General features: G+C 44.0%; 2 pseudogenes; one reads left to right on the top strand and one right to left on the bottom strand.

Moving 5' to 3' along the window:
• The first annotated feature begins 14,499 nt into the window (after positions 1 to 14,499).
• LOC104666761 lies at positions 14,500 to 15,080 on the top strand (annotated as a pseudogene).
• LOC115894298 lies at positions 14,987 to 52,279 on the bottom strand (annotated as a pseudogene).
• Positions 52,280 to 60,991: the final 8,712 nt, after the last annotated feature.

Raw genomic sequence — 60,991 nt, 5'->3', positions numbered from 1 at the left:
AGTCAACAATGATGTATTGCACATTTTAAAATAACTAAAAAAGTATAATTGGGTTGTTTGTAATGCAAAGAAAGTATAAATGCTTGAGGGGATGGATTCCCCGTTTACCTTGATGTGATTATTATGCATTGCATGCCTGAATCAAAACATCTCACATACTCCATGAATATGTACCTACTACATACGCACAAAAATAAAAATGAAAAATTTCTGAAAAGAATCCTTTAGCTCGCAATTCATTTAAGAACTCAGAATTTTTCCATGTAACTCAATTTTTAAAAGTAAGATAAAAATAGGATTGTGATATGATTTGGGTTGTTGAATGCAAAATTTTGTGACAAGTAATAAGTGATGAGGGTAAAGGTTAAATACTTTTTAATAGATGAATACTTTTCAATACACATGCAGCCAACATTGCTGAAAAATACCATATGTTGGTCAGTTTCTAGCTTTTTAAGCAGCTCTAAACATAATTTTATTAGTAGAAATGTGGATCCATCAGAAAATAACTGAATATGAACTGAGAAACATAGGACACAAAATTATGCATCTTAACCATTATATTAGTATTATGTGTTCATACACATGGCAAATATTTATATGAACGTGGATAAATAACACATAATTTATCTGAAGTCTGATGTTAATATAATTGTTCCTTTAAAATGTCAAACCTGTCCATATTTTCCCACCTACACTCCCATGATTATTCCTCACCTTGACAGGCAGGAGGAGAGGGCAGAGAGAGGAGGTTAGGAGGGAGGAAATAGGCAAGAGACGCCACGGGAGCATGCAGTATGCGGGTGAGTGTCCCCAGCCGTGGCTGGGGCAGGGATGGACTAGTGGCAGGGAAGGAAGGGCAGTAGGAGCAGAAAGGAGGAAGAGGGTTGGACAGGCAAGGCACTGATGAGGCAAATGAGGCATGTCAGGTTTAGTATCTAGACCATCACAGCCAAAAAGGAGAGGAAATGCAGTGAAGATGTGGGTGTGCAGTCCTGGAAAACTCGCACCTCCTCATGAGGGTGCTACCAGTTCTTGTGAAAATCAGATCAGCTGAAGCACACAGATCACTCTCGCTGGTGAACAGCGGGTACTCAATTCCTGTTGTTTCACTCTCTCATCTCTCCCAGTTCTTTCTGATAAACCTTGAGCTGCTTCTTCTTGTGAATTAGAATCTCTGATTTTCCAAGCTGGAAGGGGACCGAAAGGCTATTTTGGTAGACACAATTCTAACACACCTCCTGAGTTTCTGTCTCCTGCAGTCCACCCCTGTATAATCTCCTCCCATTGAGGGGGCCTGGACTTCTGAATATATTGGGATGTCATTTCCCTAATTAGATAACCTTACATGGCAATGCTGGGGGGGCGGGGATTGCAAATGTATTTAAGGTGCATAGTATTCTGACTGTGATATAATCAAGAGATATTTGTTGTCTAATTAAAAGAGTCCTTTGGAAGAGAACCTACGGGTCAGAAATGAAGGAAGTCTGAGAGACATTCAACATAAATCAATTGGTAATTTGAGGTTTCCGGTAATTTGTTTCACATAAATAGAACTAACAGAGGTATCTAGACTCCTTTCCCTTGCTCCCTGAGTCCTAGTCCTAGTTCTAACCAGTTACTAAATCCTTATCAACAAAGGATCATCCAGCCTGTTCCTAAACAGCCCTAGTGTAGGGACCTGACTGATGCCTAAGGTAGATTACTTTGGTTTTATAAATAGGTTTTATAATTACAGTAGTGGGGCCGGGCGCAGTGGCTCACACCTGTAATCCCAGCACTTTGGGAGGCTGAGGCGGGCAGATCATGAGGTCAGGAGTTTGAGGCAAGCCTGGCTAACATGGTGAAACCCCATCTCTACTAAAAATACCAAAATTAGCTGGGCGTGGTGGTGCACGCCTATAATCCCGGCTACTCAGTAAGCTGAGTCAGGAGAATTGCTTGAATCTGGGAGGCAGAGGTTGCGGTGAGACGAGATCACGCCAGTGTACTACAGCCTGGGTGACAGAACAAGACTCCGAATCAAAAAGATAATAATTATTATTATTATTATTATTGTAGTGATTCCTGTTACCTGTTCAGCACTAAGTAGATGCCAGCTACCATGCAAAGTCCTTGACCTTATCAAATTTTTACAATAGCCTCATGAGGACAAGTGAGAAGGGCAGTGTAGGGCAATGAGAATCACCAGTCATTTAGTTCAACCTCATTCAGTTGTGAGGAATCTCAGGCCCAGCTATGTTAAGCTCAGGTGTTACAAAGCCCCCTGCTGCTGCTTTCAACCATTGGCATAACCCAGAACACCGAGATGGTTCCTATATTTTCTATGAACTCAGCAAAAATATCATTTACCCACACAATCTCCTATGGGTTGTGCTTGTATGCACTACTCTTGTGCTATGACCAGAATTAGTTCACAGCAGCCTTTCATGTTGTCACAACGTTAACTTAGCATGTCTTCAACACTGCCAGCCTGTGATGTACTTTAGAGAACTGCATATTTCTGGTTATACATGATTTAAACATACTCAAACTTCTAGCATACTGAAAATTCAAATTCATGAACAAATCTATAAAATGCTTTAGAGGCTCAGAAAAGAAGTGAGCTGGCATTGAGAAATCTCTTCATATATTTGAGTTTGTTGTTAATTTTAATTAAGTTTGAATGACTGTAATACTCATTATTATCCAAATAGATTTTAAAGGGACTCTTGTATGACATCACAGTTTTTTCTGGAGATAAGCTAACAAATGGTATAACTTGCTATGGAACAGGTTTTATTGTTGAGGGAAGAAATATATATTCAACAAAGCATATGGATTGTCCATAAAACATACCACATTATGTGACCTTGTCAGTAGTTAAAAATCAAGTCAAGTTCCAGACAACTCTGACATTCATTAGGCTAAATTTCTTAAAAACAACTGTATCATATTAAATAATAATTGTAATTATTTCTCAAAGTTTCTAATCTTGCACCTATTAGAAGTGGGGTTTTTTTTGTTTTTTTTTTTTTGTTTTGTTTTGTTGTTTTTGAGATGGCATCTCACTCTGTCACCCAGGCTGGAGTGCAGTGGCATGATCTCAGCTAACTGTAACCTCTGCCTTCCAGCTTCAAGCAATTCTCCTGCCTCAGCCTTTCAAGTAGCTGGGATTACAGGTGCCTGCCACCACATCCAACTAATTTTTTGTATTTTTAGTAGAGACAGTGTTTTGCCATGTTTCACCACACCTGACAAGGCCAGACTGGTCTCAAACTCCTGACCTCAGGTGATTCACCCGCCTCAGCCTCCCAAGTGCTGGAATTACAGGTGTGAGCCACTGTGCCCGCCCCAGAACTGTTCTTAAAGGGTGCCTCCACTCATCTATTTGTCCATAGGTTTATTACCTTATATATAAAGCATCTTAGAGATTTTCAGGACAATATAGATGGCTTTTACCATCACTGGAAAGTATTTCTTGCAAATTCTTGATAACTTTAACAAAGTGATCTTCCCTGTTTCAGCTGATACTAAAGACACTCATCCTCTGACGAAGCCTCCTCACACATCAGCTGGCAAGTGTCAGTGTTACTGCCTGCTGTGGAGGTTCCATTCAGTTGCTCTGAACGCTGGTCATACCAAACATACCTCTCTCTGCTCTCCATTGAAAGACACTCAGCTGGGTGTTCACTCCAAAGTCAGGTTTCTATACTTTGGAACAAATCATCTGAGTTGTATAATAAAGGGAAGTCCTAATGCAATTCATAGACATGTGAATAAAATGCTAAAACTTTCACAAATGCTAAATTGTAGGGATATTTCAGGCAGTATATGGTTTCCTCTCTAATTTATTACTAAGGGTAAATTCATTTTCCATACATGTTTATTTTAAGCTAGTCTTACTTATTTATTTATTTATTGAGATGGAGTCTCACTCTGTCACCCAGGCCAGAGTACAGTGGCACAATCGTGGCTCACTGCAACCTCCGCCTCCTGGCTTCAAGCGATTCTCCTGCCTCAGGCTCCCAAGTAGCTGGGATTACAGTCGTACGCCACCATGCCCAGCTAATTTTTTGTGTTTTTAGTAGAGAAGGGGTTTCACCATGTTGGCCAGGTTGGTTCTGAACTCCTGACCTCAGGTGATCCACCTGCCTCAGCCTCCCAAGGCGCGTGAGCCACCGTGCCTAGCCTAAGCCAGCTTTTAAAATGGGGAATACAGAATTCGAATTGTGTCTGATTCTCTGTTGTACAGAAAATTGAAGAGTTAGGCAATAGTACTGGGGGCTACAATATAAATACTCCTTTAGGGATAATGCAGCCTAAGCAATTTTTACACCTAGAAAATGAAAAACCAAAATGTTTTATTTTCCACAGAATGGTAACTTGTAATTAGTCCATTGAAAGTATGTTGGTTAGTGTTGTTTATTTGGCTTAGACTTAGAGGATAAGAATCTGGCCGGGTGTGGTGGCTCACGCCTGTAATCCCAGCACTTTGGGAGGCCGAGGCAGGTGGATCACGAGGTCAGGAGATTGAGACCATCCTGGCTAACATGGTGAAACTAAAAATACAAAAATAATTTGTCAGGCATGGTGGTGGGCGCCTGTGGTCCCAGCTACTCTGGAGGCTGAGACAGGAGAATGGTGTGAACCCGGGAGGCAGAGGTTGCAGTGAGCCGAGATCGTGCCGTTGCACTCCAGCCTGAGTGACAGAGTGAAAAAAAAGAATTTGTGAGACAGATCCTCTTAAAGAAGTATAAATGTTAGGCCAGGTGCGGTGGCTCACACCTGTAATCCCAGCATTTTGGGAAGCTGACGTGGGCAGATCACGAGGTCAGGAGATCGAGACCATCCTGGCCAACATGGTGAAACCCCATCTCTATTAAAAATAGAAAAATTAGCTGGGTGTGATGGTGCATGCCTGTAGTCCCAGCTACTCAGGAGGCTGAGGCAGGAGAATTGCTTGAACCTAGGAGGTGGAGGTTGCGGTGAGCCGAGATCGCGTCACTGCACTCCAGTCTGGCGACAGAATGAGACTCCATCTCAAAAAAAAAAAAAGGTTTGGGAGGCCGAGACGGGCGGATCACGAGGTCAGGAGATCGAGACCATCCTGACTAACACGGTGAAACCCCGTCTCTACTAAAAAAAAAAATACAAAAAACTAGCCGGGCGAGGTGGCGGGTGCCTGTAGTCCCAGCTACTCGGGAGGCTGAGGCAGGAGAATGGCGTAAACCCGGGAGGCGGAGCTTGCAGTGAGCTGAGATCCGGCCACTGCACTCCAGCCTGGGCGACAGAGCGAGACTCCGTCTCAAAAAAAAAAAAAAAAAAAGGTATAAATGTTAAAAAATTTAAATTTCCTTTAGACTAATATTTTTTCCTACCATCTCCTTCAACTTAAGTTTAATGGAAATTTAGGACCCTGTAAGAAGTAGTCTGATGGAAATGCAAGACCATGGCATTCTAACCTTGATCTTAAACAACTGGGTTGAGAATGACAGGAACAAAAGTTAATTTACCTTAGACAGTAAATTCAAACTACTACTGAACCAAAAGTTTAGTGTGTAGATATTATTAATGATTTTTTTTTTTTTTTTTTTTTTGAGTCAGAGTTTGCTCTTTTTGCCCAGGCCGGAGTGCAATGGCGCAATCTTGGCTCACTGCAACCTCTGCCTCCTGGGTTCTCCTGCCTCAGCCTCCGGAGTAACTGGAATTACAGGCATCCGCCATCCCGCCCAGCTAAATTTGTATTTTTAGTAGAGACGGGGTTTCACCAGGTGGGCCAGGCTCAAACTCCTGACCTCAGGTGATCCGCCCGCCTTAGCCTCCCAAAGTGCTGGGATTACAGGCATGAGCCTATTAATGATCTTATAGGGCAGAGTAGTCCTTGAACATCAGGCATATTTAAAAAAATATTTTTTTGAGTCGTTGATTTGAATGATTTTGAAAGGAAAACTAATTTTATACCTCAAAACTAATTTAGATTATGTCTAGTCATAATTATGTTATAGTCATAAATGTCTATTTTCCATATTTGGGGCTCTTGCTCAGTGTAATAAAATATTCATTTTTGTACCTATTAGATTCACTTAACTACTAAAGCTGGTATTTTTTATTACCTCATATGCTGATAAGATAATGAGTATTTTCTTAATAAATTTTCAGTAATATTGGGAAGATCATGGTGCTGTATGAATCATGTTTCTATATATATAAAGAAATCAAGGATTAGAAAGGCATATAACTATATTATTTGTGCTATGTTACTAAGAATGGATATCATCTGTCTTAGCCCATCTGTGTTGCTATAAAGGAATACCTGAGACTGGATAGTTTATAAAGAAAAATGATTTATTTGGCTCACAATTCTGTTGGCTGAAAGATTGGGCATGTGGCGAGGGCCCCCGGCTGCCTCCACTCATGAAGAAAGACAAAGGGGAGTCGGTTTGCAGAGACTGCATGGCGAGAGAGGAAGCAAGAGAAAGAGGAGGAGGTGCCAGGCTCCTTTAACAACCAGTTCTCACGGGAACTAACAGAGCAAGAACTCACTCACCACCCACCCCCCAGGGAGGGCATTAATCTACTCATGAGGGAGCCACCCCCATGATCCAAACACCTCCCATTAGGCCCCACCTCCAACACCGGGTATTAAATTTTAACACGAAGTTCGGGAGCCAACATCTAAACCATAGCATCATCTGTTGTGTATAATTTTTAAAAAATGAAGAATATTTATGGAAACATCACTTAAGTCTATGCAAGATTTCATAAATACCTTGTCATTCCTAGAAATCGAAATGACATTTTTATAATTTTGGATTGGCACATTTATAAACATTTTCCAAATACAGTATCACCACCTAGAACAGTGGTTTGATTTAGTATCTCTTTAGATCCTTCTACATGTTTTGGAAAATTAGTTCATTTGTTCTATTCTTTGTACATTTATTGAAATGTACAGAAACTAATTAGCTGTTTAATGTAGATTTCAGAATTGACGATCAAATGTGCTGTGCTCATTACTCAACTATTGAAGCCATGACTTTTTCTCAATAGCTTTACCTTTTTTTCAAGCATTTCATTACCTTTTTAGAAACTAATAGACTATGTTTAGAGCTTGGTTTTACAGAAAAACCAAGCAGAAAATACAATGTCTCCTATACTTCCTCCCCCACTTTCAAATCCTCATTTCCCCTCTTCCAGTTTCCTCTGTCATTAACTTTATTGTGATACATTTGCTACAACTGATTAACCAGTAATGATGCATTATTATTCACTGAATTCTTAATTTTAATTAGGTTAAATTAGGGCAACTTTTTTTGTTTGTTTGTTTATTTGTTTTCTTTGTTTTTTTTTTTTTGTTTTTGTTTTTGTTTTTTTTTTTTTTAGACGGAATCTCTCTCTGTTGCCCATGTTTGAGTGCAATGGTGCGATCTCGGCTGACTGCAACCTCTGCCTCCCGGATTCAAGCGATTCTCCTGCCTCAGCCTCCCGAGTAGCTGGGATTACAGGCACACCCCACCATGCCTGGCTAATTTTTGTATTTTTGTAGAGACAGGGTTTTGCCATGTTGCCCAGGCTGGTCTTGAGGACTCCTGACCTCAGGTGATCCGCCCTTCTCAGCCTCCCAAAGTGCTGGGATTAAAGGCGTGAGCCACCGCCCCTGGCCAGGCTATGCCTTTATGTTTTGTACTTCTAGGGCTTTTGACAAATGCACAGCGGCATATGTTCATCATCACAGAATCATACAAAATAGTTTTACTGCCCAAAAAATCCTCTGTGCTCCACCTATTTATTCCTCCCTCCCATCCCCCACCAACTACAGATCATTTTCCTGTCTCTATAGTTTTGCCTTTTCCAGAATGCCAAATGGTTGGAATCTTAACAGTGTGTAGCCTTTTCTGACAGGCTTCCTTCACCTTGCAACATACATTTAAAGTTTCTCCATGATTTTGCATGACTTAATAGTTCATGTCCTGGACAGTGTGGTGGCTCATGCTTGTAACCTCAGCACTTTGGGAGGCTGAGGTGAGCGGATCGCTTGAGCTCACAAGTTTAAGACCAGCCTAGGCAACATGGCAAAATCCTATCTCTACCAAAATTTTTAAAAAAATTAACTGGGCATAATAGTGCCTGCCTGTAGTCCCAGGTACTCGGGAGGCTGAGGTGGGAGGAGGACTTCAACCTGGGAGGCAGAGATTGCAATGAGCCAAGATTGCACCACTGCACTCCAGCTTGGGCAACAGAACCAGAACTTGTCTCAAAAAAAAAAAATATATATATATATGTATATATACACACACACACACACACACATATATATATATTTCATATCCTTTTATTGCTGAATAATATTCCATGATATAGAGATATCACAGTTTGTTTATCCAATCACCTATTGCTTCCAGTTTGGGACAATTGTGAATAAAGTTCCCATAAGCACTCATGTGCATTTTTGGTGGGGACATAAATTTACAACTTCTTTGGATAAATATCAAGGAACTTGATTACTGGATTGTATAGTAAGAGTATGTTTAGTTTTGTAAGAAACTGCCAAACTCTTCCAAAGTAGTGGTGCCATTTTGCTTTCCCACCAGCATTGAGGGAGAATTCCTGTTGCTCCACATTCTCACCAGCATTCGATGTTGTCAGTGTTCTGGATTTTAGCCATTCTGATCGGTGTTTAGTGATATGTAATTGTTGTTTTAATTTCCAGTTCCCTGGTGACATATGATGTTGAGCATCTTTTCAGACAGTTATGTGCCATTTGTATATCTTCTTTGGTGAGATATCTATTCAGATCTCTTACTTGTTAATTAGATCATTAATTTTATCATTATTGGCTGTTAAGAATTCTTTGTATAATTTGGAGTAAACAGATAGCCTACAGAATGGGAGAAACTATTCACAAACTACATGTCTGACAAAGGTCTACCATCCAGAATCTATAAGGAATGGAAACAAATCAACAAGCAAAAGAAAAATTTTTCAAAAGAAGATATATAAGTGCTTAAGAAACATGAAAAGATGCTCAACATCACTAATTCATCAGAGAAACGCAAATCAAAACCACAGTGAAAAACCATCTCACACCAGTAAGAATGGCTATTATTACAAAGTCAAAAAACAACAGATGCTGGCCGGACTGTGGAGAAAAGAGAATGCTTATACACTATTGGTGGGAATGTAAATTAGCTCAGCCACTGTGGAAAGCAGTTTGGAGATTTCTCAAAGAACTTAAAACAGAACTATGATTCAACCCAGAAATCCCTTTGTTGGGCATATATCTAAAAGAAAAATCGTTCTACCAAAAAGACACGTGCACTCACGTGTGCATCACAGCACTATTCACAATAGCAAAGACATAGAATTAACTTAGGTGCCCATCAATGGTGGATTTGATAAAGAAAATATGATACATACATACCATGAAATACTATGCAACCATAAAAAGGAAAAAAATTCCTATGCTCTGCAACAGCATGGATGCAGCTGCAGTCCATCATCCTAAGTGAATAAACCCAGGACAGAAAACCAAATGCTACATGTTCTCACTTATAAGTGGGAGCTAACCATTGGGTACTCATGGACGTAAAGACGGCAATAGACACTGGGGACTAGTAAAGGGGGGAGGATGGGAGGTGGTAAGGGTTGAAAAACTAACTATTGGGTACTGATCCTGAATGACAGGATCATTCATACCCCAAACATCACCATCACACAATATACCCAGCTAGCAAATCTGCACGAATATCCACTGAATCAAAACTAAAAGTTCAAAAAAAAAAAAAAAGAAAAGGAAAACAAGAGTTCTTTGTATATGTTGGATAACAGTCCTTTATCAGATATATCTTTGCAAATATTTTCTTTCAGCCTGTGCCTTGTCTTCTCATCTCTTAATAGTGTCTTTCACAGAACAGAAATTGTTATTTTTATACCAGCATTACCCTGACACCAAAACCAGAAAAAGACACAGCAAAAAAAGAAAAGTACAGGCCAAGGCCGGGCGCGGCAGCTCATGCCTGTAATCCCAGCACTTTGGGAGGCCAAGGTGGGTGGATCACGAGGTCAGGAGATCGAGACCATCCTGGCTAACACAGTGAGACCCCGCCTCTACTAAAAATACAAAAAAAAAAAAAAAAAAAAAAAAATTAGCCAGGCGTGTTGGCGGGCACCAGCTACTCCAGAGGCCGAGACAGGAGAATGGCATGAACCTGGGAGGCAGAGCTTGCAGTGAACCGAGATCTCACCACTGCACTCCAGCCTGGACAACAGAGCGAGACTCCGTCTCACACACACACACAAAAAAAAGACAAAAGAAAAGTACAGGCCAATATCCCTGATAAACATAGACAGAAAAACCTTCAACAAAATACTAGCACATCAAATCCAACAGCACATCAAAAAGATTATATGCTACGGCCTAGAGGGATTTATTCCAAGGATGCAAAAATAGTTCAAGACACATCACTCAATAAACGTGACACATCACATCAATAGAAACTATAACATAACAAAAACGATAACTCTGCCGGGCACAGTGGCTCATGCCTATAATGCCAGCACTTTGGGAGGCCAAGGCAGGTGGATTGCTTGAGCTCAAGAGTTGGAGACCAGCCTGAGCAATATGGTAAAAACCCGTTTCTACAAAAAATACAAGAATTGGCCAGGTGTGGTGGCGAGTGCCTGTAGTCCCAGCTATTCGGGAGGCTGAGGTGGGAGGATTGCTTAAGCCTGGAGGCAGAGGTTGTGGTGAGCCGAGATGGCACCACTGCACTCCAGCCTGGATGATGGAGCCAGTATTAAGTTGAATATAATTTAATATTCAATATATGCAGAAAAAGCATGTGATAAAATTCAATATCTCTTCATGATAAAAACTCTCAACAAATTAGGTATAAAAGGAACATCCCTCAACATAATAAAAGCCATAGATGACAAACCCACAACCAATGTCATACAGGACAGGAAAATGCTAGGAACCTTTCCTCCAAGAACTGGAGCAAGACAAGGATGCCCACTTTCACCACTCTTACTCAGATAATACTGTAAGTCTTAGCCAGAGCAATTAGACAAGAGAAGGAAATCAATGCATCCAAGTTGGAAAAGAGGAAGTCAAATGGTCCCTGTTTGGTTTTCATCCACAGTTTCTGGATCATAATTCCCATAGCCCTTGATGCAGTTTTTTGTTATAATGTTGGGGGCGTTAGGCCTCAGGGACAGGCCTCTGACGTTGTCCTGCCCTCCTTTCACTCTAATGTTCCCCTGCCTTTCTGATTGTGAGTCTTGAGAGGGTCTCACCCTATACCTCTGGGGGAAGAATGCTGCTGCCATGAAGCTTCCATAAAAATCCAAGAGGACAGCCGGGCGCGGTGGCTCAAGCCTGTAATCCCAGCACTTTGGGAGGCCGAGACGGGCAGATCATGAGGTCAGGAGATCGAGACCATCCTGGCTAACACGGTGAACCCCCATCTCTACTAAAACTACAAAAAATTAGCTGGGTGTGGTGGCAGGTGCCTGTAGTCCCAGCTACTCAGGAGACTGAGGCAGGAGAATGGCATGGACCCCGGAGGCAGAGCTTGCAGTGAGCCGAGATCCCGCCACTGCACTCCAGCCTGGGTGACAGAGCCAGACTCTGTCTAAAAAAAAAAAAAAAAAAAAAAAAATCCAAGAGGACAGGGTTCAGTGAGCTTCCTGATAGCCGAACACATGGAGGCCGACAGGAAGGTGAAGAAAAACTCGCCCACATGCTGGGAGGGTGGTGCACTCCCACTCCACAGGATCAGAAGCTCCTGCGTTTGGGACCCTTGCAGACCTCATCCTATATATCTCTTCATCTGGTTATCTGCATCCTTTAAAATACACTTCTTAGTACACCAGTAAATGTGTTTCTCTGAGTTCTGGAAGCCACTCTAACAAACTAATTGAACCCAAAGAGGGCGATGTGGGAACCCCAACTTGAAGGCAATCAGTCAGAAGTTCCAGAAGCCTGGCCTTGGGATCGGTGGGTGAGGGGAAAGAGAGAATAGGCTTGGGAACTGAGTCCTTAACCTGTGGGATCTGGCACTATCTCCACGTAAATAGTGTTAGAACGGAATTGGAGGACATTCAGCTGGTGTCTGCTGCTTGGTTGTCAGGGAAGATCCCCACACATCTGGTCACAGAAGTTCTCTTCTGTGTAGGTGATTGTTGAGATAGGAAAGTAGAGGAAAACATGGTTTGAGGAGAGAATTTTACCCATGTATAAAGAAAAACTTTCACTGCTAAATTCTACCAAACTTTTAAAGAACTCACTCCAACTCTTCTCAAACTCTTCCGAAAAATTGAAAGGGAGGGAATTCCAACTTCATTTCAAAAAGCAAGTGTAAAGGCCAGGTGCGGTGGCTCACGCCTGTAATCCCAGCACTTTGGGAGCCCAAGGAGGGTGGATCACGAGGTCAGGAGTTCGAGACCAGCCTGGCCAACGTAGTGAAACCCCGTCTCTACTAAAAATACAAAAATTAGCCAGGCATGGTGGCAGGTGCCTGTAATCCCAGCTACTCGGGAGGCTGAGGCAGGAGAATCACTTGAATCTGGGAGGCAGAGGTTGCAGTGAGCTGAGATTGCACCATTGACTCCATCTCAAAAAAAAAAAAAAAAAAAAAAAAAAAAAGCAAATATAAACCAAAACAGTGTCTGAGACAGGTCTCAATCAATTTAGAAGTTTATTTTGCCAAGGTTGAAGATGTACCTAGGAAAAAGAGACACAGTCATGGTAGGATTTGGAGTCTACAGTTCTAAGACTACCAAAAAGTCTTAGAACTGATAAACAAATTCAGTAAAGTTGAGAATATAAAATCAACATACAAAAATCAGTAACATTTCTATACATCAATAACAAACTTTCTGAAAAAGAAATCAAGAAAGCAATTTTATTTTAAAAGGCTACCAAAAAAAAAAAAAAAAAAAAAAGCCTAGGAGTAAATTTAACCAAGGAGGTAAAAGACCTCTACGATGAAAACAATAAAAGACTGATGAAAAAAATTGAAGAGGACCTAAAAATGGAAAGACATTCAATGTTCATGGGTTGGGAGAATTAATATTGTTAACATGACCACACTATTCCAAATGATCTACAGACTAAGTGCAATCCCTATCAAAATATCAATGACATTATTTGCAAAAATTAAAAAAAAAAAAAATCCTAAAATTCAGATGGAACCACAAAAGACTCTGACTAGCCAAAGCAAACCTGAGAAAAAGAACAAAGCTGGAGGCATCACACTACCTGACCTCAAAATATACTCTAAAATAGTAACCAGAAAAGCACAGTACTGACATAAAAGCAGATACACAGACTACTGAAACAGAATAGAGAAACCAGAAATAAATACACGTACCTACAGCCAACTGATTTTCAACCAAGACATCAAGAATATACATTGGCAAAAGGACAGCCTCTTCAATAAATGGTACTGAGAAGCCCAGGCATGGTGGCTCACGCCTGTAATCCCAGCACTTTGGGAGGCCAAGGCAGGTGGATCACCTGAGGTCAGGAGTTCGAGACCAGCCTGACAAACATGGAGAGACCCTGTCTCTACTAAAAATACAAAATTAGCCGGGCGTGGTGGTGCACGCCTGTAGTCCCAGCCACTCGGGAGGCTGAGGCAGGAGAATCGCTTGAACCCGGGAAGCAGAGGTTGCGGTGAGCTGAGATCGCACTGTTGCACTACAGCCCGGGCAACAAGAGCAAAACTCCATCTCAAAATAAATAAACAATAAATAAATGGTACTGAGAAAATTGGATATCCATAGGCAGAAGAATAAAACTAGACCCCTATCTCTCACCATATACAAAAATAAACTCAAAATGAATTACGGATTTAAATGCAAGACCCAAAACTACAAAACTACTAGAAGAAAACATAAGGAAAATGCTTAGGTCGAGCTGGACAAAGATTTCATGGATGAGACCACAAAAGCACAGGCAACAAAACAACAAATAGACAAATGGGATTATATCAAACCAAAAAGCCTCTGCACAGCAAAGGAAACAATCAACGGAGTAAAGAGTCAGCTTGCAGAATGGGAGGAACTATTTACAAGCTACTCATTTGACAAGGGATTAATATCCAGAATAAACAAAGAACTCAAATAACAGCAAATAAAACACAACAACAAATAACCCATTATTTTTTAATGGGCAAATGATCTAAGTAAACATTTCTCAAAAGATCTACAAATGGCCAACACGTGTAAGAAAAAATGCTTAATATCACTAACCATCAGGGAAATGCAAATCTAAACTGCAATGAGATTTCATTTCATCCCAATCAGAACAGCTATTATCAAAAAGACAAAAAATAACAAATACTGGAGAGGATGCAGATTAAAGGGAATTTTTTTACACTGTTGGTGGATATGTAAATTAGTACAGCCACTGTGGAAAGCAGTATGGAGGTCCCTCAAAAAACTAAAAATTAAGCTACCATATGATCCAGCAATCCCACCACTGGATATACATCCAAAGGAAAGAAAATCAGTATGTTAAAGAGATATCTGGCTTTCTGCCTCCACTACTGCCATGGTGCCTGTGAGAAAGCTGTGGTGAAGGGGGGCAAAAAAAAGCAGGTTCTGAAGTTCACTCTTGGTCGCACCTACCCCGTAGAAGATGGAATTGTGGATGTTGCCAATTTTGAGCAGTTTTTGCAAGGAAGGATCAAAGTGAACTGAAAAGCTGGGAACCTTGGTGGAGGGGTGGTGACCGTCGAAAGCAGCAAGAGCAAGATCACCGTGACATCCGAGGTGCCTTTTTCCAAAAGGTATTTGAAATATCTCACCAAAAAATATTTGAAGAAGAATCATCTTCATGATTGGTTGTGCACAGTTGCTAACAGCAAAAAGAGTTACAAATTACGTTGCTTCCAAATTAACCAGGACGAAGAAGAGGAGAAAGACGAGGATTAAATTTCATTTATCTGGAATATTTTATGTGAGCTCTTGAATAAGACTTGGGAACCAAAATGGTGGTTTATCCTTGTATCTCTGCAGTGTTGACTGAACAGAAAATTGGAGATCATAGTCAAAGGGCTTCCTCTGGGCCGCCACTCACTTATTTGTAACATGACATCTTTTTTTTCTGCTTGAAAATTTCAATTCTTGTGGTAATACTAGAGTAGAAGGAGAGGGTGACTTGATGGAACTGATAGCCATTGGGTGTGGAGGTGTGGGCTGAAGGGAGTGACCATTTTATTTTTAAAAATATAACTGTCAATCGTTTCTGTTGCTTTTCCCAAAGAATGATTCAGGGATACAAGCGGGCTCCTCTCATTCATTAAAAGAAAACGTGACATCTTTCTAAGATTCTCTGTCTGGGAAAATGACAGTGTCAATAAAACACGGGTTTCTGGGCCATTCGTCTTTGATTTTTTAGTACAAATTTCTCTTGACGCACACAATTATGTCTACTAATCTTCTTCTTCCTAGAGAGAGAAACAGTGCTCCTTCGGCGTTGCTGCGTAGTCTGTCACTCTCCATAAAGGAGTTTGGGGAATCGATTGTAAAATCCCAGGTTCTAAATTAACTAAATATGTACACAAATGAATATGTAAGTAAGCTGTTTCTGCAAGTCTTTGCAACAATCTGTCACTTTGGTCTCCAGCAGAGGGCGCTAGAGGAATAGTGCTTCCAGATGTGGCCTCTTGTGTGGGGCCTGAAGAAGTGGCTGGGAAGCCTCCCATGCCAAGGAGTTGGGAGGTGCCTGGGAAATAGCTGACTCATGCAACTTAGGCCATGACTGGATTCAATGTCAGAAGTTACTCTACAAACAGTGGTGTGCTGCAGTGCGTGCAGAGGCTAGAGAACCGCAGAAGAGGGCTACCAAGGCTGGGAAAAAAAGATGAAATTGTTGCCGTGAGTGACTCTGAACGACCCTGATGCCTTGTGGTGCCCTTCTGAAATTCGACCAATAATGCAGAAGTGTGTGTTTTAGAATTTACGGTGTATGAAATTCATGTTTTTAAAATAACTTGCCTACAGATGGTTTCCACACCTGAAATTGTGCTCTGCGAGTGGCATAGCTGGAAATTCAATGTTTAATCCTACCTTGGCTCCAATTTAACATTTGATGCTCTCTGGACTGAGTTGAACATGTTAAGGCTTTGCAATTTCACTTGTGTTAAAGGTTCTAGCATTTTCCATTTCTATGCAAGTTTCTTTGAAGCAGAATTGCTTGCATATTTTTTCTCTGCCTTCACCGAAAGCAGAGTTTCTTTCAGACTTCACTGAGGCATCAGTTGCTCCTGAGCAATGTCCCTTACCGTGATTATTAACTATAAGTTTGTAGCTTGAGTTCACAAATTTTACTTGTTTGTTGCATTGACTTTTCCATGTAGTAAGTAATTTTTAGTTTGATTGTGAAAAAACCCTGGGCTGAAGTTAGCATTTAAGTTTAAAAAAAAAATTTTTTTTAAACTAGTACCAGATTTTAAAACGAGTAATAAAATTGAAATTCACTGGTTTTTCTCTGTCTTTTTGAACTCTTGTAATCAAGTTTTGATCACATTTTCTATTAAAGTGGCTAACACATGGCTACTAAAAAAGAAAAAGAGGGAGAGAGAGATCTGCATTACTGTGCTTATTGCCGCACTATGCGTAATGGCCAAGATGTGATATCAACCTAAGTGCTCACCAACACATTAATGGATAAATAAAATGTGGTCTATAACCAAAATAGAATACTATTCAGCCATAAAAAATAAAATTATGTCATTTACAGCAACATGAATGAACCTAGAGGATTTTGTGTTAACTGAAATAAGCCAGGCACAGAAAGATAAATACCACATGTTCTCACTTATACGTGGAAGATTAAAAAGTTGAGCTCATAGAAGAGTACAATAGTGGTTATTAAAGGCTAGGAAAGGCAGGGAGGTAGGAAGAGTAGGGGAGGTTAGTTAATGGACAAAAATATCATAGCTGGTAGGAGGAAAACGTTCTAATGCTCTATAACATTGTAGGGTGACTATAGATAACAATAATTTATTGTATATTTTTAATAGCTAGAACAGAAGATTTTGCATGTTCTTACCACAAAGAAATTATAAATGTTTGAGGTGATGGATATGATAATTACCCTGATTTGAGCATCACACTTTGTATACATGTATCGAAATATCACACAATACCCCATAAACATGTGCAATTATTATGTGTCAATTAAAAATAAAAAAGAAAGAAAGAATCCATTGACCATATATATGAGACCTTTTTCTGACTCTCTATTCTATTTCATTGGATATGCCTGTCCTTATGCCAGTGCTGTTCTGTTTTAATTAATGTAGCTTTGTAGTAAGTTTTGAAATCAGAAAATGTGAGTCTTCCAACTCTATTCTTCCTTATAAAGATTGTTTTGGCAATTCAGGGTCACTTTCAATTCTACATAAATTTGAGGATCAGCTTCCTCATTTGTGGGGAAAAAAAAGTCTGTGGAATTTTAGAAGATATTTTATTGAATTTGCTGATCACTTTCAGTAGTATTGACATCTTAACAGTGGTAAATCTTCCTATCCACGAACACAGAATGTATTTTCAATTACTTTGATCTTTTAAAAATTTTTGTAGTTTTTATCTTTTATAGTTTTCAGAGTATCAATCTTTGACCTCTTCAGTTAGATTTATCTCTAAGTATTTAACTATTTTAGATGCTATTGTAAATGGAATTTCTTAATTTCCTTCTGGTGTATAGAAAACGATTTGTTTTTGTATGTTCATTTTGTACACTGCCACTTTGCTGAACTCATTTATTAGCTCTGAGCTTTCTTGTGGATTCTCTGGGGTTTTGTATGCAAAGGATTATGTCATCTATAAATAGAAATAGTTTCACCTATTACTTTACATTTGGATGACTTTTTTTTTTTTTTTTTTTTTTTTTTTTGAGATGGAGTCTCACTCTGTCACCCTGGCTGGAGTACAATGGCACGATCTCAGCTTCCTGGAAACTCCACCTCCCAGATTCAAGCAATTCTCCCACCTCAGCCTCCTGAGTCGCTGGGATTACAGGCACCTGACATCATGTCAGGCTAATTTTTGCATTTTTTGTAGAGACAGAGTTTCGCCATATTGGTCAGGCTAGTCTTGAACTCCCAACCTCAGGTGATCCACCCACCTCGGCCTCCCAAAGTGCTGGGATTACAGGCATGAGACACTGCGCCCAGCTGACATTTTCTTTTTTTTTTTTTTTTTAAGTCAGGATCTGGCTCTATTGTCCAGGCTGGAGTGCAGTGGTGCTGTCTTCGCTCACTGCAACCTCGGTCTCTCGGGTTCAAGCGATCCTCCCACCTCAGCCTCCTGGGTAGCTGGGACTACAGGTTCATGCCACCATGCTCAGTTTTGTTTTTTATTTTGTGTGTGTGTGTGTGTGTGTGTGTGTGTGTGTATTTTTTGTAGAGACAAGGCGTCACTATGTTGCTCAGGCTGGTCTCAAACTCCTGAGTTCAAAGGATTCACCCACCTTGGCCTCCCAAAGTGCTGGGATTACAGGTGGGAGCCACCACACCTTTTCTTGTCTGGCTAGAACTTTCAATTCAGTGTCAAATAGCAGTGGGAATCTTTTTGTTGTCCCTTGTCGTAAGGGGAACTCATTCAGGTTTTTACCATTGAATATAATGTTAGCTGTAAGTTTTCCAGAAACACACTCTATCATGTTGAGAAATTTTCCCTCTGTTCCTAATTTGCTGAGAGCATTTATTATGAAAGGGTATTATTTCCTCAAATGCTTTTTTCATGTCAATTGAGATGATAATGTGATTTTTTTCTTTTGTTCAAATAATGTGATGTACTATGTTGATTGATTTTCTTCTGTTGAAACATCTTTGCGTTCCATGGTAAAATTCCATTCCATTGTGAATAATCCTTATAGTTGCTGATGGAGTCAGCTTTCTTTTCTTTCTTTTTGTTTTTCTCATTTGACCTAGATGGCCTACGAAACCTAGAGAAGGATCATGGCTTGTGATTTCTCTGCTAAGACAGCAATCTCTCTTCTCCTAACTCTAGAAAGGGACCTGCTCCTGCAGCGAGAGAGGCTTCTCCTTGGAGATCTGCGACGAGGTGGAGGACGCCTCCTGAAATAATCATCTCAAGGGCGACGACCCCGAGAGGGAGGTGGGCCATGATTTCTACTTCTTTTTTCACCATTCGACAGTTCCACTGTTACACAGCGGCCACATAGTGTTCTTCCATCTGGCTCTCGGACCACATCAGCTGCACCTCCGGGATCTTCAAATTCAATAAAAGCAAAGCCGGGAGGGTTTCTAGCAACCCACACACTTCAGAGTGGTCCATAGTAGCCAAAAGCCCTTTCCAATTCAGTCTTGTTGCCATTGTTTCCAAGATTGCCTGCATAAACCTACATAAACCAAGGCAGGCAGATCATGAGGCCAGGAGTTCGAGACCAGCCTGGCCAACATGACGAAACCCCATTCTCTAATAAAAACATAAAAATTAGCCGGGTGCAGTGGCACGTGCCTATAGTCCCAGCTACTTGGGAGGCTGAGGCAGGAGTCGCTTGAACCCAGGAGGCAGAGTTTGCAGTGAGCCAAGACCACACCATTGCACTCTAGCCTGGGTGACAGAGCAAGACTCTGTCTCAAAAAAAAACAAAAAGAGAGATGATGGTGTATGTGGTTCATGTTGACAGACGGAAGTCCCTGCCTTGGTTTCCCATGAATCTTTTATATTCTCCTTGTGATGAAGCCTCCAGGCTTGTGCACATTCCCAGGGTAGGAACAGTCCCACAGACCAAGGGCTTTACAGTAAACGAAGCAGGTGACCAGTTCCCAACATACATTATTCCACATTGAACTTGATACGTTTTCAAGGAAACAGTGTTGTGAGAAGGCGGCCTAGGTCTGTCCAGGATCGAGGCCTGCAATTAATTAATACTTCACTCACAGCATTCAAAAGGGAATAAAGAATAATATATACACTTATGGCCAGGCATGCTGGTTCACGCCTGTAATCCCAACACTTTGGGAGGCTGAGGCTGGTGAATCTCTAGAGCCCAGGAGTTTGAGACCAGCCTGGGCAACATGGCGAAACCCTGTCTCTACACAAATAAATACATAAATAAAATTAGCTGGGCATGGTGGTGTGAGCCTGTAGTCCCAGCTACTCGGGAAGCCAAGGTGGGAGGATCACCTGAGCCCTGGGCAGTGGAGGCTGTGGTGAGCCATGATGGTGTCACTGCACTTCAGCCTGGGTGACAGAGTGAGACCCTGTCCTCCCCACCAAAAAAAAGAAAGAAGAAAAATACTTAAGTATCAAATCCTCCAGCTTAAGAAGTGAAACAGGCCAGATGCAGTAGCTCATGACTGTAATCCCAGCCCTTTGGGAGGCTGAGGCTGGGGGATCACTTGAGGTCAGGAGTTCAAGACCAGCCTGGTGGCCATGCACAGTGGCTCACGACTATAATTCCAGCACTTTGGGAGGCCAAGGGGGATGGATCACAAGGTCAGGAGTTTGAGATCAGACTGGCCAATATGGCGAAACCCTGTCTCTACTAAAAATACAAAAATTAGCTGGGCATGGTGGTACACACCTGTAGTCCCAGCTACTCAGGAGGCTGAGGCAGGATAATTGCTTGAATCTGGGAGGCAGAGCTTGCAGTGAGCCGAGATCAGGCCACTGTACTCCAGCCTGGGCAACAGAGCAAGACTCTGTTTCAAAAAAAAAAAAAAGTAAAAAATTAAAAATTGAGCTATTTGAATTGGACACATGGAATCCATTGGAAGATGTTTCAAACACTGGGTCATCTTCCAATATTTACTCCAACTAATTCTCCTATTATTGGACCAACCCCTGATACACAAAATTTAAAATTTTACATTTATTGTTTTTATTTTTTGAGACGGAGTCTCGCTCTGTCGCCCAGGCCCCAGGCTGGAGTACAGTGGCCAGATCTCAGCTCACTGCAAGCTCCACCTCCCGGGTTCTCGCCATTCTCCTGCCTCAGCCTCCCGAGTAGCTGGGACTACAGGCACCTCGCCCGGCTGGTTTTTTGTATTTTTTAGTAGAGACGGGGTTTCACCGGGTTAGCCAGGATAGTCTTGATCTCCTGACCTCGTGATCCGCCCGTCTCGGCCTCCCAAAGTGCTGGGATTACAGACTTGAGCCACCGCGCCCGGCCTTTACACTTATTTTTAATGCATCCTTTGGTTGCTGCAAATAAAGTGAATGTGTCCTCCAAAACTCATATGTTGAAATCCTAAACTCCAGGTGATGATATTAGAAGGTGGGGCATTTAGGGAGGTAATAAAGTGGTAAGGATTAGTGCCCTTATAGAAGAGGCCCCTTGGCTGGGCGTGGTGGCTCATGCCTGTAATCCCAGCACTTTGGGAGGCTGAGGTGGACAGATCATCTGAGGTCGGGAGTTTGAGAGCAGCCTGACCAACATGGAGAAACCCCGTCTCTACTAAAAGTACAAAATTAGTCTGGCGTGGTGGTGCGTGCCTGTAATCCCAGCTACTTGGGAGGCTGAGGCAGGAGAATCACTTGAACCTGGGAGGCAGAGGTTGTGGTGAGCTGAGATTGTGCCATTGCATTCCAGCCTGGGCAACAAGAGTGAAACTCTGTCTCAAAGAAAAAAAAAAAGGCCCCTGGCTGGGCGTGGTGGCTCATGCCTGTAATTCCAGCGCTTTGGGAGTCTGAGGCGGGCAGATCACAAGGTCAGGAGTTCAAGACCAGCCTCATGGTGAAACCCCTGTCTCTACTAAAAATACAAAAATTAGCTGGGCGTGGTGGCGTGTGCCTGCAGTCTCAGCTACTTGGGAGGTTGAGGCAGGAGAATCGCTTGAACCCACAAGGCAGAGGTTGCAGTGAGCCGAGATCGTGCCACTGCACTCTAGCCTGGCCACAAAGTGAGACTCTGTCTCAAAAAAAAAAAAAAAAATTTTTAAAAAGAGAGAGAGATAGAGAGACCCCAGAGAGATCCCTCACCTTTTCCACTACATGAAAACACACAAAGTCAGTGTCTGCAACCCAGAAGAGGACCGTCACCAGAACTAGACCATGCTGGCACCTTGATCTCAGACTTCCAGCCTCTAGAAATGTGAAAAATATATGTTGTTTATAAGTCACCCAATTTATGGTACTTCGTTATAGCAGCCTGAACTAAGGCGGTCCCCAAACTGAATACCTCACGAATGCATTTTACCTCTCTCTGTCTCTGCTTCACTTCTATTAACTTTTACAAGTCATCCAGCTTGTCCGTCTTACACATCCCTTCCTCTGTGGTCATGGAGACACTGGAGGAAGGGCTGAAGCTAGTCATTCTTCTTTCTGAAGTAGCCTCAGAGGGGACCAAGTCAACTGGATGCTCTTTGGAGTAAACTCACTTTTTATTCTTATATCTTTCGAGGAACATCTCTTAGAAAACACAAGCAGATCAGCAAGAGGGTTATTCAACCCATCCAAAGAAACAGCTTTTCAAAGTCCACGTGATGGACAATAAGGTGCCTCTTTCTCTGAACCTTTCCTCAAAATGATATAACATGTTCCTGGTCAGGGCTTTGGTGTCAACCTCACAATCTACCTGATACGGTTTGACTCTGTGTCCCCACCCAAATTTCTTCTCAAATTATAATCCCCAAGTGTTGACAGAGGGACCTGTAATCCCCACGTGTTGAGGGAGAAAGGTGATTGGATCACGGGGGTGGTTTCCCTGATGCTGTTCTCCTGAAACTGAGTGAGTTCTCACAAGATCTGATGGTTTTATATGTGTTTGGCAGTTCCTCCTTCACATGCTCTCTCCTGCCGCCTTGTGCGGCGGAAGGTGCCTGCCTGTGTGAAGAAGGTGCCTGCTTCCCCTTCCACCATGATTGTCAGTTTCCTGAGGCATCCCCTGCCTTGTGAAACTATGAGTCAATTAAACCTCTTTCCTTTATAAATTACCCAGTCTCAGGGAAGTTCTTTAGAGCAGTGTGAAAACAGACTAACACTTCACTGCACTGCACTTGCCTCTCTCCTTCAGCCGGGACACCTGGGAGTTTTCCTTTCTGGTCTTTAGTTACATTTGCCACATCTCCAATAGCGTTTTTTTTGCTTTGTTTTTGTTTTTGTTTTTTTTAATTGAGACGGAGTCTCGCTCTGTCACCCAGGATGGAGTGTAGTGGCGTGATCTCGGCTCACTGCAACCTCCACTTCCCAGGTTCCAGGGATTTTTCTGCCTCAACCTCCTGTGTAGCTGAGATTACAGCTGGGATTAGTGACTACACCCAGCTAATTTTTGTATCTTTAGTAGAGATGGGGTTTTGCCATGTTGGTCAGGCTGAGCTCAAATTCCTGACCTCAAGTTGGATAACTTGAGGCCCGCCTCAGCCTCCCAAAATGCTGGGGTTACAGGCATGAACCACTGTGCCCAGCCAGCTTTGTATTTTTTAAATAAGAAAAATACAAATAGAATTAGAGAAATTGTTTTGTCATGAAAGCATGTTTGGGTGTGTGCCCTTTGGAACCAGAAGTAAATATCTTTTATATTGATGTTTTCAACCCATCTACAAAATGGAGTACACTTCTCCTATGTGAAGGAGCGTCTGCTGGTCAGAGACGAAAAAATAAGTTGGAAAGTCATGGCCTTCCAGCACTGGCTTTGCTGGACTGGGAGTCCCGGGGCAGTGTGCTCCTCCCTCTTGCAAAGTCAGCAGCCATCTTCACATGGCAGAGCTGTTAAATCTGTGCTGTGTCCAAAAAGGCTAGTAACAGCTGAGTGCTCTCCAGCCTTTTGGGGATTTTTGTCTGCCCTGCATTTTTTAATCCTTTTACTACACATACAGTGGTGTGCTTGAACCAGATGGAACCAAATGCTAAATTTTCAGGAATTTAGCAAGCTGACTGTTAAACCACTGAGAGCTTGAGATCAGCTATGGTGGGAGCATTTACACCATAGAAATCAGTAATCGGGGCTTTTTCCTTTTCAATCTAGAGAACCAAACCTTTACTAGCACACCACTGTATATATCTTCTTTAAAATATAGTATTGCTGGGTGCAGTGGCTCATGCCTATAATCCCAGCACTTTGGGAGGCCGAGGCAGGTGGATCTTGAGGTAGGAGTTCGAGACCAGCCTGGCCAAGATGGTGAAAACCCCTCTCTAATAATACAAAAATTAGCCAGGCACGGTGGTGGGCACATGTAATCCCTGCTACTTGGGAGGCTAAGGCGGGAGAATCACTTCAACCTGGGAGGCGGAGGTTGCTGTGAGCCAAGATCATGTCACTGCACTCTAGCCTGGGCAACAGAGCGAATCCATCTCAAATATATATATATAATAATAAATTTAAAAAATCAAAAATAGTATTATTTTTGCATTATTTACTGTATTTAGTAGTATCCGTATCAGTTACCTACTGCTGATTAACAAGCTAGCCCACAACATACCAACTTAGAATGACAACAATCATCTATTTTGCTAGTGAATCTTCAGTTTGGGCGAGGCTTAGTGAGAACAGCTCATGTCTGCCTCTTGCTGTGTCATCTGGGGGACATAGCAAGTGTGACTGGGGCTGGAGGAGCCACTTTAGAGATACCTTACATACATAGCTAACAAGTTGCTACTGGCTTCTGAGGCAAGGCAGAGGTTATGAAACAAGGGCCTTATTTCTTCTCCATGTGAGCCTCCCTACAGGCTGTTGGGCTTCCTCACAACATGGTGGCTGGGTTCCAAGAGCAAGCATCCCTAAAGAACAAGACATAAATGCATATTAGGTTCATGGCTTGGCCTTGGAAGTCAGTGTCAGTTCCTCAGTAACCTCTTGGTCTACAAAGCACAAAGGTTTGCCTTCTTTCAAGGGGAAGGAGCATAGACTTTGCCTCTTGATAAGGAAGTGGCAAGGTTCTAAGGAGCACGTGGGCTGGGACATACTGTTGTAGACATTGTAGACATCTTGGAAGTTAATATTTCTCATAATAAGGTACTGTAGGTATTTTTAAGAGGTCATGCTTAGTGCCATGGCCAAGGGGAAGCCCTGGGTAAACAGGCATCTGGATTAATTCTTCTGACTTGGAGAGTCCAGGGATGTTAAAAACTAAGCCCTTAGCATGAGGCCACTCTGAGCATTGGACTCCCTCTGTGCCCCAGGGCATCATCAGATGTACTCTCTGAGGAGGGGTGGCCATCACTCCCTCGCTAGACCTGAGCCTCTGGTTGTGTTGGGAGTTTGTGGGAGGACAAATCAGTCATCCCACCCCATGTGCAGGTATGCTATGTGAAATAGGGTTTCAGGAATAAAGGATTCATTGAGCAGGTACATGTAGTGAAAAGGACACAGACTTCCAGGATACAGACTCAACTTGGAGTCCCAGCTCCACCCACTACTTTCTAGGTGACCTTAAGTAAGACCTCAAATCTTGGCTTTCATTTTCCCATCTAAAAAATGGGAAAGATGAAACCAATTCATGGAACTGTGGTGAGCATCCCTTCAAAAAGTTCACTGCTTCCCACAGGTTATTTGTATCCCTGGTGTTTATCAAGTAAGATATGGGGTAGACTACCCCATAGGTAAACAATTGGTTGTTGTTTTAATATTTAAGTGTTTTCTTAATGTATTAGAATGTTGCTTGTTTTCTTTTCATAGAAAAAGGTGTGAGTTGATTTAGAGGGAGGTATTAGAAACTACCAGTTTAGGTATCAGAGCAGAAACTGTGAAGGTGGTGCACAGTGCTTGTGGTTTAGGAAGCACCAGGGCAGTACATGGTGCCTGACCCCCGCGAGCCCCTAACTGTAGCCCCCTGAAGTGAGGGCTTCCATCTAGCCGGTTCTCATTCAGTCCTAGCATGCAGCCCTGAGGTTGGCAGGAGCCAAGCACCATCTCCTGAGGTAACTGATTAGCAGGGCATGCCATGTAGTGGCACTCAGCCAATATGACAGCACCTCCCTGCCTCTGTCCACTGGGATCTCCTGGATGGCCCAAGGTTCTCCAAGCCTATCCCCAACCACATTCCCTCTCAGCGGGTGGACTTCCTGCGGTGAGCCGGAGGGTCTGGCTCCCCACTCTCCAGAGCACTGGCACATTGAGCCCTATTTCAGCCCCTTCCTAGCCACAGGCCTTTGGGAAAATGTAAAACACAAAAACTAAAAACTCTCGAAGACTCCTTGGTTAGTAGGATTGGTGAGATTAGGAAGCTGACCAGGATCATGTGGCTTATTAGTAGCCTAGTAACAAAAGTGGTTAATAATCACACAGCCTCCTTGGAAATGATCTCCTCTGAGACATGGACCCTGCCTGTATAATCTTCACCCTTCACAAAGGGATCCTGGAGGGGGCATCATCACCTCCAGTTTTTGTTTTGTTTTGTTTTTTTGTGGGGGTTTTTTGTTTGTTTGTTTTTTGTTTTGGGGAGGGGTTGTTCATTGAAACAGGGTCTGGCTCTGTCGCCAGGCTAGAGTGCAGTGGCACAATCTCGGCTCCCTGCAACCTCCACCTCCGGAGTTCAAGCGATTCTTTTGCCTCAGTTTCCCGAGTAGCTGGGACTACTGGCGTGCAAGCCACCATGCCCTGCTACTCTTGTATTTTTAGTAGAGACAGGGTTTTACCATCTTGGCTGGACTGGTCTCAAACTCCTGACCTCAAGTGATCTGCCTGCATGGGCCTCCCAAAGTTCTGGAATTACAGACATGAGCCACTGCACCAGGCCACCTCCATTCTGCAGATGGAAAACACACACACACACACACACACACACACACACACCAAAAACAAAAACAAAAACCAACCTCAGCTGGGAGTGGTGGCTCACACCTGTAATACCAGCACTTTGGGAGGCCAAGGCAGGTGGATCACCTGAGGTCAGGAGTTCGAGACCAGCCTGACCAATATGGTGAAACTCTGTCTCTACTGAAAATACAAAAATTAGCCGGGTGTGGTGGCACATGACTGGAATCCCAGCTACTCAGGAGGCTGAGGCAGGCCTTAAATGGACTAGTAAAGGGCACCCTCTGAGCAAATTCCAGCACAGCAATTCTGACTCTGTCTCTGCTCTGATACCTGCCTGCTGAGGCATCCCTGATCTCATTATTTTTTATGCATGCCTAGTGTGTTTCTGCACAGGCTTGGCTTTTATGAGTCTGCCACTTTGGAAACAAATCACACGTCCCGTGTTCCGTCGGACTGTGGCGCAGTGTGGAATTTCTGGTATAACAGCATTTAGCTGCCGAGGAAACATGTCTGGCTTTGCTTCCTTGGGAGAGGGTACAAAGGAAGAAAGCCACAGCATGTACAAAAAAGAAAGTTCGTGTTTCCGAGGGAGGTTTTTAATGTCCTTTTAAATACCAACCAGTGTCTACTTAGAAGTCTTCAGGAAGGAACTTGTAGTGATTATATGAATTAATATTTCTGGCAGTTCCAGAAATGCAGTTGCCCCATCTTGTTTTGCAGCAGCTCACATCCTGATCACAGCGGCACATACTGTGTGATCTTAGTAATGCTGCCCCAGCCCTCTTGGGGGCATCTGGGACTTGATAGGCATTCATCTCCGGTGAGCAAGGCCGCTGAGCTGGTGAGGAGAGGCCTAGCTAGAAAGGTGCCCATATCTGGCATTGTGCTAGAAGGGCCGCCCCCCCCCGGGAGCTGGGCCAGTGACAATCAGGAGAGGGAGGGCTTTTGCCAGAAAGCAGTGCCCTGCTGTGAGGTCCCAGCCTGAGGGGGACTCTCAGATCTTCTGGGGACAAGAGCAAATCAGGTAACCCTGGCAACTCACATCTTTGGAGTTATTTACACATGTGAAAACTAAGGAGATCGGATGAAATGATGGATTGGGTCCCATCAGACCTGTAAACAATGATGGCATTATTTCGTGCCCTGGGTCCCTGCCTCGAGAATTTACATTTGGCATGCCAAGTTCTTACAGACCTGCACTTCAGTAGGGGGACTGCATTATCTCACTGCCTGCCTAGTTACAGTGATTCTCAGTCCTGCGTGGTGCATGAGAATCACCTCTAGGACTTTTAAAAGACTCAGATACCCAGGTCTTACCTGTGAAAGAGATTTGGTTTCAGTTTGTCTGGAATGGAGCCCACACATTGCCATTTTTTTTAAAGCTTCTCAGGTGATTCTAAGATGTAGCCAGAATTAAGAACCACCGATAGGTTGCAAGTGCTGCTATAGTGGCTGTCACAGTGATGCTGTGTCACTGAAGGGACTATGTGTGTGTGTGTGTGTGTGTGTGTGTGTGTGTGTGTGTGTGTGTGTGTGTGTAAAGATTAATATATATCTGTGTGCATATATATAATGATCAAAATGTCACACATGGGCTTGGAGGCGTGTGGGAGGAGGTTCAGTATTTCATACTGGTCTCCCCATCACATGTTCTATTGGCAAACGTTTCTGAAGTCAGTAGAAGTGTCAAATGAAATTTATGTTAACCACAAAGAGTAGCTGGCTGGTAAGGGCAGTGATGGTCCAGAATCCAGCCAGGTACAGCCAATCACAAGTCCTCAGGAGAACAGCAGTTTCCAGAGGCTCACTTTCTCCTGTTACTCCCAGCTTGAGGCTTGACATCAAATTTTGATCTACATAAATGTTGGTCAAGGAAGATAAATAAATGAATTTTTGCTTAAAGAATAATCATCACTGTGGCCGAGCCTTAAAATTCAGATGTCCAGTGGAATTGCCTTAGTCGATGCTTCTGAAAAGGTCTTCCAAGCAGACCCCTTGTGGATCTCAGGTATCTATGGACTCCCCCAAGTCCCTCCAATTTTCTTAAAGGCTTTATTAAGATATAATTTATGGGCCAGGCACAGTGGCTCATGCCTGTAATTCCAGCACTTTGGGAGGCTGAGGTAGGCGGATAATGAGGTCAGGAGATCGAGACCATCCTGGCTAACACGATGAAACCCCGTCTCTACTAAAAATACAAAAAATTAGCCGGGCGTGGTGGCGGGCGCCTGTAGTCCCAGCTACTTGGGAGGCTGAGCCAGGAGAATGGCGTGAACCCAGGAGGTGGAGCTTATAGTGAGCAGAGATCACGCCACTGCACTCCAGCCTGGGCGACAGAGTGAGACTCTGTCTCAAAAAAAAAAAAAAAGATACAATTAATGGGCCAGGCTTGGTGGCTCACACCTGTAATCCCAGCACTTTGGGAGTCCAAGGCTGGTGGATCACGAGGTCAAGAGATCAAGACCATCCTGGACAACATGGTGAAACCCCATCTGTACTAAAAATACAAAAATAAGCTGGGAGTGGTGGTGCACACCTGTAGTTCCAGTTGCTCAGGAGGCTGAGTCAGGAGAATTGCTTGAACCGGGGAGCCAGAGGTTGCAATGAGCAGAGATTGCACCATTGTATTCCAGCCTGGTGACAGAGCAAGATTCCATCTCAAAAAAAAAAAAAAAAAAAAAAAAGATAATTCACAGCCGGGTGCGGTGGCTCACACCTGTAATCCCAGCACTTTGGGAGGCCGAGGCGGGATGACCATCTGAGGTCGGGAGTTTGAGATCAGCCTGATCAACATGGAGAAACTAAAATTCGAAAAAAATTAGCCGGATGTGGTGGTGCATGCCTGTAATTCCAGCTACTCGGGAGGCTGAGGCAGGAGAATTGCTTAAACCTGGGAGGCAGAGGTTGCGGTAAGCCCAGATCATGCCATTGCACTCCAGCCTGGGCAACAATAGGAAAACTCCATCTCAAAAAAAAAAAAAAAAAAAAAAAAAGATGTAATTCACATACAACACAATTTACCCACTCAGGCATGTAATTAAATTGCTTTTTGTTTCTGTTTCTGTTATCATTATTATTATTATTTTTAGACGGAATCTCACTCTTGTTGCCAGGTTGGAGTGCAGTGGCACGATCTCAGCTCACTGCAACCTCTGACTCCCTGGTTCAAGCAATTCTCCTTCTTCAGCTCCCCGAGTAGCTGGGTTTATGGCCATGTGCCACCACACCAAGCTAATTCTTGTACTTTTAGTAGAGATGAGGTTTCACCATATTGGCCAGGATGGTCTCGATTTCCTCACCATGTTAGCCAGGATGGTCTTGATCTCCTGACCTCATGATCTGCCTGCCTCAGCCTCCCAAAGTGCTGAGATTACAGGTGTGAGCCACTGCACCTGGCCATAATTAAACTGTTTTTAAGTCACGGGGTTGATGTGGCAACAGTCACCACAGTCAATGTTGGAATGGTTTCACCACCTCCTAAAGAAACCTGGTACTTGTTAGCTGTCACCCCCCTGTAACTTGATCCCTCTCTCCACCTCCCATCCGCAACCCTGAGCAACTATGAATCTATAGATTTGCCTATTCTGGACTTTTGTACAAATGTAATCCTATAATATATGGTCTTTTGTGACTGGCTTCTTTCACTTCACATAATGTTTCTAAGTTCATCCATGTTGTAGCATGTATTAGTACTTCATTCCTTTTCATGGCTGAGTAATACGCCGTTGTATGGATATACCACATTTTCTTTATCCATTCATCAGTTGATGGACATTTAGGTTATTTCCACTTATTGGTTATTATGAAAAATGCTGTTATAAACATTTGTGTACAAATGGTCATATGCTTTTATGTCTCTTGGGTTCATACCTTCAGCGTAGAAGTGCTGGGCCAGATGGTAACTCTGTTTAATTATTTGAGGAACCACCAGACTGTCTTCTAAAGCGGCTGCATCATTTTACATTTCCACCAGTAATATGTGAGGGTTCCAGTTTCTCTGCATTCCTGCCAATGCCTATTATTTTCCACTTTTTAAAATTACAGCCATCCTAGCAGATACACTAGTAGTATGTCACTGTGGTTTTGAATTGCATTTTCCCAATGACTAATGATGTCAATAATCTTTGTATGTGTTTCTTGGCCATTTGTATATCTTGGAAAAATGTCAATTCAAATCCTTTACTCATTTTTAGTTAGATTATTTGTCTTTTGATGGTTGGTTTGAAGAAAGTTTTTTGTTTGTTTGTTTGTTTGTTTGAGACAGAGTCTCGCTCTGTCACCAGGCTGGAGTGCAGTGGTGCAATCTTGGCTCCCTGCAATCTCTGCCTCCTGGGTTCAAACGATTCTTCCACCTCAGTCTCCCAAGTAGCTGGGACTACAGGTGTGCACCACCAAGCCCGACTAATTTTTTATATTTTAGTAAAGACAGGGTTTCACCATGCTGGCCAGGATGGTCTCCATCTCCTAACCTCATGATCCACCTGCCTCGGCCTCCCAAAGTGCTGGGATTACAGGTGTGAACCACTGTGCCCGGCCTGAAAGTCTTTTATCAGATATATTATTTGACATATTTTCTCCCATTTTGTGGGTTGTCTTTTCACTTTCTTGATGGTATCCTTAGAAGCACAATTTTTTTTTTAATTTTTAAGAAATCCAATTTGTGTATTTGGAGGGAGGAAGGGTAGTGCTTTTGGTATCATACCTAAGAATCTTTTGCCAAATCCAAGGTTGTAAAATCATACTTAAGGATAGGTCATATCTAAGAGTTCTTTGCCAAATCCAAGGTAATTCTTTTTTTTTTTTTTCAGACAGGGTCTTACCGTTGCCCAGGCTGAAGAGCAGTGGCATGATCCTGGCTCACTGCAACCTCTGCTTCCAGGGCTCAAGAGGTTTTCCAGCCTTAGCCTCCTGAGTACCTGGTACTGCAGGCACAAGCCACCAAAAACGCCCAGCTAGATTTTGGATTTTATGTAGAAACAAGGTTTCGCCATGTTGCCCAGGCTGGTCTAGAACTCCTGAGTTAAAAACCATCTGCCTGCCTTAGCATCCCAAAGTGCTGAGATTTCAGTCGTAAGCCACCATGCCCAGATCCAAGGTAATTTCTTTGAAGAGTTTTCCTGTTTCACTTCTAACATTTAGGTCTTTGATGCCTTTTGAATGGATTTTTGTTTCTGGCATGAGCTAAGTGTCCAACTTCAGTGCTTAAAAGACTACCCTTGTCTTACTGAATGGTCTCAGTACCCTTCTTGAAAATCAATTGATCAGAGATGCATGGGTCTATTTCTAGACTCTTGATTCTATTTCATGGGTTTATAGGTCTATTTTTGTGCAAGTACCACACTGTCTTGATTATTGTTGCTTTGTGGTGAATTTTGAAATCAAGAAGTATGAGGCCTCCAACATTAGTCTTCACTTTTAAGATTATTTGGGTTTTCTGGGTCCCTTTAAATTCCACGTGAAATTTAGGATCAGCATGTCAGTTTCTACAAAGAAGCCAGCTGAAATTCTGACAAAAATTGCATTAAATCTGTGGAGAGATATGGGAAGTACAGCTATCTTAACAATGGTAAGTCTTCTGATCTGTGAACATGAGATGTTTTTCCATTTCTTTTGATCTTTTTAAATTTCTTTCAATTTTGCAGTTCTCAAAGTATAAGTTTTGCTTATTTTGTTAAATTTAGGTAATTTATTCTTTTTAATGTTATCATAAATGGAACTGGTTTTGTGTTTTTGTTTTTGTTTTCTTGAGACAGAGTTTCGCTCTGTCGTCCAGACTGGAGTGCAATGGTGTGATCTGGGCTCACTGCAACCTCCACCTCCCAGGTTCACGCCATTCTCCTGCCTCAGCCTCCTGAGAAGCTGGGACTACAGGCACCTGCTACCACACCCAGCTAATTTTTGTATTTTAAGTAGAGATGGGGTTTCACCTTGTTGGCCAAGCTGGTCTTGAACTCCTGACCTGAACTGATCTACCTGCCTTGGACTCCCAAAATGCTGAGATTACAGGCGTGAGCCACCGTGCCTGGCCTAGGAACTGTTTTTGTTGTTGTTGTTGTTTTGTTGTGTTTGTTTTTTGAGATGGAGTTTTGCTCTTGTTGCCCAGGCTGGAATACAATGGTGAGATCTCGGCTCACTGCCACCTCTGCCTCCCAGGTTCAAGCGATTCTCCTGCTTCAGCCTCCTGAGTAGCTGGGATTACAGGCGTCCCCTGCCATGCCCAGCAAATTTTTGTATTTTTAGTAGAGACGGGGTTTCACAATGTTGGCCAGACTGGTCTCGAACTCCTGACCTCAAGTGATCCACCTACCTCATTCTCCCAAAGTGCTGGGATTATAGGCGTGAGCCACTGTGCCTGGCCCATTTATTTATTTATTTATTTAGAGATGGAGTCTTGCTCTGTTGCCCAGGCTGGAGTGCAGTGGCATGATCTTGGCTCAATGCAACCTCTGCCTCCCGGATTCAAGTGATTTTTCTGCCTTAACCTCCCAAGTAGCTGAGATTACAGGCGCCTGCCACCATTCCCGGATAATTTTTTTGTATTTTTAGTAGAGATGGGGTTTCACCATGTTGGCCAGGCTGGTCTTGAACTCTTGACCTCAAGTGATCCGCCTGCCTCGGCCTCCCAGAGTACAGGGGTTACAGGCATGGTCCACCATGCCTTGCCTCATCACTCTGATGTTAACATGTAATGAGTTTGTTTTTTTAATGAATTAATAAATATTCTTTAACATTTCTCTGCTTTAATTTCTTTTTTATTAATTTTTTATTTTTTAGTGGCGGGGTCTTGCTATGTTGCTCAGATTGAACTCGAAATCCTGGGCTCAAGTGATCCTCCTGCCTCAGCCTCCTGAGTAGCTGGGACTACTGACACGTACCACGGCTTCTGGCTTCCAGGTTTAATTTTTTTTTGAGACTGAGTCCCGCTCTATTGTCCACGCTGGAGAGCAGTGGCATGATCTCAGCTCACTGCAACCACCGCCTCCCGGGTTCAAGTGATTCTCCTGCCTCAGCCTCCCAAGTAGCTGGGATTACAGGCACTCACCACCACACCTGGCTAATTTTTGTATTTATAGTGGAGATCCACTTGCCTCAGCCTCCCAAAGTACTGAAAATACAGGCGTGAGCTATCGTGCCTGGCCTGAAAAACATTTTTTTAAAAGAGACAGAGTCTTGCTCTGTTGCCCAGCATGGAGTGCAGTGGCACAATCATAGGTCACTGCAGCCTTCACCTCCTGGGCTCAAGTGATCCTCCTGCCTCAGCCTCCCGAGTAGCTGGGAATACATGGCCATGCCACCACACCTGGCTCCTTTGACACATCTAACTCCACCCCAATCTCTGCTTCCAAGAGAACTTGAACCAGTTCAGTTTATATCCAGAATATATATTTTTAAAACCCTAAAAATCAATAAACAAATGGCAGACCGCCCAGTAAAAAATAAGCAATATGCATGAATGAGTGTATTTTATCTTCATAAAGGAAGATAAAATAACGGTGAAAAAACAAATAAAAATATGCTTGTGTTAGTTTCCTGGGGCTGCTGTAACAAATTCCCACAATCATGGTGGCTTAAAAACAGCAGAAATTTTTTCGCAAAGTTCTGGAGACAAGGAGTCCAAAATCAAGGTATTGGCAAGGCCATGCTCCCTCTGGAGGCTCTAAGGAAGATCCATTCCTTGGCACTTTTAACTTCTGGGGACTGCTGGTAGTTCCTGGCTCCCTTTGGCTTGTGGCTGCATCACTCCTCCATCTTGCCCTCAACTTATTTTTTTTTTCTTTTGAGGTGGAGTCTCGGAAGTCTCGCTGTCACCCAGCCTGGAGTGCAGTGTAGCGATCTTGGCTCACTGTAACCTCCACCTCCCAGGTTCAAGTGGTTTTCATGCCTTAGCCTCCCAAGTAGCTGGGACTACAGGAGCACACTACCATGCCTGGCTAATTTTTGTATTTTTAGAAGAGATGGGGGTTTGTCATGTTGGCCAGGCTGGCTTTGAACTCCTGGCCTCAAGTGATCCACCTGCCTCAGCCTCCCAAAGAGCTGGGCTTACAGGTGTGAGCCACCACACCTGGCCTTGTCCTCAGCTTCTATGTGAATATCTAATCTCCCTCTGACTCTGTCTTATAAAAACATCTATGATGACATTTAGGGCTCTCCAGATAATCCAGAATAATCTCATCTCAAAATCTTTAATTTAATCACAGCTGCAAAAACTTGACGATGTAAGGCAACATTCACTACTTCCTGAAGTTTGAGCACCTGATATCTTTTAGAGCCACCATTCAGTCCACTATAGCTTGTATCACTAGGCATCAGGAAAATCCAAAGGAAATGCAAATTAAGATCACAGTGTGCTGCTACTTCACAGCCACCGGAATAGCTAAAATGAAAAATGAAGGAATGTAGTCCAACCAAAGCGCTCATACACTGCTCACGGTGGTAACGTCGATATAATTGCTTTGTAAAATTGGCTGGCAGCACTGAAGCTGAGCATATGAAATTCTGTGGCCCAGAAATTCCAGTGCTGGGTATGTGCAGTTTTGTTTACAGGTGCCCATCGCCATGCCCGGCTAATATTTTTGTATTTTTAGTAGAAACGGGTTTTCACCATGTTGGCCAGGCTGGTCTCAAACTCCTGACCTCAGGTGATCCACCCGCCTCTGCCTCCCATAGTGCTGGGATTACAGGCGTGAGCCACTGCACCCAGCCCGTTTTCTTTCTAGAATACTTGCTCTTAGATTCCTGGCCCTCTAGGTAGGAAGTTTGACCACATCAAGGCCACCCTGCTGTGAGGATGTCTAAGTCACAGGGGCAGGCTAGGGAGAGGGAACCTGAGGTTTAGTCCCAGGTGAGTGCAGGCTTCGAGTTATTCCAGCCCAGACACCAGATTTGTGAGCAAGAAGTCTCCCCATGACTCCAGCCCTGGCCATTCAAGTCACCCCCAGCCATCTGGGTTTCCCAACTGAGGCCCCAGGCAAGGTGGAGCAGAGCGAACCATACCTTCCATGCCCCGTTCAAGTTCCTCACTCACACAGCCCATGAGTGTAGTAAAATGAGTGTTGTTTGGTGCCATTACATTTTGGGACACTTTGTCATTCAGTAATAGGTAGCTGGAACAATACCCAACAGAAACACGTACGTAAATTCATCAAAAGACAAACCTGAAAATATTCATAGCAGCGCTATTTACTAAACTGGTGACTACCCCCAAACACTTATCAAACAGTGGAATGGATACATAATTTGTGGTAATATTAACATGATACAATACTAGACAGCAATAAGAATAAACAAATCACAGTCACACACAAAAATATGGATGATATATGTATATGAAAACACACAAATCATAGAGTACAGGTTGATAAAATTTCATGAAGTGATCACACCTGTGTGATCCAGAAACATAACATCAGCCATAACATAAGCTTTCCAGTCACTACTCCCTTCACGGGTAATCACTTTCCTGACTCCCAACATTATAGGTTAGTTTTGATGGTTTTAAAATAATGTAGTTTTTAGCACACACAACAACCACACACAACAAAAGTTTCCTTGAAAACTTACTAGGCTCCCAAATTTTTGCTTCCACTTGGAACCAAGATTATTTCTTTTAACCCTAGAGACCCTCATCTGGCAGTTGCTGTCTCTGCTCTGCCCATCTGTCTCCTCTTCATATGCTGTTTGTTTGTTTGTTTCTTTGTTTTGAGAGAGGGTCTTGCTCTGCCACCTGGCTGGAGTGCAATGGCATACTTTTGGCTCACTGCAGTCTCTGCCTCCCAGGTTCAAGTGATTCTCCCACCTCAGCCTCCCGAGTAGCTGGGACTACAGGCGCCCACCACCATGCCTGGCTAATTTTTGTATTTTTTAAGTAGAAACGGGGTTTCACCATGTTGGCCAGGCTGATCTCGAACTCCTGACCTCAAGTGATCCACCTGCCTTGGCCTCACAAAGTGCTGGGATTATAAGCGTGAGCCACCATGCTCGGCCATTCCCTTGACATACTGTATTCCATTGCTTCCAAGACACACACACCTTTCTTAAATTATTGAATTACAACATCTTTACATAAAAGCCTACAAGTCATAGAGTACAGCTTGATAAATCTCAAGACTGCCAAAGAAATTTCAAGACTGGTCTGCCACAATCTGTGGCAGTTCAACTCCTTAAGGCATACCCCAGGCCCCTAAATCGGCACCAGCAGTAAACAATGTAAACGCTGTGCAGCTCCAAGAAGCGTACTGTCCATGCCCACTCAGATGTGGCCAGGGGGCACAAGGGACAGGGAGGAACTTCAGAGAAGGCAGAGCCATGGCCACAAAGGACAATAGACTAGGTTGCTTCTCCCAGATGGGAGAACCTAGGGCTGCCAGACGGGCTAACCAGGCAGCTTACCCCACTGCCAGTGGACAGGCAGGCTGGTTGGTTCTCTCTTTTAAGATGATCTGGAGGAAGAGGGTAAAAGTCCTTGTCTCACGGGCCAGGTGTGGTGGCTGGTCCCTGTAATCCCAGCACTTTGGGAGGCCTTAGCCAGAGGATTGCTGGAGTTCAAAGCCAGACTGGGCAACATAGTGAGACCCTGTACCTACAAAACAAACAAACAAACAAACAAACAAACAAACAATGGTTCCTCACTCAAGCTCTAGCTTATCTAACTTTCAGCCAATCAATAAGAAAAGATTCAAGAAGCCATTAACCATTAACCACAAGCTCCTATTTCAGGGGGCTAGGGATTTCTCTGGAGCCCTGCATGTGCAGTTAGACTTAAACTTCAACCTATAGTTACCCCTTTCTTATTTTAATGCTAAAAATCATGCCCAGGGGTAGAGATTTAAAATGCTAATACTACATACAATGTATGAAGAAGCATGTTTAGCACTGCATAAGCACTAGAGAAATCCCTCCTCTACACGCCCTGATGTGACCCTTCCTTATAGAAGGACTAACCCACAGACTAATCTTGGGGAGGAGCCTGTGCCTTCTCCTTTCTTGGTGCTGGCTCCCTTGTGCACAAGCTAAAATCAACTTTTTCTTTGCTGCTGTGTCTGGTAATCTCCCTTTATTTATTTATTTATTTGAGACAGAGTCTCACTCTGTCGCCCGGGCTGGAGTGCAGTGGCCGGATCTAGGCTCACTGCAAGTTCCGCCTCCCGGGTTTACGCCATTCTCCTGCCTCAGCCTCCCGAGTAGCTGGGACTGCAGGCGCCTGCCACCTCACCCGGCTAGTTTTTTGTATTTTTTTAGTAGAGACGGGGTTTCACCATGTTAGCCAGGATGGTCTCGACCTCCTGACCTCGTGATCCGCCCGTCTCAGCCTCCCAAAGTGCTGGGATTACAGGCTTGAGCCACTGCGCCTGGCCTAATTTTTTTTTTTTTAAACTGAGTCTTGCCCTGTCATCCAGGCTGGAGTGCAGTGGCATGAACATGGTTCACTGCAGCCTCGACTTCCTGGGGTCAAGTGATCCTCCTGCTTCAGACTCCCATGAAGCTGGGAACACAGGCATCCACTATCATGCCTGGCTAATTTTTTTTTTTTTTTGAGTTTCTTTGTTTCTTTCTTTCTTTGCCTTCCTTCCTTCCTTCCTTCCTTCCTTCCTTCCTTCCTTCCTTCCTTCCTTCCTTCCTTCCTTCCTTCCTCCCTCCCTCCCTCCCTCTCTTTCTTCCCTTCCTTCTTTCTTTCTCTCTTTTTGACAGAGTCTCACTCTGTTGCCTAGGCTGGAGTGCAATGGCATGATCTTGGCTCACTGCAACATCTGCCTCCCGGGTTCAAGCAATTCTCCTGCCTCAGCCTCCCAAGTAGCTGGGATTACAAGTGCACGCCACCACACCCAGCTAAATTTTGTATTTTTAGTAGAGACAGGGTGTCACCATGTTGGGCAGTCTGGTTTTGAACTCCTGACCTCAGGTGATCACCTGCCTTGGTCTTCCAAAGTGCTGAGATTACAAGTATGAGCCACCGTGCCTGGCCTCCTTACATATTATAAGTTTGGCCTAAAGGTTTCTCTGTACATCGTGAACTACAGCCTAAATGGAAGTGTAAACAAACTGTGATCTACTCTCGTGCCAATCACTGAGTTTTGGCCAATCAAATGTGGCCAACTCTTCAAACTGTGTTCAAATAAGGCAAATGCAAAGCTGTAACCAACCCAGCTGTTTCTAAACCTCGCTTCTGTTTTCCGTATGTCACTTTCCTTTTTCTGTCCATAAATCTTCTTCCACCACGTGGCTACACTGCAGTCTCTGGGCCTACTCTGGCTCAGGAGGCTGCCTGATTCGGGAATTATTCGTTGCTCAGCTTTTACATTTAATTCAGCTGAAGCTTTTCTTTTAACACGAACTATGTACCAGACACTGTTCTACCCGCTAGGCTCTAGCAGGAAACGATTCCGGCAAATTCTTCATCCTCATTGAGTTTTTATAGTTTAGAGAGGAGAGGGACATAATAAATAGCCTAGAAGAAGCGTAGTGGCTCATGCCTGTAATCCCAGCGCTTTGGGAGGCTAAGGGAGAAGAATCACTTGAGCCCAGGAGTTCAAAACCAATCTGGGCAATATAGTGAGACTCCCTATCTCTACAAAAATGTATAATATTAGCCAGGTATGGTGGCACAGACCTGTAGCTCCATTTACTCAGGAGGCTGAGGCTGGAGGATGGTTTGAGCCTGGGAGATTGAGACTGCAGTTAGCCATGCACTCCGCCTGAGCAACAGAGCACAGGACCCTGTCTCAAAAAAAAAAAAAAAAAAAAAAAAAAAAAGTCAGGCGCAGTGGCTCACACCTGTAATCCCAGAACTTTGGGAGGCCAAGGTGAGCAGATCACTTGAGGTCAGGAGTTTGAGACCAGATTAATCAATACGGCAAAACACAATCTCTACTAAAAATATAAAAATTAGCCAGGCATTGTGGCAGACGCCTGTAATCCCAGTTACTCGAGAGGCTGAGGCAGGAGAAACACTTGAACCCAGGAGGCAGAAGTTGCAGTGAGCTGAGATCGTGGCACTGCACTCCAGCCTGGGGGACAGAGTGAGACTTCTTTGCCCCTATCCAGCAGGGAGTAGCTAGAGCAGTCATCGCCCAATTCAGGAAATTTGGAAATTTGTGATTTCTTTTTTTTTTTTTTTTTTTTGAGACGGAGTCTGGTTCTGTCACCCAGGCTGGAGTGCAGTGATGCGATCTTGCTCACTGCAAGCTCCACCTTCTGGGTTCACGCCATTCTCCTGCCTCAGCCTCCTGAGTAGCTGAGATTACAGACGCCTGCCACCACGCCCGGCTAATTTTTATGTTTAGTAGAGACGGGGTTTCACCATGTTAGCCAGGATGGTCTCGATCTCCTGACCTTGTGATCTGCCTACCTTGGCCTCCCAAAGTGCTGGGATTACAGGTGTGAGCCACTGCGCCCAGCCGTGATATTTTATTTTTGTAAATGTACACTCACGTGCACACACACACACACATATGATATGAAAAAAATGCAAAGAGGAGGAATCTAGAATGTGGAGTGTGGGAAGATTTGCTTGTCTTGGAGTAGTGTGGGGAGGCCTCACTGAGGGGTGACATCTGAGCAGAGACCAAAAGGAAACAAAACAGCCAGCTTTGTGAGTGTTTGGGGGAGAGAATTCCAGGCTGAGAAGACAGCAATGCGCTCAAGGCAAGAGTGGGCTTGTGTGTCTGAGGCCAGTGCGGCAGGGGTCAAGGGAAAAGTCAGTGGCAGGAGATGGAGCCAGGGAGGTGGCAGTGGGCCAAAGCCTGGTAGGCTGTGGTCAAGACTTCAGTGGCTAGGATTAGTGGCAGCAGGGCCAGTGGTGGGTATATTTTGAAGGTAGAGTCAACAGGGTTTGCTGATTTATTTATTTTTATTTATTTTTATTTTATTTTATTTATTTATTTATTTATTTATTTATTTATTTATTTATTTTTTGTGAGACAGAGTCTTGCTCTGTCGCTCAGGTTGGAGTGCAGTGGTTGTAATCTCAGCTCACTACAGCCTTGCCCTCCCGGGCTCAGGTGATCATCCCACCTCAGCCTCCTGAGTAGCTGGGTATACATGCAAGCACCACCATGCCCAGCTAATTTTTGTATTTTTTGTAGAGATGGGGTTTTGCCATGTTGGCCAAGCTGGCCTTGAACTCCTGTACTCAAGTGATTCTCCCACCTTGGCCTTCCAAAGTGCTGGGATTACAGGCATGAGCCACCACGTCTAGCCTTGCTGGTATATTAATGTCAATTGTGAGTAGATGAAACAGGTCAAGGAAGAGTCCTTTGTCTGGTTTTGGTATGAGCATGGAGAAGATGAAGGTATTGTTTACTGAGCTAGGTAAGGCTGCAGAAGGAGCAGGTCTGGGGTACAAATAAAACTTTAATTTTGGATATTGTGCCAGCTGTGTCTATTAGACACCCAGGTCACGGTGTTGACTAGGCAGTTGGATATTCAAACCCAGAGTTCAGGGGACAGGTCAGGGCTGGAGATACAAATTTGGGAGAAGTCAGCATAGAGAGATTGATCTTAAAGCCATGAGCCTGGATGAGGTCACCTGGAGTGTGAACAAGGACAGAGAAGAGAAGGACTGACTCCTGGGGCCCTGCAGTATTTTGACATCAGGAAAAATAAAGAGAAACAAGAAATATAAATGGGGAAGCAGGGGCCAGTGATGTTAAAGAAGATCCCAGAAAGGACGGTGTCTTAGAGGCCAAGTAAGGATGTGTTTAATAAACATGATTCCAGCCAGGTATGGTGGAGCACACCTGTAATCCCAGCTACTCGGCCAGCAGAATCCATTGACCACTGAGCCTGGTTTTCTCCATTCCAGGTCTGTCACTTGACACAGCTGGCCAGGGCAGCCCTGAACCCACTGGGGAAGAGATTTCTAGGAGGCCTGTTTTAACAGCCTACCTGGGCATGGAATCTTTCATTTGCAGAGGAAAGAAAAATCCAGCAGTCAATAGCAATTTGTTCAAAACCAAAATGGAGCGTGGTGTTGCGAATCATTCTCTGTCCAAGCTCTGGACCAGCTGGTTGCATCAGCCCCGATGACAGGGAAGGAGCCAGGCAGGATGCACTGCAGTGTAGACTCTGGCCCTGAGGAACATGGCCTATCGGTGAGTGGGAGGGCAGGGAGAAGCGAGCAGCAGCCAAGACTGCAGGCAGCCATTAAGGGCTTGCACTGAAATGGGCTCAACAGATGGTAAACACACAACGGACACTTTCAGGTGTTAAGTGCCATGCAGAAGAGAAAACAGACCGAGACAAAGGGGGCTGCTTCACTCTGAGTGTGGAAAGACCCATCATAATTGTGTGATTTGAGCAAGGAGGAGGCAGGCTGAGGGGTCTCCAGGACAGCATTTCAGGCAGAGGCCAGGACAGGCTGGTACACAGCTTATTGGAGGGCAGGCCAGGCCACTGAGGCTTCCTCAGGCTTCTGCATAGCCAGTAGGCATCAGAGTGTAGAAGGAGGGGGCACAGAGATGATGGTAAGCTGGTCCTGCAAGCCTCAGAACCGTGTAGGCAAGGATTTGGGGGTTTATAAAGAGTGAAAGCCACTGGAGGCTTGTAAAACAAGAGAGTGGCTTATTTGACTTTGTAAGACTCTCCTGGCTGCTGTGCAGCAAAGCTATGGGGGCAAGGGCAGGTGTGGGACTCTAGTGAGGAGCCACCGCAGGGTCCCAGGGAAGGGACAGGATGGTCTGCTGCGTCCCACCCTTGGCAATGGTAAGAATGGCCGGATGTGAGGGGTTTGGAAATGGTGATGTTTACAGGGTGTGAGAAGTGGGCTCCAGAAGGACAGAGAGAATGCCGGCCTAAGTTACTAGGCGTATGGACAGTGCTGCTGAAGACAGTTGCAGGGGACTTGCTGGGGTGGCTGAAGTTCTCACATAGACGTGTCAAGGTTGCGCTGCCTTTCAGATGTCCTTGAGGAGATATCAGGTCCCCAGGGGCAAATAGGAAGCTGAAACTCAAAAGACCTATCCAAATATGCCACCAACTTACAGACAGCATTTGAAGCCCTGGGACTGGATGTGGGTAGGCAGAGAGAGGGCATAAGGAGGAGGCCTCAGCTCAGGGCACAGGCATCTCCATCCGAGAGAATGTCCCATAAACTGGCTACCTTGCCACCTTAGCAGAGCTGAATCTCCTTCCTATTATGAACACATCTTGCTGTCTCAGGAATCACCAACCATCCCACTTTCCATGCCAAGGCTGCTGCCTTGACACAGCTAAAGTGTCCGGGGGGTTCAGCCCATCGTTCCCCGGGTCTCCTCTTACCCCTCCCTCACTCCCTACTTCCCATGCTCTGCTCGCTTCTCCCTGACTCTGCTTTCTGCTGATGGTGGTTGAAGGTAGAACTCACTAGAGGCACGTGGCAGGCTCTCCAAATCCATGGCTTCCCCCCAGGATCTCGCAGGCCAGAGCCTTGGTGGTGGGGTCTGGGCACTTGACCACTGCTTCTGGCTTCCTTGAGGTTTTGGCACCTCGCAGAGGTGAGCCTTCAGCCCCACCTCGTGCCGACACCAGGCTCGGCCCAGAAATACTTTTGAGTGTCTCCAAATTTCATTTTAAAGCCACGGTTTCACACAAATTCACGTTAGAAACAGGCAATGGGGGCCGGAATCCACATATAACTGATAGAGTAAATCACTTTTTTTTTTTTTTTTTTGAGACAGAGTCTCGCTCTGTTGCCCAGGCTGGAGTGTAATGGCATGATCTTGGCTCACTACAACCTCCGTCTCCTGGGTTGAAGCAATTCTCCCACCTTAGCCTTCCGAGTAGCTGGGACTACAGGTCTGTGCCACCACCCCTGACTACTTTTTGTATTTTTAGTAGAGACAAGGTTCACCACGTTGGCCAGACTGCTCTCGAACTCCTGACCTCAAGTGATCCGCCTGTCTCGGTCTCCCAAAGTGCTGGGATTACAGGCATGAGCCACCACGCCCGGCCATTTTTATTTATTTATTTATTTATTTATTTATTTATTTATTTATTTTGTGATGGAGGCTTGCTCTGTCACCCAGGCTGGAGTGCAGTGGTGCGATCTTGGCTCATTGCAACCTCCGCCTCCTGGGTGTAAGCAATTCTCGTGGCTCAGCCTCCAGAGTAACTGGGATTATAGGCGTGCACCACCATGCCCGGCTAATTTTGGTACTTTTAGTAGAAATGGGATTTCACCATACTAGCCAGGCTTGTCTCGAACTCCTGACCTCATCATCTGCCCTCCTCAGCCTCCCAAAGTGCTAGGGTTACAAGCGTGAGCCACTGTGCCCAGCGAGTAAATCACTTTTAAAATCATTTTGTTTCTCTGATTTGCCCACTATTATTATACAAGTATTTGTTTTAAATATGATCAAAGACCTTCCCTCCATATGTAAATGATATTGTGCTAGAGCCAAGGGCTTTTATGAGGCCTTCCCTTGTGCCAGGCACAGTGCCAAGGGCGTCACATGCATTATCTTGTTTCATCTTTACAACCCTACAGGGTAGGTGCTATGATTATTTCCACCTCTAGATAAGGAATTGCAGCTCAGCCAGGCTCCGTGGTCCATCTAGGGTGACAGAGTGAGGGACAGCAGGATTGCAAAGCCCTGGCACTGGCTCTCAGAGTGGGGCATCAGACTCCAAACCCCACACTGCACGGTGGCAGCAGCTGCTTGCTTCCCAGGAGCAGACAGCAAAGCTAAAGTTTTGTTTTGTTTTGTTATTTTTATTTTTATTTTATTTTATTTTTGAGACAGAGTTTTGCTCTTGTTGCCCAGGCTGGAGTGCAATGGTGCGATCTCAGTTCACTGCAACCCCTGCCTCCTGGGTTCAAGTGATTCTCCTTGCCTCAGCCTCCCAAGTAGCTGGCATTACAGGTGCCCACCACCATACCCAGCTTATTTTTGTATTTTTAGTAGAGACAAGGTTTCATCATGTTGGCCAGGCTGGTCTCAAACCCCTGACCTCAGGTGATCCGCCCGCCTCAGCCTCCCAAAGTGCTGGAATCACAGGATTGAGCCACCGTGCCCGGCCTTGTTTTGTTATTTTTAAATTTTATTTATTTATTTATTTATTTATTTATTTATTTATTTAGAGACAGGGTCTCACTCTGTTGCTCAGGCTGGAGTACAGTGGCACAGTCTTGTCTCACTGCAACCTTTGCCTCCCAGGCTCACTGCAACCTTCAGCCTCCCAAGTAGATGGAACTACAGGCATGCACCACCACACTCAGCTAATTTTTTTACTTTTTGTAGAGGTGGGGTTTTGCCATGTTGCCTGGGCTGCTCTTGAACTCCTGGACTCAAGCAATTTGCCCGCCTCTGCCTTCCAAAGTGCTGGGATTACATTTGTGAGCCACCACACTCGACCTTATTTTGTTTTTTTAGAGATAGGATCTTGCTCTGTTGCCCAGGCGAGTGCAGTGGTGTAATTATCGCTCACTGCAGCTTCAACTGCCCAGGCTCAAGTAGCTGGGACTACAGGTGTGAGCCACCATGCCCAGCTAAAATTTTCTAATTTTCTTCATCTAAAAAAGTTTTTAATTTTTTGTAGAGATGGGGTTTTGCCATGTTGCCCAGGTTGGTCTTGAACTCCTGGGCTCAAGTAATACTCCCATCTCAGCCTCCCACCGTGTTTGGATTATAGGTGTGAGCTACTGTGCCTGGCCTGGAGTCTTGCTTTAGAGGTACAAAGGAAAACCTTCTCAGAACTGATGCCAAGTAGGTTTCTCTAAGCCCAGACCAATGTTCCCTCAGTACAGGATGGCACTTGCACTGCTGAGGTGCTGGCACCTGTGGTCCAGGCCACACCCTCTATGCCTTTCCACAGGGCAGGCTTTGGGCCTTGCAATGCAGCCAAAGAGAGCTTATCTGAGAGGTTCAAACAAGAGGTTCTGCATTTTTTAAATTTACATCTAAACATTTAGGTACTTATTCAACACTTTAAAGAGGTGTGGTTGATAGAGAAAAAAGGTATGAGACTAAAGAGCTCTGAACATTAGAAGAAAAGTGGGGTTAAATGGGCAGAGGGCTATTCAAACTATTGAACGACCAGCCCGGCATGGGCGCTGACCAGTCAGAACAGGCGGATGCTGGCCTAAAAGCCATCCCTGCTGGGCCCTGTTCTCCCTTCAGTGGCTGGGTCATAGGAGGATAGGCAGGGCAGAGCGGGTGGTGGAGGAATCTGGAGGGCTTAGAAGCTGCAGCAAGGTACCTATGAATACAGAATTGTAGCCGTATTTTATAATCCATTTGGCCACGTGGGTATTTACAGCTGAATGTCAGTCTGGCTAAGGGTATAATCAGGATAGATTGCTTTCCAATAGGCCCATAATCTTAGCACCGCTTCCCCTGGGTTTCTTCAGGATGAGTTGGGGAAGGAATGGTGCTGTGTCAAATCTAAGTGGAAGCAGATGCCAGTCATAGAGTATAGAAGGCAAGTAAAGAACCAGTTGGGTTCTTTTTGTCAGTAGTTGTACTACAGCCTCTAAAGGGTTTGAAATGTGAATTTAAGCTTAAGAAAGCACTGCAAAACAAGTCACTGGTTATAGTAAACATCAATTTCCTGCAAGGGGGTTACTAGGCAGTAGATCTAAAGTTAAAATGTGTTTATATAAATAAATTGTGAATTATTTTATCAAAAAAGTAATATTTGTTAAATGCTAAAATCCCAGCAATTCAGAATAAAGTAGAGTAAGATGTAATAACTCCTTTTGTCCCTCCAGCCCTCTGTCTCCTGGCAGTTGTACTGTGAGCAGCTGGTGGATCTTCCCTCTCCAACTCAATGTCTGTGACAGCATTACATGGCCCTGGTGGCACGCCTCCCACGGTGGAGCTGAAACTGGGCACCTCTAGGGGACTTGCATCAGTGCAGGGCCAGGCTTCCTACTGTGGAAAGTGAGGGGCAGCCCCCTGGGCACCCCATCTTTGTGAAGAACCCCTGGGTGCTCCATCCTCATATCTGAAGTAAGCTGACAGCCATTGCTCATTCATTCATTCATTCATTCATTCATTCATTCACTCATCAGACAAATACTTATTGGGTGCCTACTGTGCGCCAAGCATCATTTCTAGTGCTCAGAACCCCTCAGTGGACAAAAGAACGACCTTTGCCTTCATAAGTCAAATAAGTGGGGGACAGACAATGCCCATAATAAATAACAGAATTATATGGGCTATCAGAGGGAATTGGTGCCATGGTGGAAGGCAGAGCAGGTTGCAGGGGACTGGAGGCCTTGGGGAGGGCAGCAGTCAGGGCAGGCCTCAGTGGGAAGACTTGAACAAAGTCTTAAAGGAGAGAAGGACGTAGCCACATGGACTTCTGAGCAAAGGGCATCTTAGGCAGAGGGAATGACCAGTGCAGAGGCCCTAGGGTAGGGCTGAGCCTGGCCTCTCCAAGGACCGGCAGGGCCAGTGGGCTGAAGTGGAAGTGACACTGGAGAAGTCACGTGGCCTTTCTTCACTTCTTTCTTGATAAGACTTTGGCTCCGCATCTGCGTGAAATGGGCAGTAATGCTGGTGTGAGCAGGGGGTGGTACAGCCTAGTTTACATCACACAAGGAGCTCCTGGTCTGCTGCTCTGAGAATAAACTGGAGACAGGGGCAAAAGAACAGACAGGAGGCCCCAGCCCAGCCCAGGTGAGAGGTGGCAGCAGCTCCCACCAGGTGTCAGTCATGAGAAGAGGCTGGATCTTGAATGCATTTGGAAGAATATTCTAATAGGTGGGACATTAATCTAAGAAAGAGGAACCCAGATGACACCAAGCTTCTGGTCACTGGTTTGTCTCTTGAACAACTAAGGGTATCTTTACTTGCCCCATCTCTGGTAAAGGTGCAGGTAGAAACTGTTATTTTTTGTTGGGGGCTGAGATCAAGATTTCCACTTTAGAAGTTTGAACTTGAGATGTCCACTAGATAACCATTTCCTAAAACCCAGGTTGGCAGAGTTGTGGAGGCAGTGGCTCCATTCTTGCAAGAATCCAAGACCTCCTTGGAGACTGAGACCTGAACTCCCACCCCCAAGTTCGTATTTGGGAGTCTGCTGCACTGAACCAGAATGGCTCTGCCTGAGGCCCAGGGATGGCTCTGCCTGAGTCCTGACTCTGGAGTGGCTCCACACAACGCCCTGGGGCTCAGGCCTGGCCAAAGAGCTTGAGCTGGATGGAACCTCGTGCAACTATGACCTCATGAACATACACAGGGACTGAGCCGGAGCAAGCTTCAACGCCACTCCAGAAGATGGCAAGAAAGCCACTAGGAAGACCCACGCTATTTGCGCCTAACTAAGCGTCTTCCTGCCTATCCACCCACCCTCGCTGCATATATTCCACTTTTGTTTTTATTTTTGTTTGTGTTTTGAGACAAAGTTTCACTCTTGTTGCCCAGGCTGGAGTACAATGGCGTGATCTCGGCTCACTGTAATCTCCGCCTCCCAGGTTCAAACAATTCTTCTGCCTCAGCCTTCCCAGGTAGCTGGGATTACAGGCATGTACCACCACGCCCAGCTAATTTTTATATTTTTAGTAGAGACGGGGTTTCTCCATATTGGTCAGGCTGGTCTAGAACTCCCAAACTCAGGGGATCCGCCTGCCTCAGCCTCCCAAAGCAGTGGGATTACAGGCTTGAGCCACCGCGCCTGGCCTCATATTTATTTATTTATTTATTTATTTATTTATTTATTTATTTAGAGAGGGAGTCTTGCCCTGTTGCCCAGGCTGGAGTGCAATGGCCTCCATTTTGTTTTAATTTGCCAATATCATTGGCCAAAAAATGATTTCTCATTGCTTCATTTTGTAATTCCTAAAGGGGTTTGAGCATCTTGTATGATTCTGACTTACACTGAATTGCTGCTATTTCTCTTATTGAGTCTTTGATACTCTTTATACCTGTCTGCTTTGATTTCTTTTTGAGAAAATGTTTCGTTCTTGTCACCCAGGCTGGAGTGCAATGGCACAATCTTGGCCGAGGTTGCCTCCCCCTCCTGGGTTCAAGTGATTCTTCTGCCTCAGCCTACCAAGTAGCTGGGTTTATAGGCACTTGCCACCACGTCCCAGCTAATTTTTCTATTTTTCAGTGGAGACGAGGTTTTGCCATGTTAGTCAGGCTGTTCTCAAACTCCTGACCTCAGGTGATTCACCTGCCTCGGCCTCCCAGAGTGCTGGGATTACAGGCCTAAGCACCCCACCTGGCTTACTTTAATTTTTTAATTTTTATTTGTTATTTTTTTGAGACAGGGTCTCTCTCTGTTGCACAGGCCGGAGTGCAGTGGTGTGATCATAGCTGACTGCAGCCTCAACCTCCCACCTCAGCCTTCCCAAGAAGCTGGGACCATAGGCACGTGCCACCACACCCAGCTAAGGTTTTTTAACTTTTTGTAGAGATGGGGTTTTGCCGTGTTGCCCTGGCTGGTCTTAAACTCCTTGTCTCAAGTGATCCTTCCGCCTCGGCCTCCCAGTGTTAGGATTACAGGCGTGAGCCACCATGCTTGGCCCATGCTTTATTCTTTCCTTTCTAGAGCAGTTCTCTGTGCTGTGCAAAGCTCAGCGGGGAACGGGGAGCAGGTAAAGCTACTGAGTAGCTCTGTTCAAGGCTCACTGAAAAGGGGTTTCTCAGCCCACTTCCAGATGTGGGGGAGGGATCACCTGACTGACCTGACAGTTTCAAGTTTCAACCCCAGGGCCAATAAACTCTGGCCAGAGGGGTCGTTTAATTTGACTCACCACCCTCAGCCTAGGTAGTCTCCCTCGGTGGGAGAAGTGATTGCCAGTGGGAGAAGTGATTGGCAGCTCCAGTCTCTTTTACAGCATTGCTATTCATGGTGTCCACCAGTTCTCCACGACAAGAGCCGATTTACGTGGTGTGGACCTCATCAACAGGTAATTGGCAACCTCCACTTTTGGGCAGAGGGAGGACATTTGCAAGGTGGTGTTTTAGGAATATAATTCTGACAGTGTGTGTTAGATAAAAGGAGGAAGGCTTAGCTGGAAAAGCAAACCACAAGGTGAAGTACAATTAAAATACAGAAAATAGGCTGGGCGCGGTGGCTCACGCCTGTAATCCCAGCACTTTTGGAGGCCGAGGCGGGCAGATGACCTGAGGTCAGGAGTTTGAGACCAGCCTGGCCAACATGGTGAAACCTCATCTCTACTAAAAATACAAAAATTATTTGGGCGTGGTGGCACTTGCCTATAATCCCAGCTACTCGGGAGGATGAGGCAGGAGAACTGCTTGAACCGAGGAGGCAGAGGTTGCAGTGAGCCGAGATCGTGCCACTGCACTCCAGCCTGGGTGACAGAGCCAGACTCCATCTCAAAAATAAATAAATAAAAACGTGGTTTTAAAATTTATGCAGTGTCTGAGTGAATGTGAACATACCATATTAGGCAACAGACATGGCTCCGAAGACACAGTGCTATTCAATTAGAGTTGCACACCACAGTTCAGTGGCAGAATGCGACACAAAATGCTTACAACTCAAAGCTCAGTGATTAATAACAACAGCTGGCGAATCTCAGCGCTTGGTAAATGCCTGTGAGCTCAGCAGTTTCCCGTCTGGCCAAGTATTTTAAACATTTGGACCTTAATTAGCGCTAATGTTTGGTTAACATGTATTTATTTTTCCTACTACTTCAGCTCTCAAGTGGTTATTTTTTGTTAATCCGGAAGCTCTGTAACTCAGAATGACAAATGTTTTTGAACATTCCTCTCCTAGCCCCCACCCCCAAATTTGATCGTCCTTGTTTGCTATTTTTGTGATATAATTATCTTGCTATTCTGAGGTTAGGATGTAGGGTGTGGGTCGGGCTTCAGTGAGACACACTCATACTGGAGCTGAGGTCTGGGAATAAACGGGTCCTCATCACCTGAGCAGCCTCACCTCTGTTTCCAGGAAAAACCAATATACCTATGACACAGTTGCAATTAAAAAAAAAAAAAAAAGACTGATTCAGAACCCGAGGAATGTAGCTGAGACAAGGAAAGATGTGGGGAAATAAACTGGCTGTGGCCCTCAGCCTAGCACTTTCAAAACTCCCGGCAATACAAACCCTCTGATGTTGCAGAGGACAGAAAGCTAAGGTCAGAATAGAAGGAAGGAACTCTCCAAAATAAATTCTCTCTAAGTACAAGGGTACGTCTTACTGTGTGGTTGGTGGTTTGTTATCCCTTTGTGGAGTACAGAAGGTAGACAGGGTGGTGCCCAGACCATGGCTGCACAGTCAGGTGACATGGAACGCACTCTGGCTTGCTGCAGGACGCCTTCGGACCAGAGTTCAAGTGGTGGGTGGCGGGTCAGCCATGGAGCATAGGTTGGACAGAAGACGTACGAATGTAAAGCAGTGACTAAGCATGAGCCACTGATCCCAATCCGACACAAGGAATGTTCGTATGGGCAGTTTGGTTTTGCAGTCTCTTCACCTCCTCTTTCTGATCTCCTGCTTTAATGCCCTCTGCCACTGGGGTTTTTTAACCCTCCAAGTTTGTTCTATCTAGAGAGTTCTCCACATCCCAAGTTCCACTCTTCTCCCATTCCTCCATGGCCTAGTCTCTGTCACTGTCAGAGGACTGGAAGCCCCAAGTTCCACTCTTCTCCCAATCCTCCATGGCCTAGTCTCTGTCACTGTCAGAGGACTGGAAGCTAACACACCAAGCCACACTCACATGGGGCTGCTGGGTGGCCGGCTTGCCACGTCCCCTGCCACTGCCTGGGGGCATCACACAGAGGGACTCCTGGCATTGAGGTAAACACATGGCAGCAGCATTTCAGAGAGGCCACTCTTCTGGGGATCCCTCAGGTCAAACCATGTAGGTAGGTGATTATTGACTGTACCTCAGCAGAATTTCAAGGGATTCAAAGGTGTGTGGTGAAACAGCACACAGGTATGGTCATTAAGGAGACAAAAAAATCAGAAGCTCAGGGACTGACTGGCCTTTGTGGCTCCTAAAGGAGAAACTTTCACTCAAGTAAAGGTTGTGAAAGGAAAATAAATCTCAGGACCCCAAAGTCATTCAGCCAAGAGAAAAGTCAAGCTGGGAACTACATCAGGCAAACCTGCCTCCTATTTTATTCCTAAATAAGAGAGCTACAAAGACACCTCCCTCACCATTTGCCCACAAGAAATTCCTTGTGGGCAAAGGGCAGACAGAACTCTAGAGTCATCCCTCTAAGGCTCACCCAAGACACACGGGTATCTGATTGCTTCTTCTGCCCTATTATTCATGTAAAAATGCAGATTCGCTGAGCCAGATTAAATTGTGTATTCAGTGGAAGGCTGATCAAGGACTCAAAGGAATGCAACCTTTTGTCTCTTATCTACTTCTGACCTGGAGACCCCCACTTCCCAGGCCAAACCACTGTACAGCTTACACGTACTGATTGATGTCTTATGTCTCCCTAAAATGTATAAAAGTAAATTGCATCCCTGACCACCTTGGGCACGTGTTGTCAGGACTTCCTGAGACTGTGTCACGGGCGCGACCCTGGCAAAATAAAGTTTCTAAATTGACTGAGACCTGTCTCTGATATTCTGGGTTAACAAGGTTCAAAGGGAAAATCCCTATAAGAGAAAATAATTTGTTTTTTCCGACTTGCCTTGTATGAAGAAACTGCCCCCAGTTGCAGGAGGAGCTCCTCAGGGGATTCGGGCTCATGTGCTCGCATTCTGCCTCTGCACAAGGGGACGGATCTTCCCAGTCTCTCTCTCTGTAAAGCAAGTGGCAAGGCTGAGCCCAGAGCCCATCTCCTGTGAATGCGTCTCCTGCACCTTCAGCCACTGCTTTCCCTCAGCCACGAGAGGCTGTGAGGCTGAACCTCCCTCCTTTGTAGTTTCTAAAGTTTGTGTCATTCACAAATGCTCTTTTGCCCTTGCCTTTCCCTAAACTCCCCGCTTTCCTCCCACATCACCTTCCAACCTGTTGCTGGGCCATGTCCTTCCGGGGAGAAGTCATCACATCTGCCCTCTAATGACACTGACTGCTCGGATCTATTGAGTTCTTCCTTATCTTCTCTGCTTGCCATGTCTTCATTAGAAGTTTTGTATTTGCTTGGGCTCCACGAGGTTTACCAGCATCCCCCATAAGACTGCCACGTATTCACATTCGGTTGCAAGTGTGAAAGGAAAATATCTTGGACCCCCAAAATCACTAAGCTAAAAGGAAAATTCAAGCTGACAGGGCAAACCTGCCTCCCGTTCTATTCAAAGTTATCCCTCTGCCCACTGAGATAAATGCATATCTGCTTGCCTCCTTTGGAAAGGCTGTTCAGACACTCAAAAGAATGCAACCATTTGTGACATATCTGTGACCTGGAAGCCCCCTCCCCAGGTTCCTTCCAGTCTTCCTGCCTTCGCTCGGAGTTGTCCAGCTTTCCAGACCAAACCAATCTACTTCTTACATATATCGATGTCTCTTGTCTCCCTAAAATGTATCAAATCAAGCTGTGCCCCAACCACCTTGGGTACGTCATCAGGACTTCCTGAGACTGTCTCACAGCCGCACTGTTACCAACCTTGGCAAAATAAACTTTCTAAATTAACTGAGACCTGTCTCAGATTTTCTGGGTCCACACAAGTATGATCATTAATGTTTTTACTGACCTTGAATGTAATAAAAAACATTCCGGACACTACACACTGCTTAACTATAAATGGACTTAAGATGTATTTTTGGCAAGAACTTTTTAAATGGGGAAAACAATATAAAAGTAACCATTAAAAAATTATCCAGAACGTCAGCCTCCACCCATGGAAGATAATCTGCCACAGGAGCTATCTTCCTGCCATAAAAACTTAAACAAACAAAATAAATGAGTGCTATTTTCAGAGATTGAGCAACAGGCAGTGCAAGGAAGCAATTCCTGAGAGAAGTGAAACAAACCAGATAAGCCCTATGATGCCTCGGCTTACTTCCGGGAGGCGATGTCTAGGCTGCAGCCCAGGGCGGAGAAGCTAAAGAGCCCTCCCCTCCACCAGTCCCCCACCGAGGTCTCACTGAGCCAAGAAGCTGAGAGAAAATCACTACACAGCTAACAGTTGACCCAGAACAATAAGGCTTTGAGCTGTGCATGCCACATATAAAAGGATTTTCTTCTGCCTCTGCCACCCTTGAGACAATGCAACCAACCCCTCCTCCTCCTCCTTCTCAGCCTGTGCAACATGAAGATAATGAGGATGAAGACCTTTATGATGATCCGCTTCCGCTTAATAAAGAATAAATGTATTTTCTCTTCCTTATGATTTTCTTAGAACATTCTTTTCTCTAGCTTACTCTATTGTGAGACTACAGTATAAAACACATATGACACACCAAATATATATTAACTGTTCTGGTCGTTGGTAAGGCTTTTGGTCAACAATAGGCTACATTAGTTAAGTCTGGAGGAAATCAAAAGTTGTATGTGCATTTCTGACTGCACAGGGAAGTGGGTGGGGGTCAGTCCCTCTAACCCCGCATTGTTCACTAGTCAACTGTAGAATGAAGAGACCAAGACAACTACAGTACACAGAGCAGAATACTAAAGAAAATGCGCACAGAAAGGGCGTTCGGAGCTCTGCAGAGGCGTGCCCTCGATCCTTTGAGAACTGACTAGTGCATGCATGGAATGACGTTCCACGGGCATGAGAAAGAACTGCCAGAGAGCAGTAGGTGACACGACTGCCAGAACCCACATAGGCACATAAGGAGGCTTCAGAACCTGGGACACAGAGTCCTCAGAAGAGGCACACCTTACAACTGGGGTTAAAGTGGCTCTAGAACAAAGGCTGCCTTACACTCATTCAAACAAACCTTTCCAACCAACCCACAAAAATATCTGCAGGGAATTTAACTCCTTGTCAAACAAAGTACAATGTTTTTTTTTTGTTTTTTTTTTTTTTTGTTTTTTTTTTTTTTTGAGACAGAGTCTCACTGTGTTGCCCAATCTGGCACAATCTTGACTCACTGCAACCTCTGCCTCCTGGGTTCAAGAGATTCTCCAGCCTCAGCCTCCCAAGTAGCTGGGACTACAAGTGCGTGCCACCACGCCCAGCTAATTAATGCTCTTTAAAAGAATACAAAAAAACTCCAGCATGTAACAATGTAAAATTCACAAATACAGCACCTAAATTTAAAAAACAAAAAAGCTGTCATGCAAAGAAGGTAAAAATGGTGACCCACAACGAGGAGGAAAATCTCAATTAATACAAACACACCAGGAATTGACAGAGGATGGAATGAGGATGCAAGAACCTTAAAATGGGTAACTCTAAATATTATAAATATATTTAGGATCTGTAGAGAAACATAAGTAGAAAAACACAATTTTTATATTTATTTATTTGTTTTTTATTTTTATTTTTTCTGAAATGGGGTCTCTGTCATCCAGACTGGAGTACAGTGGCGTGATCTCGGCTCACTGCAACCTCCACCTCCCAGGTTCAAGCAATTCTCCTGCCTCAGCCTCCTGAGTAGCTGGGACTATGGGCTCATGCCACCACACCTGGCTAAGAGAAATAAAATTTTTAAATTTAAAAGGCATAAGTGGACCATTTGATACAGTGTCTAAAATGAACAAATAACACTAGGTTAGATTAACGGCAGATTAAACACTGCAAAGAAAAAAAAAACTGGGTTAATTTATAGACACAACAATAGATCCAAAGTGAAGCACAGGCTAGGCGCAGTGGCTCACGACTATAATCCCAGCACAAGGGGGCTGAGGCAGGTGGATCACCTGAGGTCAGGAGTTTAAGACCAGCCTGGCCAGCATAGTGAAACCCTGTCTCTACTAAAAATACAAAAATTAACTGGGCATGGTGGCACATGCCTGTAATCCCAGCTACTTGGGAGGCTGAGGCAGGAGAATGACTTGAACCTGGGAGGCGGAGGTTGCAGTGAGCCAAGATCGTGCCACTGCACTCTAGCCTGGTTGACAGAGCGAGAGTCCATCCCAAAAACACAAAAAACCCCACAACTTTAAGCTAACATCACACTTAATAATGAAAGAATAAATGCTTTCCTCCTAAGATAATGAATAAGGGAAGGATGTTTTCTCTCACCACTTCTAATTAACATTTTACTGGAGGTCCTACCTAGTACAACAAAGCAAAGAAAGAAAAGGTAAGCAGATCAGAAAGAAAAAGCTAATACCCTAATTTGCAAATGGCATGATTGTCTATATAAACCATTCCAAAGAAGTTACAAAAAAGATACTTAAACTTTTGAATTTGGCAAAATCACAAGATACAAAATATTTACACAAAAAATCTATTGTAGTTATATAAACTAGCAACTAACATTGGGAATTTTAAATTCAAGGGAAAAAAAGCCTTTTTTTTTTTTTTTTTTTTTTTTTTTTTTAAGACAGAGTTTTGCTCTTATTGCCCAGGCTGGAGTGCAATGGCGCAATCTCGGCTCACCGCAACCTCCGCCTCCCAGGTTCAAGAATTCTCCTGCCTCAGCCTCCCAAGTAGCTGGGATTACAGGCATGCATCACCATTGCTAATTCTTGTATTTTTAGTAGAGACAGGTTTCTCCATGTTGGTTAGGCTGGTCTCGAACTCCCAACCTCAGGTGATCTGCCCACCTCGGCCTCCCAAAGTGCTGGGATTACAGGAACGAACCACCGCGCCCAGCCAAAAAAAATGTCATTTATATTAGCATACACAAATATGAAATGCCTAGGGCTAAATCAAACAAAAGAAGTGCAAACCTGTACATTGAAAACTTCAAGACACTGAGTGGGGAAGTGTAGTGGCTCACACTTATAACCCCAGTACTTTGGAAGGCCAAAGCAGGAGGATTGCTTGAGTCCAGGACTTCTGGGCCAGCCTGAACAACATAGTAAGATCCTGTCTCTACAAAAAATTTAAAAATTAGCTGGGCATGGTGGTGCACACCTGTGGCCTCAGCCACTCAGGAGACTGAGGTAGGAGGATCACTTGAGCCCAGGAGTTTGAGGCTGCAGTGAGCTGTGATCATGCCACTGTACTCCAGCCTGAGTGACAGAGTGAGAACCTGTCTCAAATAAAAGATTTATATAAATGGAGAGGTATACCATGTTCATGAATTACAATACTCACTATTGTTAATAGGTCAATTCTCTCCAGTTGGCATATAGATTTAATACAATTCCAATAAAATCTCAACAGGTTTTTTTAAACTTAAGCTTGCATGAAAATGTAAAATACTTAAAATAGCCAAAACAAGTTTGAAAAAGAACAATGGTTGGAGGAATTATACTAACCAATTTTAAGATCAAGAAGCTAAGGTAGTCAAGACTTGAGGAATGGCATAAGAGTAGGCATGTAAATCAATGGAACAGAACAGATTCCAGAAATGAATCCACATATTTCATCTCTAACAATTATGCCAAGGTGACACAATAGGCAAAAGATAGTCTTTTCAACAAATGGTGATGAAATAATCAGATATCCATAAGGAAGCAAAATAAAACTCAACCCTTATTTCACATATATACAAAAAGTAATTTGAAATATATCATAGACCTAAATATAAGATATAAAACTATATAACTTCTGAAGAAAATCTGGGAGGAAGTCTTTATGATGTTGGTTGGGCTTGATGGCTCGTGCCTGTAATCCCAGGACTGTGGGAGGTTGAGGCGGGCAGATCACGAGGTCAGGAGTGTGAGACCAGCCTGGTCAACATGGTGAAACTCTGTCTCTACCAACAATACAAAAAATTAGCCAGGTGTGGTGGCAGACACCTGTAATTGCAGCTACTCAGGAGGCTGAGGCAGGAGAATCACTTGAACCTGGGAGGTGGAGGCTTGCAGTGAGCCGAGACTGGGCCACTGCACTGCAGCCTGGGCAACAGAGTGAAACTCCATCTCAAAAAAAAAGGAAAAAAAAGAAAGAAAAAGTGAGAGAGGAGGAGGGAAAGGGAGGGAAGAGAAAAGAAAAGGAGCCAAAGGAAAAGGAGAAGGAAGAGAAGGTCCCCCCAAATCCTGTCGTCCCTAAGTAAAGTGCTGAGAAAAATGTGGCCTAACAACAAAAAAACCTTTTTGGCAAGTTCTACCACACTCCAGCTAAAAGTTAATGGAAAAACTGCCCCCAGCAGTTTTAGCAAAACTGAATAAGAAGCTGGTCTTTCCCCCTATACCTCTGTCCCGTGGAAGAAGGTGTCAGTGCTCCAATTTCCCTGTCTAGTGGTGTCAGCAGAGCTGAGCAAAGATTTGATAGCTGAAGCAAAAATCATTAATTTCTATCTATCTCCTATCTGATAGAAGCAGGTGATACCCTGATTTTCCCACCAAGTTAGTATTAGTGGGGTCCAGCATCAATCAAGCTGAACCACCACCCCCACTGGTAGCACCTGCTGGTTCCATGTTTGCTGAGATGGTGTTGGCAGGACCCATGGGAAGCGGAATTCACAATCATAAGCTTTCATGCTGCATCTCAGCCGGAGACTACTGCGTAAATAGAAAGAGATTACAGAGGATCCAGAGTCTCAAAATTAGCATCCAGAATATCCAGGGTAGAGTTGAAATTATTAATCAAACCAAGAAGCAGAAAAATCACAACTTGAATGAGAAAAGTCAATAGACATTAACATCAAGATGAAGCTCACGTTGGGATTATCTGACAAGGGTTTTGAAGCAGCCAATATAGAAATGTTTCAACAAGCAATTAAGAATTCCCTTGAGAAAAAAAAAACTTTGCAAAGAAAGATAAATTATAAAAAGGATTCAAATGGAAATTATGGAACAAGAAAATACAAGAAATGAAATTTTTAAAACTCACTGAGTGGGCTCAACAGTATAATGGAAATGAGGGGAGATATGATCTGAGAACAAATCAGTAGAATTTACTCAATCTGAGCAATAGAGAAAACAGACTGGAAAAGAAGGGGAACAGGGACCCATATGATAATAACAAAAGAACTAATATTTCTATTGGTGGAGTCATAGAAGGAAACAGAGGGTGGGACTGAAAAGTCTTTGAAGAAATAATGGCCAAAAACTTCCCAAATCTGTAGATACACACACACACACACACACATACATCCCTATGGTTATATACATACAGATTGAGTATCCCTAATTAGAAAATCCCAAATCCAAAATGCTCTAAAATCCAAAACTTTTTGAATGCCAACATGATGCTGAAAGGAAATGCTCATTGGAGCTCTTCACATTTCAGATTTTCAGATTAGGGATGCTGAACTGATAAGCATAATACAAATATTCCAAAATCCAAAACTAACAGTTGTGGTCCCAAGCTTTTCAAAATAAGGTGTAACAGGCTGTTCTCACATTGCTATAAAGAAGTACCTGAGACTGAGTAAATTATAAAGAAAAGAGGTTTCAGGATGGGCACAGTGGCTCACACTTGTAATCCCAGCATTTGGGGAGGCTGAGCCAGGCAGATCACAAGGTAAGGAGATTGAGACAATCCTGGCCAACATGGAGAAACCCTGTTGGGCGTGGGTGGTGTGCGCCTGTAGTCTCAGCTACTCGGGAGGCTGAGGCAGGAGAATCGCTTGAACCCAGGAGGCAGAGGGCAGTGAGCTGAAATTGTGCCACTGCACTCCAGCCTGATGACAGAGTGAGACTCCATCTCAAAAAAAAAAAAAAAAAAAAAAAAAAAAAAAAAAAAAAAAAAAAGAGGTTTAGTTGACTCACAGCTCTGCAGGCTGTAGAGGAACCATAGCAGGCTTCTGATTTTGGGGAGGCCTCAGGAAGCTTCCAATCATGGCACAAGGCAAAGAAGAAGCTTACCTGTCACATTGCCAGAGCAGGAGCAAAGATAGTGAAGGGGGAGGTGCCGCACACTTTTAAACAAACAGTAAGAACTCATTGTCCTGAGGAAACTACCAAAACAAGATCCTAACTCTATTCAGTTCTATGAAGGCTGAGAGAGGTGAGGAAACCACAGGAAAATCTTTGAAGCTAGCAGAGATTGCTCATGAGGTTTAGGAAAAGAATCCATCTCCATAACACAAAAGTGCAAAGGAAAGCAGCAAGTGCTGATGTAGAAGCTGCAGCAAGTTATCCAGAAGATGTAGCTAAGATCGTCGATGAAGGTGGCTACACTAAACAGCAGATCTTCTGTGAAAACAAACCACCCTTCTATTGGAAGATGACATCTAAGACTTTCATAACTGGAGAGGAAAATATTTAAATGACAGCTTGCATCCTAATATACCCATAATTGCCTTAAATATAAATGGTCTAAATATACCAGTGAAAAGAAAAAGATTGGCAAGTGAATTTAAAAAATCATATAACATGTTGTCTATAAGAAACTCAATCAAATACAACATAGGTAGATAGAAATAGGCGTACCATACAGAAATTACTTTTTTAAAAATCAGGAGTGCCTATATTAATATCAGATAAAGTAGACTTCAGAGCAAAGAAAATTACCAGAGGAAAAAAATAGACATTGCATAATGATAAAAGATTCCAGAAGAAAGACTTAATAATCCTAAATGTGTATGCACCAAACAACAGAGCCTCAAAATACTGACAGAAGTAAAACCTGAAAGCTGAAAGAGAAATAGACAAAGCCACAATTACAGTTGGAGACTTCAACATCTCACTCTCAGCAACTGATAGAATTATTACACAATCAACCAACAGAATCAAATTGACCTATATAGAACATTCTATCCAACAACAGCAGAATATATATATATATATATTTTTTTTTTTTTCTTTTTTTTCTGAGGAGTCTTGCTCTGTTGCCCAGGCTGGAGTGCAGTGGTGCGAATCTTGGCTCACTACAACCTCCACCTCCTGGGTTTAAGCAATTCTCCTGGCTCAGCCTCCAGAGTAGCTGGGATTACAGGCATGTGCCACCATGCCCAGCTAATTTTTTTGTGTGTTTTTAGTAGAGATGGGGTTTTACCATGTTGACCAGGCTGGTCTCAAACTCCTGCCCTTATGATCCACCTGTCTCACACTCCCAAAGTGCTGGGATTACAGACATGAGTCACTGCACTCGGCCCCAGAATATACTTTTTTAAAGTACCCATGGAACATTCACCAAGAGGAAGCATAGCTTGGTGTCTTCATCAATTTTCTGTTGCTATAACAGAATACTGGAGACTGGGTAATTTATAAAGGAAAGAAATGTGTTTCTTACAGTTCTGGAGACTGGGAAGTCCAAGATCAAGGGACAGACATCTGTGAGGATCTTGTTACTGCATCATAACAAGCGGAGGACATCACACTGCAAGAGTGGGCAAGAGTATGCCAGTTCAGGTCGTTCTTCTTGAAAGGGCCCCACCCTAATGACCTTATTCAATCCTAATTACCTCTCAAAGGCCCCACCTCCAAATACCGTCAACACATGAATTTGGGAGTTAAGTTTCCAACATACAAAATCTGGGGGACACATTCAAACCATAGCACTTGGGTCATAAAATAAAA

Source organism: Rhinopithecus roxellana, chromosome 17, assembly GCF_007565055.1.
Source record: "Rhinopithecus roxellana isolate Shanxi Qingling chromosome 17, ASM756505v1, whole genome shotgun sequence".
Classification (NCBI taxonomy): Eukaryota; Metazoa; Chordata; class Mammalia; order Primates; family Cercopithecidae; genus Rhinopithecus; species Rhinopithecus roxellana.
This window is presented reverse-complemented; position numbering and strand designations above follow the sequence as displayed.